The sequence below is a fragment of the Gymnoscopelus microlampas genome, assembly GCF_963454915.1.
Source record: "Gymnoscopelus microlampas genome assembly, chromosome: 22".
NCBI classification, from domain to species: Eukaryota; Metazoa; Chordata; class Actinopteri; order Myctophiformes; family Myctophidae; genus Gymnoscopelus; species Gymnoscopelus microlampas.
This window is the reverse complement of record NC_139959.1, coordinates 42,940,923-43,013,011: the sequence shown is the minus strand read 5'-3', so window position 1 is coordinate 43,013,011 and position 72,089 is coordinate 42,940,923. Positions and strand designations below refer to the sequence as shown.

At 41.5% G+C, this 72,089-nt stretch overlaps 1 protein-coding gene and 1 long non-coding RNA gene across 2 annotated transcripts; both read right to left on the bottom strand.

The window, feature by feature from the left end:
- Nucleotides 1-7,355: 7,355 nt before the first annotated feature.
- LOC311038662 (nuclear factor 7, ovary-like) lies at nt 7,356-8,780 on the bottom strand (the record flags this gene model as incomplete). Its single annotated transcript, XM_084048232.1, has 2 exons — nt 7,356-7,814; nt 7,935-8,780. The coding sequence occupies 2 exons, from the start codon at nt 8,778-8,780 to the stop codon at nt 7,356-7,358; spliced, it is 1,305 nt and encodes a 434-aa protein (XP_083904358.1).
- A 39,299-nt stretch (nt 8,781-48,079) lies between these two features.
- On the bottom strand, nt 48,080-49,869 carry LOC311038908. Its single transcript, XR_014600103.1, has 4 exons — nt 49,056-49,869; nt 48,698-48,757; nt 48,410-48,501; nt 48,080-48,198 (listed from the first exon to the last, which is right to left on the bottom strand). It is a non-coding gene; the product is annotated as an uncharacterized lncRNA (long non-coding RNA).
- Nucleotides 49,870-72,089: the final 22,220 nt, after the last annotated feature.

Below are 72,089 nucleotides of genomic sequence, written 5' to 3'. Positions count from 1 at the left end.
CCTTGGGCCATCACAAGTTCATACTGACCACCCCCAACTCGGGGCCGTTTGGTCTCAGGGGCCCCAAAACCCTTTTTTTGGGCCGAAATGATGTTAATGGCAATATTAATTTACTAAAATTACATAAATTGTCTTACACGTATGAAATTCGGCATGGACTATCCTGACACATAGGGGTAAGTAGCAAAATAGGATTCTAGTGCTTGCTACCATTGTATTTTTAAATATGACCTACAACATCCCCAGAAACACAGAAAAAATACTGCCCGCTTGACAAATAACAACAAAGATGATTATTTTCCAGCACTTCATGGTGCATATCACTGCCTCAATTGTATATAGAAAACTTTCCATGTCCCTAAGCTTCAATTTGAGCCCAAGATGACCTTTGTATCTTGAAAATTACTCTTTCTGTAGCCAATAGTCTGCACTATACCTCGAATCTCAGAAAATTGAATATTCATAGTCATAGTAGAGGCCCTAGGAGGGGTCCACGCGCGATTGCTTATTTCTTTTCTAGTTTGGATTTTTGGCATCCTTAGGACCTCTAATATATGGAATTCGATGATTCCAAGAAAAAAAGCGGTCCAAAGTGTGTTTTTTTCCAATGTTTTATTACCCCTATGAGACCTGCAGGATTGCTGAGTGGAACGGCGGCAAGACTGTCTTTCGGAGACTGTGGCACACTCAAATTTAGACATAGCCCAAAGATAGAGATACCATTTGATTCTAGACAACCTCAGGTTTCCAATGCGACCAACGGTGCCATGCTACCTTGTCGGGAAGGGGGCTAAATACCTAATGATTAAAAAATGATTCGGCCATCACCATTTTCCAAATGGTCCCTTGACCTGTCACCTCAATATATGTGAATGTAAATGGATTACATGGATACCTACAAGGCTCCCCTGTACAGACATGTCAAATTTATGCCAATCTCATGCAGTTTCGGGCAAGAACCATGCCGTTTTTTTTGCATGCAGTACAAATATGTAATTCCAACCTATTGTAAAAAGAGACCACTTTACTGTATCTATAGCTGTATGAGACCACTGTACTGCATCTAAAGACCACTGTACTGTATCTAGACCACTGTACTACCTCTAGATTCCACTGTACTGCATCTATTGCTATATGCGACCACTGTATTTTATCTATAGCTGTATTAGTCCACTGTATTGCATCTAGACCACTGTGCTGCATCTATACCCCACTGTACTGAATCTATAAACCACTGTACTGTATATATAGACCATTGTACTGCATCTATAGACTGACTACTGTATCTATAGACCACTCTAGTGCATCTGTAGACCACTGTAGTGCATCTATAGACCACTGTAGTGCATCTATAGACCACTGTAGTGCATCTATAGACCACTGTAGTGCATCTGTAGACCACACTAGTGTATCTATAGACCACTGTAATGCATCTGTAGACCACTGTAGTGCATCTATAGACCACTGTAGTGCATCAGTAGACCACTGTAATGCATCTGTAGACCACACTAGTGTATCTATAGACCACTGTAGTGCATCTATAGACCACTGTAGTGCATCTATAGACCACTGTAGTGTATCTGTAGACCACTGTAGTGCATCTAATAGACCACTGTAGTGTATCTGTAGACCACTGGAGTGCATCTGTAGACCACTGGAGTGCATCTGTAGACCACTGGAGTGCATCTGTGGACCAATGTACTGCATCTACTGAGTCTTCGCGGTGACCACCCCCCACTGGGGCCCTCCCAGGCTCTGTAGACCACTGAACCAATGGTATATAGATACAGTACAGTGGTCTTTTGATGTAGTACAGTGGTCTATAGATGCAGTACAGTGGTCTAGATTAAGTACAGTGGTCTCATACAGCTATAGATACAGTAAAGTGGTCTCGTTTTACAATAGGTTGAAATTACATATTTGTACTACATGCAAAAAACTGCATTGGTTCTTGCCCGAAACTGCATGAGATTGACATAAATTTTACATGTCTGTACAGGGGAGCCTTGTAGGTATCCATGTAATCCATTTACATTCACATATATTGAGGTGACAGGTCAAGGGACCATTTGGAAAATGGTGATGGCCGAATCATTTTTGAATCATTAGGTATTTAGCCCCCTTCCCGACAAGGTAGCATGGCACCGTTGGTCGCATCGGAAACCTGAGGTTGTCTAGAATCAAATGGTATCTCTATCTTTGGGCTACGTCTAAATTTGAGTGTGCCACAGTCTCCGAAAGACAGTCTTGCCGCCGTTCCACTCAGCAATCCTGCAGGTCTCATAGGGGTAATAAAACATTGAAAAAAACACACTTTGGACCGCTTTTTTTCTTGGAATCATCGAATTCCCTATATTAGAGGTCCTATGGATGCCAAAAATCCAAACTAGAAAAGAAATGAGCAATCGCGTGTGGACCCCTTCTAGGGCCTCTACTATGACTATGAATATTCAATTTTCTGAGATTCGAGGTATAGTGCAGACTATTGACTACAGAAAGAGTAATTTTCAAGATACAAAGGTCATCTTGGGCTCAAATTGAAGCTTAGGGACATGGAAAGTTTTCTATATACAATTGAGGCAGTGATATGCACCATGAAGTGCTGGAAAATAATCATCTTTGTTGTTATTTGTCAAGCGGGCAGTATTTTTTTTCGTGTTTCTGGGGATGTTGTAGGTCACATTTAAAAATACAATGGTAGCAAGCACTAGAATCCTATTTTGCTACTTACCCCTATGTGTCAGGATAGTCAATGCCGAATTTCATACGTGTAAGACAATTTATGTAATTTTAGTAAATTAATATTGCCATTAACATAATTTCGGCCCAAAAAAGGGGTTTTGGGGCCCCTGAGACCAAACGGCCCCGAGTTGGGGGTGGTCAGTATGAACTTGTGATGGCCCAAGGTATATGCTAACAGGAAATCATAGTGAAAAAAATGTAGCAGACGACATCCTGAGGGCTGGGCCTGGCTCCCGGACTATATTCAAAGATTTGCACACATTTTCACGATTTCTCAAAAATAGCAGATCTACAAGCTCGTAGCGCGGCACTCGGTGCCGCGCTATGACCTTGTAGATCTGCTATTTTTGAATAGCCAAAGTGTAAAATAATGCTTTTTAAGTCAAATCTAAAAATGACACAGATGCTTCTCTCTGGCTTAAAGTGTTGTTGTTACTGAGTGACACCCCATTTTCATACTGAATAAATACAGAATTAATCCTGATCTCTGTTTTCTAAATAGAAGGTCAAACTTGATTTAAAATCTGTTTGAAAATATTCTGCGACTTTATAGACCCAGATCTGTAATGAGTTTGAACTTCACTCAAACGGAAAGAATATTAAAATGCACGTCAAACTTAATTTCCCTCAAGGTTTTTTTTTGATTACAAGAGATACTGACAAACTTTCAATTACAACTTTTCAAGGAGAAAAACAGACCGAGTGAGTGAGTTGTGGCAATGTGTACTAATTACAGTGGTGGAAAGTAACTAAGTACATTTACTCAGGTACTGTACTTCAGCACAATTTGGAGGTATTTTTTACTTTACTGGGAGATTTCCAGTTTTCAGTGCTTTTACTTCTACTCCATTACATCTCAGAGAGAAATATTGTACTTTTTACTCCACTACTATTATTTGAAAACTTTAGTTAGTTTCCAGGATTCAAATTCAAAAACAACAAAAGTAGCAGATCTACAAGCTCGAAACGCGTCGCGAAGCGACTCGTTTCGAGCTTGTAGATCTGCTACTTTTGATGCTTTTGTGTGATGCTGTAGTATATGATCAAGTAGGGCTTTAATGGAGATAAGAGGTTTCTGCTCTGACAGCCAGGACATCCTAGTTAACCATCCTCGCGAACCCCCCTCCAGCTGGCACACACAACATTATGTGGTTGACCCCCCTGTTGTGTCTCAGCTGTTTCTCATGCCATAATGAAAGGCGCATAATGCTGCACTCAGCACAAACTCTCTTTTCTTTCCTTATTGATGTTTAACCCATTATGACCTGGAACGCATCGTTTTAGATTTGAGCTAAAAAAGCATTATATTACACTTTGGGCTATTCAAAAATAGTAGATGTACAAGCCCATATGGGCTTGTAGATCTGCTATGTATCGGCTTGTAGATCTGCTATTTTAGAAAAATCGTGAAAATGTGTGCAAATCTTTGAATATAATATTGTTTAAAGCGAAAAATTTTAACTATATTCTTTGCTTCTGGGGATCCCTGGAACAACATATTTTGAGATGGGGGGCGGTGGCCAAATACATATAATTTTGGGGGTCCTTGACATGAAAAAGGTTTGAGAACCACTGATATTATAGCAAGATAGTTTTTTTAAGAACGTTTTTAGGATGTAGAAGACATTTGTAGAAAATCCCCCAGAAGCAAAGATTTGAGTTAAAAATGTTTGCTTTAAAAATATGTATATTCAATAATTTGCACATATTTTCATGATTTTTCCAAAAAATAGCAGATCTACAAGCTCATAGCGCGGCACTCGGTACCGCGCTATGAGCTTGTAGATCTGCTATTTTTTAAATAGCCAACAACATCTAAAAATGACACAGATGCTTTCCCAGTCCTGATGGATTAATATGAAACCTCGAGCCTTCCAGTCTCCATGGACGGGATCTGAGTCCACTAGTTTCTGGTCAGGTGTGGCATGTGAAGATTCTGTCATAATCGGGCATGGTTTTTGGCCATGATTTATTGTTTCAAACCTCAAGGATTGTGACAGTAGGATTGTGTTAATCATTGAACATATAGGAGCATCCTGTGCATGTGGTCAGTGGGGGATGAGTTTTCGAGGCCTGTTCATTATGTGGTCCAAAGCAAGCTCTGCAAGCTATGTGTGTTCATCTCAGGTATCTCTAGAACCAACCCTGGGTTGCTAGAACAGTAGTCTGGGAGGCATTGCCTCGGAGTTTGGACAGCGGGGGCGCGGCCACTGCGTTGTGATTCAAATCAACAGCCAATGAAGAAAAGGAAGCGGGATCCAAATGCAGTGGGTGTTGCATCTAAATAGGATCGACGGGAAGCAATTTCCCCTTGAGAAATTTCGGCCGCCATTGTTGTGTACTGCTGTTTGCCTCTCGTCGGACTTTTTACACGAGTTGCACAGCTCCAGACCGGTAAAAGGCGTGTCCGCTCAGATTCAGAGCGTAAATGACATCCCGCCCACAAATCCCAGGGCTCTGGCCCAGAAGTTCCTCGCCAAGCCGGCGAAAACTTCTGGGAACTCAGATTACTAGAACAGTGGTTTTCAACCCTTTTCATTATCAAGGACCATTATTTATTTGGCATTTGAGCCAAGGACCACCATTTGATGAGATTTAGACTCTTTGACCCAAAGGCTTAGAATATTTTGTTATCGTTGGATACGATTTTGTCCACAATTCCATCCATGCTGTGTTGATGTTGGTACCATAGAAGAGACTACAGGCAAACATTGATCAAAATAACAATTATTTAATTAAGTAATGCAGATGTCTAACAATAATTTTACTCTTGAGAGCGTAAAATGAAACCAAATGGGTCCATTTGGTTTCATTTTACACTCTCAAGAGTTAAAGATCTAATAAGGATCCATTTGGTTACCAACTCTCCATCATTTAGCTGGGGACCACCTGGAACACCCTCAAGGACCGCTGGTGGTCCCCGGACCACTGGTTGAAAACCACTGCTCTAGAACTATGCTATTTTAAGATACCGCAATGCCTCCATCACTGATAAAGGGAGATTAAAAGAAAGAGATATGCATAAGAAAACTAATTAATTTCGAGTCAGCAAGGCAAGTATCCTCACACCCCCTCAAAAGTTTCAGTTACTATAGAAATATGATCTCATCGCCTCATTTGTACTTATTTCTTATTTGATATATTGAGAGAGTACTTGAAAATATTTTCTTTTGTCTTCACACGTCATGGGTGCCTTTTCACTTGCCCGCAAAGGTGAACAAAATGATCCTCCATTCATTTCACTAATCTTCTCCTTTAATGTGAGCCTCTTAATACTTTCCTTCCTCTCACATTGTCATTAGTTGATGATAAAGAAAATAGAAACAAATGACATCCAATCCAGTGAATTATCACTTCATGTATGCACTGTAACACTGTGTATTCATTTCAGATATACATTGTGAGAAAGACTGACATCGCATTTTCGTACTGAACACATATAGAATTAATCTTGGGCTCTGTTTTCTAAATAGAAGGTCAAAGTTGGTTTAAAATCTGTTCAAATATTCTGCAACTTTACAGACCCAGATCTGTAATGAGTTTGAACTTCACTCAAACGGAAAGAATATTAAAATGCACGTCAAACATCATTTCCCTCAAGCTTTTCATTACAAGAAATACTTACAAAACTTTCAATGACAACTTATCAAGGAGAAACGCAGACTGAGTGAGTTGTGGCAATGTGTACTAATTCCAGTAGTGGAAGTAAATTTACTCAAGTATACTGCACTTAAGGAAGTTAAGTTTTTAGTACTTCTACTCCACACATCTCAGAGGCAAATGTCGTACTTTTTAGTCCACTATGATTATATGAGAACTTTAGTTACTATAAACCTTTGCAGATTTTGATTATTTAGGACACATAATCACATACATTAACCACTTCAACCCTATGTACGTACATTTCGGCCATTTGAAAATAGACGATCCACAAGCTCATGCATTGTGAGCTTGTAGATCTGCAATTTTCTAAAGATTTATATACATTTTACACATTTGAAAACTTGTGAAATGGAGCATTCTGCATAATGAGTACTTTCTACTTTTGGTATATTTGACCAGATTTTTACTTGTAACAGAGTATTTCTATATTACTTATTTTTGATTGGTAAAAGCTTGGTGCACTTTTTCCACCACTGACTAATTCAATGAAGAGCAACGAATTGATTTCAGTTTTTCTTTTCATCCCTATGGCACACTGTGACGTTATTGTTGTGCCATTAGTGACAGCCTGCTATCAATCACAGAGTCGGTTTGCTTGATTATGGACTGACTGCTCATCATCACATCTTCAGCAATGAGTCAGCTTGGAGAGCCTGAGACCAATGATTATTTCACTCACATGCACGCACACACGCACGCACGCAAAATTAAACTATGTTTTCAGGAATAATTTTATCTGTTTAACTATCGTAAAGCATGCTCTCTCTGTCTGTCTGTCTGTCTGTCTGTCTGTCTGTAATACCAAAGTCATTCAAAACTGAATGATACATGAATTAAATAATCACTGCGACCAATTTAAAATAATAATGAATGACCTGCCATAACATATTAGCCCTTAATCAATACCAGATCAATATATTCTCTTAGGTTTTTTAATTGGACGCCAGACGTTAAATGTGGTTTTCCAGAGTGACACAGATATTCCCTGGTAACATCTTCAGAGACATACCATCATCATCATCACCATTAAAAATGAACGGAAACAGTGTCTCAGTGAAAGTGTGCGTGAAGGTGTGTAGGTGTGCGTTAGAATCGGGATCAGAGAAGGACAGCTGTCCTCTGTCCCAGTCCAGCAGGACTCTGATCCTCCGGAGTTTCTGATTCACTGAGCGATCAATCCTCTTACCCCTTTTTGAGGTTTCTGCTCTGTATTCACCCTCTTGGAACTCTATACACCAGCATCCAGTCCCTGTCACTCCCTTCCTCCGCATAGACTCCACACACACACCTACTTTCCAGAATGTATTGTCTCCAACCTCAACATCCCAGCCGTGAGACCCTGAGTTCAAGCCCTCAGAACCCAGGACGCGGACATACCAGTCAAACCTCTCTGGGTTGTCGGGAAGCCACTGTTTCTCTCCACGTCTCACGCTGATCAGATCATCAGACAGCGTGAGCCATGGATGAGCAGTGTTGGGGTCCAGGATGACGGGAGTGTAGGAGACAATGTCCTTCATCTTGTCCCAGACTCTGAAGGTCAGGTTCTTCAGGTGTTTGGCCACGTCTATCAGCGCTCCTGAGACCGGCGGTGGGTCCTGCAGGGTGAGCTGGACTCCCTCCATCGTGGTCTTGTAGTTCTGCAGGAATGAGACGTGGTCGTCGGCTCTCAGCTGGTCCCCAGCAGCTCGGATTGCATTGGAGAGGGTTTCCATTTCTCTGCTCAGACCCTCAATCCTCTCCTTCATCTCCTGACTCTTCTGAGCCTCTTCCTCCCGCAGAGTGGCGATCCTGGCCTCCTCTTCCTTGTGTAGGAACCGACGAAAATTCTGAAACTGTTCTTTAATCTGCGTCTCTGTGTTCCTGGCCTGAACCTTGATCTGATTTTTTGTTTTGTCGTAATCTCTTTTAACTTGATCAAAGACGTCCAGTTTCTCCTTCAAAGGTTTCAATGATTCCTGCACCTTCTGTTTGCAACGTCCAGACGCTTCGTCCACGTGTAAGAACTTGTGTCCGGCGTGTTCCTCTGAATCTCGACACGCAACACACACCGGCTGTTCGTCTTCCAGACAGAAGAGCTCGAGCTTCTCACCGTGTGCGGTGCAGAGGACCTCAGAGCTCACCGACGAGGAGCTCTGGCCTTTTTCCTTCAAGAGGTTCTCACACAGGTTCTTCAGCACAAAGTTTATAGGAGGATCTTCCCTGGAGCATCTTCTCTGACAAATCGGGCATTCTTTTGTTGGTCTTTCCGCCCACCATTCCTGCAGACAGTCTCTGCAGAAGCTGTTGCCACAGGACAGCACAACGGGATGTTTAAAGATGTCATGACACACGGGACAGGTCAGCTCCTCTTCCAGAATAGTGAAACGGGAAGCCATTTTGTGTGCTGCTCCCTGCTGCTCCCTGATCTGGAATGTTCTCTGAGGCTGTTAGACCAGAGGAATACTAGAAGACAAAATAACGATAACATGAGTATGAGTATCAATTGTACTATTATCTAGAAATCACACTTGCTATGCAATAGATAGATCTCCCACCAGTGTTGATTTTGTCGACTAAAACTATGACGAAAAATTTTCGTCAACTACCTTTTTTCACTGACGAAATACATAAAAACGAAATAATAACTAAGCTACGATGACTAAATCTAAGACTAAATGTATTAACAATTTCGTCAACAAATAAAAACTAGACTAAAATGTTAGTGAGGGATCTAGTGGAGAAAAGATCCAGTAGAACTAAAAGACGAGTCATTTTATGGTTGGTTACCCTCTGAAAATAGCCGATCTAAAAGCTCACAACGCGTCGCAGTGTGACGTTTTGTGAGCTTGTAGATCGGCTATTTTCAGCATGCAACCAAGTGTAAAATCAGCCATTACGACGCCATCAAGCCACCTCCAAAATACATTTTAGTCGAATAAATCAACTGTAGATTTAGTCGACTATAATCTTATGGTATTTAGTCGACTAAAACTAGACAAAACCTAAGACATTTCAGATGACTAAAATGTGACTAAAACTAAATGGAATTTGATTCAAAAGTCTATGACAAAAATGTAATCAAAATGTGTTGTCAAAATCAACACGTCTCCCACGTACAGGGTATTTGAACAACCGAGTTAGCGGACACAACTCAAACCCTGTGTCTTTGATGGTTTTATTATACTAACACACAACACAAACACACACTAACACGTTTAGGCCAGTGGGTTATAGAACAACAACACAACGACAAATTACTGACATGACACACACACACACACACACACACACACACACACACACACACACACACACACACACACACACACACACACACACACACACACACGACTAGGCCTGTCACAATTATTACATAATTGTCTAATCGCAATGATTTCAGATAAACGCAATTATTTTTGCATAATCGTCACAATCGTTTCCATGTTGAGAAATGTTCACACATTTTCAAATATTATAAAAAAGCAGAAATAGCTGATCTACAAGCTTACAGATCAGCTATTGTAGATCAGCTATTTCTGCTTTTTTCACATGTATAACATTATTAAATTATGTCAATAATTTCTTTGTATATTTAAAGGTAGGGTAAGTGATTTAACTTTGGTTAAAATACGTGTTAAATAGCTCTATATTGTGATAGTACTCATTGCTATAGAGTGTTTGTTCAGTAAAAGGAGTCTCCATGTCTCTCCAGCTCTTTATTAAACAGACAATGCATTTTCAGTGCTCTCCCCTGATTGGCTTAAATGTTGTCACCTACCTGAAAATGTACTATTCTGTTTACTAAAGAGCTGGAGAGACTCCTGTGATGGAACAAACGCTCTGTAGCAATGATTACTATCACAATATAGTACTTTAACCTTTTTAACAAAAACAATCCATTTACCAAAACATATCACTTACCCTACCTTTAAGTTATTTGTCATATCTGCTCTGTGCAAATTCTGATTACGAAGCCTAAAAGGCAAACAGAGTTGTTTTATTCATAATTCACATATTCCAATGTTCATTGGCCAAACACAATTAAATCGTTAATCGCAATTATTTGAGTGACAATTAATCGTCAACTTAAAGGTAGGTTAAGTGATATTTTTGGGTCATTTATTTTTTGTGTTAAAAAGGTTAAAGTACTATATTGTGATAGTAATCATTGCTACAGAGCGTTTGTTCGGTCACAGGGGTCTCTCCAGCTCTTTAGTAAACACAATATAGTACATGTTCAGGTAGGTGACAACATTTAAGCCAATCAGGAGAGAGCACTGAAAATGCATTTTCTGTTTAATAAAGAGCTGGAGAGACATGGAGACTCCTTTTACTGAACACACACTCTATAGCAATGAGTATCAGAATATAGAGCTATTTAACACTATTTTAACCAAAGTAAATCACTTAACCTACCTTTTAAATGTGTAGTCGTGACAGCCCTATACACACAACTATAAAACGTATCAGAAATAAATACATTTATCGCCGCATAGACACGCTCTTATATCTTACCGTCTCTCAGAGTTGAAAAATGACAAACGCAGCAACAACACCCTGGTGACTAGTGACACTGGTGTGGAAACACAGGCTTTTAACACTGTTCTAATACAGTAGTCACTGTCCACAAGCTCCTCATCTGACCTAATCAATCAACACTCTCATGTGACTCTCATGTGACATGTGCAAAGTCTCTCGCTGTGGACCCCCAACACCACAGGTCAGAGCTGTGGCCTCCAGACTTGTATATGCCTGTACCTACTATGACCAACTATCCCTTGTACTGTACATCAGAGGGACATTTTCTTTGCATTTACAATCACTTTCAAAGTGCCAGTGATTTGCAACAGAAATAATATATACTGTGCATGCATACTACAGTACTACAGCCACCGATGTATGGATTTCCTTTACCCTATACTATATCAGTGGTGTAAAGAAACTAAGTACATTTACTCAAGTACTGTACTAGCCTGGTTCCATACCATAGACCCCGCCCACTCTCTGAGTGGACTGCCTCTTGGTCTGGAGTTGTAAATGTGAACCGAAGACTTCTCCGGTACAACATGCGTTGTCCAATGAGAGGCGGAGGTGGGCGTGGGGATCCCTTAGGGTTGGTTTTAGGGAATTTCTAATCCCCTCCCGCTTGTAATCCCCGACACTGGAGCCAATTTCAGACTGAAGCTCCACCCAGCTTCAGTCTGATAATCAGGCTAGTACTGTACTTAAGTACAATTTTGAGGTTTTTACAATTTTCACTTTACTGGAGTATTTCCAATTCAATTGTCTATACTTGTACTTTTACTCCACTACATCTCAGAGAAAAATATTATACTTTTGCTCCACTACAATTATTTGAAAACTTTAGTTACTAATTACTTTGCAGATATAAATGATTACATTATAAAACATACATTAACCACTTTAGCCCTATTTTATACCTATGCTATTTGAAAATAGCCGATCTACAAGACGTCCCGAAGCTCAAAACGCGTCGCATCGGGACGCGTTGTGAGCTTGTAGATCTGCTATTTTCAAAATTTGAGTACCTTTACTTTTGGTACTTTATGTACATTTTAATACCAATACTTTTGTACTTTTACTCAAGTCAATTTTGAATTCCGGACTTTTACTTGTAACAGAGTACTTCTACATTGCAGCATTGATACTTTTACTTAAGTAAAACATTTGAGTACCTTTTCCACCACTGATGGTTTATAGGCAACAGTCACTGGACTCAAGTGCTCCCTCTGTCAATGGCGGCGCTGCTTGAGAAATGACTCCATCCATTGCTATCCTGAGGGAAGAATGTCTGACAATAATGATGCCGCTAAGTGGGCTGAAAGGAGGGACTCACAGACTGTGAAGAATCAGTCCAGCTTTCACCACAGAAGTTGCCGAGTCAGCATCATGGCCGACAAGGGGATTTCAATAAATCAAGAAAAGCTAAACCGGAGCTCTAGTGGCAGTGGTGGAAAAAGTACTCACAATGTTTTACTTAAAGGTTCTATGACATTCATTTTCACTTTTTATATATTTTTTGGGGGGTTTTATGACCTCAATTACACCCCAAAAAACTGAACTTTGAACATTCAGTGGATTTTCTGTGGTCTGGGGTTTTCTGAATAATTAGGCTGAAAAGTAATCTGAGATTGGCCCTTGGATAGTGAAGTCACAGGCCATTAATCCCGCCCACTCTCGCCCCTCCCCTCGCCTATCCTTTCCTTTGGTGATTGACAGGCAAAATCCCTCAACAGCGACACCCGCAGTCAAATATTTCTTTTTTTCATTGCAGTTGAAAAGGCTTTAGAAATGTGAGAGAAAAACACCTGCAATGGCTCACTAGAGTGGAATTTTCAGTTAAAACTGTTTATACACGTTTGAAGGACCATGACAAAGACTTTTAATGTGTTGTAAAATTTAATATCATGAAACCTTTAAGTAAAAATATCAATACTGCAATGTAGAAATACTCTGTTGCACGTAAAAGCCTGGAATTGAAAATGTACTCGAGTGAAAGTACAACAAGTATTGGTATCAATATGTACTTAAAGTACCAAAAGTACTCATTATGCAGAATGTCCTGTTTCAGAAGTTTTCAAATGTATAATGGGTATAAGTATAATAATGTATATATGGGTGGAAACCTCATACGTCCAAAACTGTTACTTTTCAGGATTCAAATTCAAAAATAGCAAAAGTAGCAGATCTACAAGCTCAAAACGTGTCACCTCGCGTCGCGTTTCAAGCTTGTAGATCTGCTACTTTTGATACTTTTGTGTGACACTGTAGTATGATCAAGTAGGGTGTCAATTTACGGGGGGAAACAAAATATATATATATGGAGATATGAGGTTTCTGCCCGACAACAACAATATATTACTTTGAATCATTTCCTTCTTAATTGCTGTGAAAACAGTAAGTCATTAATTGCTAAAATCTCACTGTGTCACACTAAAAAACAAACCATAATCGCACCACTTCCATCCCAAAGAACCCACAGAATAACCGCTGAAACACCAAGTGTGTGTGTGTGTGTGTGTGTGTGTGTGTGTGTGTGTGTGTGTGTGTGTGTGTGTGTGTGTGTGTGTGTGTGTGTGTGTGTGTGTGTGTGTGTGTGTGTGTGTGTGTGTGTGTGTGTGTGTGTGTGTGTGCCACTGTACTTATAAGTTATTCATTTGCCATCAGGGCTGCTGTGAGAACGCAGTGTAATGATTCAGTTATATGCAGTGTAATCACGTTCCCTTAGAGCGCTGATTAGAGGAAGTTAAGTTCAAAGTGTAGGTTAAAGAGTTCAACGGTAAATTAACAGTTCCCAATATAAAAGACAAAATGAAAAAAACAAACAGACATAACAAAAATAACAACAAAACACAACATAAAAGCAAAGTTTTCAAATGGTGTTTTTTCCCCCAATTTAATCGTTAAAGGGATTCTAGGCAACATTAAGCCTAAATTAAAAAAATATTTATATATATATATTTTTGTCCCCTCTATCAGCCACTATATAATGATGCTGGGGTGTTTTCGTGCATTGAAACACAGTCCTCTTTCTGAAATCCGTATTTTTTTCTTTTTTTGATCTCTGAACTTGCCTAGAATCCCTTTAAGTCAATGAATTCATCCCCCCCACATATATTGCTGTGTTGTCACTGCTGTTGTATCGTACTGACTCACCTACCACACTCCCTGCTGACAGGTGCCGCCTAGCCCTAGGATCAATACCATTTTATTTTTTTTTTATCCGGTCGGAGCAGAAATAACTTTATGTCATCAGGTGGCCGGAACCAACGACCGGAACCATGCCGTGCATCTCCAAAATGATTCCCCTAGTTCAGGGGTCTTCAACAGGGGGTCCGGGACCCTTAGGTGGTCCTCAGAGTTACTACAGGGGCAGCCGCCAAATCTTTGTCTGATATGATTTTTCTTTTTACCTTAACCACTTGAACCCTTGCATCCCTTCTCTGATGAGTACTAGCCACGAATAGCAGATCTACAAGCTCACAACGCTTCGCGCTGTGAGGCGTTGTGAGCTTGTAGATCAGCTATTTTTGGCAAAGAGGTATATACTGTAGGTGTAGAGGAAAAAGAGCAGACCAAGTAAACAAAAAGTATAATCTGAAACACAATTTTATACAATATAGAGGGGGTCCCTGCTTCATCTCTATCTCAGCTAGGGGGTCCTTGGCCTGAAAACGTTGAAGACCCCTGCCCTAGTTTAAAACTTGTTTAGTGTGGTATAATCGTTTCGTTTCGTATAGCCTAATAATCGTTTGGTATGTTCATCTTTTATTCTAACTCGTAGCGCGACTAGCGAGACAAAACTAATTGATTCACACTATTTGGGGAACAAAAACAATGCGACGCCAACCAGACTTTTCTTATTTCCACACAACAGCTCTAAGTGATATTAAAGACATAGTTCAATGTTGAAAATTAGTGGTTTTCCCCTTTAAAGTAATAGGCCTACAGATGCATGGATGGGTTTTTTTGTAACCCAAATCCGTGTTTACAAGTTCATTATCCATCCACCATCCTCCCGCGGTAATTATATCATCCTATTTATAGATCCGCACCAACCGCACCAAATAATTGTTATTTTCCTGACGTTAGTTTTCTTATAAACAATTTTACTGACCACTGTCGCGATGTAGTGACTGTATACAATCCACAACCATGGTAACAACAAGCGCACGTCTTCATTCAGTTACTTTTGCTTTCAACCACTTTGTTGCCATGTCGGCTTTCTATAAGCTTTTTAAAAGCGACTTTTGGGCTTGTTTGGCACTTGTTTTAGGCTTGTTTTCATAGACCTGGCTGCTTATTTCTCTCTCAATCTGGCAACACTGGCTGCCTGCAAAGCAAAGTGTAGTAAGCGGCTAATTTGTACCTGGTGTAAAATTACGTAATATTAAAATACTACAAACGGTGATCTATTAGGTGATCTATTAGCTCGTGCTCATTTGATTTGGCTATTTTATCTCATGTGTTTATGAAAGTAGATAGCTGATATATTGCACTTTTACCTTAGCGCTAGGCACACTCTTGGTTGCTTGTTTTTACAGGAAATGCTCTTAAGACCTCTGGTGATTAGTAGTTTCGTTCCCTACCTATGTTGAATGCACTGATTGTAAGTCGCTTTGGATAAAAGCGTCTGCTAAATGACTGTAATGTAATGTAATGTAATGTACAAACGCACACACGGTGACATTTCGTGCTTTTTAATAGCTATAATAGGTCTATAGATAGATATCATTAATTTAATTTCCGCATTATTTCACCCGCGGTTTATCCAATATTAATTAATAATTATATTGGATTGACCCAAATCCACCCAAACTGCGGTTACCCGCGGCACCCGTGGGTATAACACCGTGATCCGCGCATCTCTAGCCTACACTTACTTGGCAGCTTGCAATAAACATTTCTCACTTGATGTGGGTGTGGAGATCTAGACCTGGGGGAGGTTGGCTTTGTTTCAACTGGCAGGATACAGAGATGAACCCACAGAAAAAGGTCTGTAAAATGGAGTGCTGATATTTTACTAGGCATGCAGAAATATATTGCTGAACAGATATTATGATGAAAAGAAGAAAAAAAAAACACAGCCGTGGCTATAATAAGATATGACTCACCTATAAATTTCATAGGTTCGTGATTGATTAACAATACTTTTGGCCTCGTCTCAAAGAAAAGACACACTGGCTGCCAAAACTAGTACATCACAGATGAATCCACATAACAGCCATCTTCATGAACTATATGCTAGTGGATAGGATGTGCCGGACAACAGTGCCGGAGATTAGCTGCTCGCAGTCAGACGGACACACAGACAGACGGACGGACGGACAGACGGACAGCAGACGGACAGGGTGCAAAACATAGTCTCGGCCATGCCTTTTGGGCCTGGCGGAGACAAAAAATGACAGTCACCTAAACTCTACATAAAACACTATACATAGTATACCTATAGTGCTATAAATCAATTGCACTTGCCCACTAAAAACAGTGCAATAGCAACAACAGTATTAAAAGCAGCAGCATTAAAACAAACAGCATTAAAAACAACAAACAGTTCATGTGTCACAAGCTTTGTGTGTTTGAAGATCTTTTTCCTCACCAATGTCTATCAGCAGCTTATGCCTTTGGCTGATTCAACCTAAAATACTGTATCTCATTCATATAAATATGAAAGCTAATCTGTCTGGAACCGCAAACATATTTGAGTCTTATAAAGCAGTGGTTCTCAAACTTTTTCATGTCAAGGACCCCCAACATGATATGTATTTGGCCGCGGACCCCCATCTCAAATATTTTGCTTCCAGGGACCCCCCAGAGGCAAACATTTGAGTTACAAATGTTCACTTAAAAATATATATATATTCAAAGGTTTTCAGAAATGTTCACAATTTTTCAAAAATAGTAGATCTACAAGCTCATAGCTCACCTCCCCAAGGACCCCTGGGGGTCCCCGGACCCCACTTTGAGAACCAATGTTATAAAGCACCTCATGAGTGACACAACCCAGGTTTATCTTTGTGTTTTGTTTTATTTAAACACAAACTAATAACAGCTCAGAGCTGAATGATAAAAAGTTAATCATTAGCCTACATCTCGGAGTGGATGTCGACGAACCACCTGAAGCTCAACCTGGACAAGACCGAGCTGATGTTCATCCCAGGGAAGGGCTGTCCTCACCGAGACATGGCCATCACCATTGAGAACGCTGTGGTGACGTCAACTCGGACTGCGAAGAATCTGGGTGTGACCCTGGACGATCAACTGTCGTTCTCGGCTAACATCGCATCAGTGACACGGTCCTGCAGATTCCTCCTCTACAACATCAGGAGAATTTGCCCCTTCCTCACGGAGAAGGCAGCCCAGGTGCTCATCCAGGCTCTGGTCATCTCCCGCCTGGACTACTGCAACTCCCTCCTGGCTGGTGCTCCGGCATCTGCCATCAGACCTCTGGAGCTTGTTCAGAAAGCTGCGGCTCGTCTGGTGTTCAACCGCCCCAAGTTCTCTCACACAACTATCCTTCTCCGTTCTCTGCACTGGCTCCCCGTAGCGGCTCGCATTCAGTTTAAAACCCTGGTGCTAGCCTATAGGGCAGTGAAAGGAACAGCTCCTTCTTACCTCCGGGTTTTGGTCAATGCCCACACCCCTGCCCGACCACTCCGGTCTGCCACCTCGGGGCGACTGACTCCCTCCCCACTCAACGGTCCTTCTGGTCGATCGACACGGTCACGACTTTTTTCTGTTCTGGCCCCACAGTGGTGGAATGAACTTCCCACTGATGTCAGGACAGCAGAGTCGCTGCCCATCTTTCGCCGCAGGCTGAAAACCCACCTCTTCAGGAAACACTACCCTTCCTCTTTGCCTGGCCTACTTGTTGTTAACTAGTTGTAGGAACTATTGTTGTATTGTTGTATTGGATCTATTAGCTCGTGCTCATTTGATTTAGCTATTTTATCTCATGTGTTTATGAAAGTAGATAGCTGATATATTGCACTTTTACCTTAGCGCTAGGTATATTCTTGGTTGCTTGTTTTTACAGGAAATGCACTTAAGACCTCTGGTGATTAGTAGTTTCGTTCCCTACCTATGTTGAATGCACTTATTGTAAGTCGCTTTGGATAAAAGCGTCTGCTAAATGACTGTAATGTAATGTAATGTAATGTAAAAGCCTACATTATGGTTTGAGTCCAAAGCCCTTGCCAGCTTCCTGTTTTTCTTTTTTTGGCATCCCAGTGTATGTAGGCTACTGTACAGGTCCTGACTTACAGTAAGTTCACTCCAAAATGTGTACTTTATGGTGCAGTGTTACACCACATCTGGTTACCCATGGTGCAGTGTTTACACCACATCTGGTTACCCATGGTGCAGTGTTACACCACATCTGGTTACCCATGGTGCAGTGTTACACCACATCTGGTTACCCATGGTGCAGTGTTACACCACATCTGGTTACCCATGGTGCAGTGTTACACCACATCTGGTTACCCATGGTGCAGTGTTAAACCACAATATAATTACCCAAAATATTCATATTTGAACTGGGGACCCACCACCGTGACACACATTTATTTTCAGCTTTACTTATTTAGGAAGGTCAATTTGAGAGCAAGCTCTCTCTTCCAAAGACGCCCTGATTACAGCAAACATCAAATGAAACAAAACAAAGTACAAGATAACAGTTGAACTTCAACTCTAAAGGTTGTTACACACCGGGGCGATTTTTTCGTGCGAATAATGCGGGTTTTTTTAAAACCTTATAAAGTCAATGGCTCCGTACATGGAGCGAAAAAGCGAAGCGAAAAAGCGTCTTTTAATTATTCGGAACGAGTCCGAATTTTGCGAATATTCGCTATTTTCGCCTGTGTCGCCCGGTGTGTAAGGACCTTAAGTGTTAATAATCTGTTAAGATAATTGGACATTTTCTTAAGTAAGGCTTTGTGGTTATGTTTATTTTATTTGACATGGACATCATAATTCCATTGGACAAACCAGATGCATTATTTAAAGTGTTACAGCCGAGGCTTAATTTACAACACTCAAGATCACATATCAGACCAATACATTGACTTGTGAGACAAAAAGCCAAAAAAGCAACAGCATCCTTACAACAAGCAGTTAGAATATATTCATGTTGCACATGGGAACAATAATATCACCATTGTTGTAAAGCTGTTCGCTCTACCAGAGCTCTGACGTCAGATGACTAATTGAGTATGTCCATTGTTCATGTCATTCATTTCAAAAAGAAAAAGAAATCACACCCTGTGTGAAGGAAGCGGTGCCTTTGATGAGCCCCGTATTGATGTTGTCATCAATATTTGTTTATGGGACAGACACACACCCGGACAGACAAACGGACACCCGGACACACGGACACACAGACAAAGTCAGATATAGAGCGGTTGGCACCGTTAAAAAACATATTTGAAAACTGCTTTCATTGAGATATCTCAGAAACCAGCTCGATATCAGTAGCTTGCTCCTGTTTTTCTGGGTGTGTATACACATCGTTGTCTTGTCCTTCTTCCATTTTGTTTTTTCTGTTTGTCTGCTGTTTTGAGTCTGTATCCCCTCCAATCCTCCTGCTGTAAGGTGAGATGTCCTGCCAGTGTTTAGTGTCACAGAAGGGGTCCCGGTTTCGCTCAAAGAAGCTCTTGAGTTTGCTCTTGACCAGCTCGCCGGCTTTGACCACAGCGGCGGCGTCAAACTGCTCCTTCATTTTCTCTGCATAGTGTTTCTTGTACGTGCGCTGAGAATAGCTCTCCTGAGAGCAGAAGTTTAAGCAGCACAAGACAAAGAGACCAGCAATGGCAGCTCCAATAAGGACCCACCACCCTATCAGCTGTGGATGAACAGAAAGAGCACAAGCCTGGACCCCAATGGAAACAAGCCCGCAAGGACTTTTTTGGCCGGACCTTTTAGACAAAAGCATTATAAATGTAACTGTGTTGTTTTACATTCTTTTGCCTAATAAAAATTTCAATCAATCAATCAAAAAACCTACAGTTCATAAAGCATTGAACTTTATTCAACATAAAACAAATAGAATAAATAATACTTACAGAAATTATGCTGATACAGTTAATGCGCGCACGCGCACGCACACACACGCACACACACACACACACACACACACACACACACACACACACACACACACACACACACACACACACACACACACACACAAGAGCATTGCTATACCTGTGACTCGGCCAAGAACATTGGAAGCTTCTCTTTGCTTTTGACTGTGTCTTCGTCGCAGGTCACTTTGACAAGCTCCTTAAAGCAATCCTCCAACTCCTTAAGGCAGTCCTCTGTCATGTTGTTCACACACTCCCGTGTCTGACAGTACACTTTCAGACCGCTGGCAGCGCACTGAAAAAAGGTGCCGTTTAGCAGTGCCGCACACAGCCATATTATAGGGACTACGGAGGCACGCATGAAGATCGCGCAGACTGTGCATTTCCATTTGCATTGTGGTTTGCAGCGCGGTTCACATTTACACAGTGGTGGAAAAAGTACTCAAATTCTTTACTTAAGTAAAAGTACCAATACTGCAATATAAAAATACTCTGTTACAAGTAAAAATACAAATAAAAAAAATTACTTGAGTAAAAGTACAAAAGTATTGGCATCAAAATATACTTAAAGTACCAAAAGTAAAAGTACTAAATATTTGAAAATAGCCGATCTACAAGCTCACAACGCGTCGCGATGCGACGCGTTGTGAGCTTGTAGATCTGCTATTTTCAAATAGCCTAGGTATTAAATAGGTTTAAAGTGGTTAATGTGTGTTTCATTATATCATAATGTATATCTGCAAAGTAACTAGTAACTAAAGTTTTCAAATAATTGTAGTGGAGTAAAAGTACAATATTTGCCTCTGAGATGTAGTGGAGTAGAAGTAAAAGTATTGGAAATTGGAAATACTCAAGTAAAGTACAACTACCTCAAAATTGTACTCAAGTACAGTACTTAAGTAAATGTACTTAGTTACTTTCCACCACCACAGTTTGGTGCTGAAGAACAGGCAAAGAACCAGCAGCATAACAAACGGGGCCAGCAGGAAAGTCACCCCGTAGAAAAAGTTCTGTTCATCACAGGCTAGGGGCACTGAAAGCTGAGCACTGAGAAGATATGCTCACCACCGATGGTCATGAATGCCATGACACTGTAACCAATGGTGGTTTTCTGTTTCATGAAGAGGTTCAGGGAGGTTCGGAGGAACTCCATAATGCAGATGAGAATGTTTCCAGATGCACTCAGAGAGTAGAAATGAAGTAAAGCAAAGTAAATGAAAATAGGAGAAGGAGAGATTAGAATCTGTACTCCATAAAGCAAAGCAAAGCAAAGTTTGTTGTTTACCCAGGGTGTCGGACTAAGTACGAAACTTGTTTCCAGTCGGACCCTGCATGGAAGCCTTGCTCAAGGGCTATTCAGCGGTGATTCATGATTGATGTGATGAATTGGGGAGTCGAACTAGGGACCTTCCGGTATCAAGGCCGCCCCTCTAACCACTAGGCCACCGCTGCCACTAAACCATACACTGATGGTTGTGAGTTGACATCTGCATGTGTAACTCCCTTTACCTGCCCTTTAGCTCTGGCTTTATCCCTCCCTCTCTCTGCCAGTCTCCGTTTACTGGCAGGTCTCCGTTTACAGATTTCCATCAAGATTAATTATTTGTTTTGTGATTTTCATTCTTTATTTTTTTTTTGCATCTCACATACACACACACACACACACACACACACACACACACACACACACACACACACACACACACACACACACACACACACACACACACACACACACACACACACACACACACACACACACACACACACTCACACACACACACACACACACACACACACACACACACACACACGGAATGGAAGCATGTGAAGTTGTGAACACCCCATCAAGTAGATATGAACATGACATGGGTTTTGGTCGAGGCAGACATAGAGTTTTCATGGAGTTGCAAACCTTAATTTTAGCCAAACAACCGTTGCAGAAACCTGTGCACTTGCTTCCATGCTATAAATAAACCATCTAGCCTGAGGAGGATTATTATACATTTCTTGTCTGTTTGTTTGTTTCGTGTACAAACTGCCAATTTACTTTAAATGTATTGGGAAAAACAGGGACACGGAGACTAAACCCAATCTCATGGTCTCGACTCCAGTTCTGCCCAGAAGTTCATGGACCTGCATTCTTAGTGGCCTGTGTGCAGTGGTGTAACGTAACTAAGTACAATTACTCAAGTACTGTACTTGAGTACACTTTTTAGGTACTTTTACTTTACTGGAGTATTTCCAATTGTCTATAATTTTACTTCTGCTCCACTACATCTCAGAGGAAAATATTGTACTTTTACTCCACTACAATGAAAACTTTAGTTAGTAGTTACTTTGCAGATATAAATTATAGAACATAACCACTTTAGCCCTATTTTATACCTAGGCTATTTGAAAATATCCGATCTACAAGCTCACAACGCGTCACATCTGTGCATTGAGGGGCAATGCCCACCCAGAAAGCATTGAGGGGCAATGCCCACCCAGATTAGACCTTGTGCCCCCCCCCCCCCCCAGTCCAGATTGGCCAGTAGCACCCTACCCTACCATTATTTTATGTTGTTGTACAGGTGTCAAATTATGTTCTTTTTATGTTCTGTGTGATTATTATTAATATATACATTTTCAAATTAATTAATAGTTTAATGAAAATGCAATAATAAAAGGTACACTGACACTGCACCGTGTCGGATTTGTTTTGATGTACACCTGACACACGACATGACGGTGACCTCCCGTCACCAGTCTTTCAATAGGATACGCCCCCAATAGGATACGCCCCTAGTCTGCAGTCTGCAGACAAACCCCTCTCAGTCTTTCCACCTGACGGTGACTGACATGCTGATGCTCCTGTGTGTTGTTGTGCATGCAGCAGTGAGAAAACTAGTCAAATGGACATAAAGAAGTGGCTCAAAACGTCGCAAAAAATGGCACCATGTTGTCCATCTACATTTGAAAAATCAGACCCACCACCGTCCGAATGTCAAGCGATAATTCCTATTGACAAAGACGATGAGGATTGTTTGTGGGGAGTTCAAACGCACCCAAAGGGCTCCCGCTGTGACTTCCAGAGCCAGTCACAGCAGCTGAACGTTTGGACCAGCCCTGAAACATGACTGTCATACAGACGAGCGTCTGACCAGAGCCCGTGTCCTGTGCACATACTTCTCCACCAGTCAGAGGATCTCGGTTCCGAGACACCAAACCAGGTGAAGTGGGATAAATATCCGAGCAGCATTTACAGTCTGAAGAAACGCTCGTTTGTTTGTCAGTTAATGGTGTCATGGTAGCCTGGCAACGTCACATCATGACGGTCATGACGAAACTTCAACCTGGTTCTTACACTTTATCCATTTACGGCCCGTAAATCTACTTAAACGTTCACATTTCAAATATAAAGTTCTTTACCCCATGGCCATGGACGTTACAATTATGTACGGGCCCTCAGAAGTACCTGTATATTTTGTGTTGTTCAATAAAAAGCATTTTAAACCGATCAGCGGCCATTTTCTTGTAGAGTTATAATGTATCAGGGTGCAATACACTTTCCAACCGATAGGGTCGCGTAGTTGAAAGAATGGAGAAAATTCGAAGAAAATGGCCACCGATCGGATTAAAATGCTTTTTATTTAACAATACGGAAGATAAGGGTACTCTTGAGGGCCCGTACACAATTGTAAAATCCGTGGCCATGGGGTCAGAACTTTATATTTGAAATCTAAATGTTAATGTAGATATACGGGTTGTAATGGAGAAAGTGCAAAAAACAGGTTGAAGTTCAGCCATGACGCTCGTGATGGACGAGCGTCGTGTGATCCATGTTATGTTTAGGGAACTTTGACCAACTTTTCCTCCCGCCGTGGAGATGGCAACATTAAGACACTATAAGCATATAAATTAATGCTCAACATAGTTGTATTTGTTGGTGCATAGCCTTTTTTACCCTTTCCTCCCGCCCTGGAGATGGCGAAATTATATAATTATAATGAACATAATTTATTTTATTTGTTGCTGTTGGTGAGATCGTGTTTCCACTGTATGTGTTGCTTTTTTTGTGTATAGTTATTGTTTACCGTGGGCCTACTCTTTTATAGTGTTTTCTCCCGCCGTGGAGATGGTGACATTGATTACATTAAGACATTGCCATTACTTTTATTTGTTGTTGTTGGTGCGTAATTGTAGCCTTTTTCAAAGCACTTTCACTGTGTTGTTGTTCATTATATAGGCGAGCATTTGCTTGCTATATATAGACCAATTGTTTACCAACATTGAGACTGGAGTCGCACAGGTGATTATTTCATGCAATCAATTCAACCTGTTGTTTTGGGGTGCGCTGGTTTCAGCACACCCCAACCCCCTCTTGTGTGTTGGCTAGTAGTTCAAAGTAACAAATAATTGTAGTGGAGAAAAGTAAAATATTTGCCTCTGAGAGTGGAGTAGAAGTAAAAGTACTGAAAATTAGAAGTACTAAAATTAGAAATACTGTAAAGTAACATTTACTCAAGTAGCCTACTGTACTTTTGAGGTATTTTTTTCCCCAGTACTTTTACTTCTACTCCACTACATCTCAGAGGCAAATATTGTACTTTTACTCCACTACAATTATTAGACAACATCAGTTACATATTTGTATTATTATTACAAAATATACATTACCCACTTCAGCCCTACATACATTTTGGCCATTTGAAAATAGCCGATCTACAAGCTCACAATGTGTCGCGATGCAACGCATTGTGAGCTTGTATCGGCTATTTTCAAAAGATTTGTATACATTTGAAAACTTGAAATGGGACATTCTTCATAATGAGCACTTTCTACTTTGGGTACTTTAAGTACATTTTGATACCAATCCTTTTGTACTTTTACTCAAGTCAATTTTGAATTCCTGACTTTTACCCGTAACAGAGTACTCTTTCCACCACTGCTCAACACTTAGCTATAATGAGCTGATGAAATGGTGTGGGGTGCTCCAATAGCTGTATTCTAAGCCGTGCCCCTGGGCTTAAGGCTCACTCTGGGTCGGGGAGAAGCCTAGGCGAGTACCTGTGCTTGGCTGCCCCGCATGCCTGTAGCCATGAAGCCATCTACTGTATCAGCGCAGCTTATAGGTTGTTTCTACTGCTCAGCACCATGACACCATGACACTAACACAGGCTCTCTCCCACATTTTCCAAACCATGCAGTCGATCAGTAGCTACACTGTATACAGCTCTTGGTCATATACATATAATAGCAAAATTAGCCAATCTTCAAGCTCACAGCGCATCGCTTTGTGAAGCGTTGTGTGCTTGGAGCTATGCTGTAATTGCTATTTCTGAAAAGAAGTGGAGAAGAAAAAACTCTAAATATTATGAAAATATAAGAACATGCGGCCACAAATACAGTACGGGCACCAGGGTTAATATAGTTATTATTATTTGCTTTTTAAATTGTGATGTCATCACACATAGAATATGAAACATATCAGACAGTCTACAGTACATTTCCCAAAATTAAATGCATGGATTTATTTCAGGCTGGCCATGAGAAGCATGCAGGGATAAAACATAATCCCCTCTGGCCATGAAAATATGAATGACCAGAGGAAGATATCAAAAGAGAAGCATGAAATTCCCCCCCATCCCCCCAGCTAATCCAACTCTGCACACAGGCACGCACGCGCGCGCACAGAAATTAAAGAGACATTTCAACCAAAATGTCATTAAAGCCTCACTATGTAACTTTTTTTTTATGAGTAAAATGTAATTTTGTCCAATCTGTATGGTAGAGTATCCTACTATAATTCTAGTAACCTGTCTGTAGTGGTGACTGTCTGTAGTGGTGAAGCCGGTTCTCCTCAGTGGCTGGAGCAATTGCTCTGATTTTGCACACAGCCATTGACCATTACCATCTGAACTTAACTGTGAAGCCCGTTTTTCAGCTTTCTCAGCTTCTTATTAGCGTTTATGTGTGAAAGAATGTCGCCTCCCGGGTTGCAAGATCATGTGCGCATATCCCCCCACGGATGCGTCGACCGGGTATGGTCTAGTATTAGTTAATACAACTATACCATACCCGGTCGACGCATCCGTGGGGGGATATGCGCACATGATCTGGCAACCCGGGAGGAAGTTAGTCCCATAGCTGGGCAGCCCCGTAACCATGGCGACATTCTTTGACAGAAAAGCGCTAATAAGAAGCTGAGATTTGATGAAATTGAAAAACGGGCTTCACAGTTAAAGGGATATTTCACTTTCAAAAAAACTTTTGGTGATTGTATCGTCCACTCAGGCTTTTACACCCCAGACAGTTTTTAAGTTGCTTGATTCAATATTTAGAGATTAGATATTCATTTTATCAGACACGCCCCCTTCCTATACAAACCCATTGTAACTTCAAACTCCATTTTTAACATGTTAGAATCATCAAAAACACCCGTCCTTGGTTCACCCGTCTCCTACTGCCCCCCTAATACGTGAGGGGGCCGTGTTTTTTCAATTACTTTTTTCATTTATTTTTTATATTTTTTTTGGAAAATGAAAAAAATAAAATACAACAAAAAAATAAAATAAAATAAATGAAAAAAAATCTCGGAAAAACACGGCCCCCTCACGCATTAGGAGGGCGGTAGGAGACGGGTGAACCAAGGACGGGTGTTTTTGATGATTCTATCATGTTAAAATGGAGTTTGAAGTTACAATGGGTTTGTATAGGAAGGGGGCGTGTCTGATAAAATGAAAATCAAATATCTAAATACTGAATCGAGCAACTTAAAAACTGTCTGGGGGGTTCACAAAGGCCTGAGTAGATGATAACTTCACCAAAAGTGTTTCTGAAAGTGAAATATCCCTTTAAGTTCAGATGGTAATGGTCAATGGCTGTGTGCAAAATCAGAGCAATTGGTCCAGCCACTGAGGAGAACCGGGTAGCTTCACCTACTCACTCACCAGACAGAGGTTACTAGAATTATAGTAGGATAGCAGTCAGCAGGGAGTGTTTGTCGGGAGGAGTAGGACGAAGGCTCTACGTCCTCCTGGTGGGGGCTCCTCACTGGTAGATGAATCAGTAGGATATAACAGCAGTGACAACACAGAAATGTGTGTGGGGTGGAATTAATTGGCACAACGACTAAATTGGAGAGAAAAAGGGGTAGCTTTGATAGCAAATTTAAAAAAGCATTATTTTACACTTTGGCTATTTTTTAATAATTATAAAAATATGTGCAAATCTTTGAATATATATTGTTCTAAAGCGAACACTTTTAACTAAAATCTTTGCTTCTGGGGGGTCCCTGGAACAAAATATTTTGAGATGGGGGTCCTTGGCCAAATACATATACATTTTGTGGTCGTTGACATGAAAAAGTCTGAGAACCACTGATATAACAACATGGCATAACGACTAAATTGGAGAGAAAAAGGGGCAAAAAAAAAAGAACTGGCTACTCTAAATAAAAAATAAATTAAAGCTAGTTTGGGTCCTGGGTAGAGAAATCAAATTTATCTCCATGGGTCTCGAGCTAAAACGTTTGGCAACCACTGTTCTCAACAGCTTAGCTGTGATCTTATACACAGTATGTATCAGCCCATCTATTACTATGCTGGTGATGTAGCCCGTACTGTACAGTATAACTATATGGATGATGAAAAACAAGCTTCTCTCTGTCTCCACATCTCACCGTGGGGCTGTAAATGCCACCTTCATTACCATGAGCCCGGGCCCCATGCAGCCTGATGAAGAACTATAAGCCTTGATTTCACAAGCAGCAGAGATGAGAGCGGAGGATTAGCAGCCTGTCGACACGCTGAAGGGAACTCACTGCGTCCCTGTGATGCTGTCTGTGGCATCAAAGTTCATCCTTATTAACACGTTCACACCGGGAAAGCATCTGTGTCATTGTAGATTTCAGCCATATATATAGCACGTTGGTTGGCTATTCAAATATAACAGATATACAAGCTCATAGCGCGTCACTTTGTGCCGCACTTTAGGCTTGTATAGCTGCTATTTTTTTTTATTCGTGAAAATGTGTGCATATCTTTGAATATATATATAGTTTTAGAGCAATTTATGTTAACTCAAATCTTTGCTTCTGGGGGTCCCTGCTGGTACGAAATATTTTGAGATGGGGGGTCCGTGGTCTCATTTTTAAGGTTTCTTTGTCTGTAAAAAAAATTAGCAGATCTACAAGCTCATAGCGCGGCACCGAATGCCGTGCTATGAGCTTGTAGATCTGCTATTTTTTAAAACATTTCTGCTAATCTTTTTTTGTAACATTTTTAACTCCGAAATGTGCTTCTCGGGGTCCCTGGAACTACATAATTTGAGATGGGGGTCCACGGCCAAATACATATCATTTTGGGGGTCCTTGACATGAAAATGTTAGAGAACCACTGATATACTGTGTGTAGCAACATACATTTTTAAGAAAACTGTTAGGATTTAGAAGACATTTTGTAGAATCGGCCTCAGGTCTTATTGGGTTAAAGAATGTGAGGATTTACAAATACCATATCTAATAAATCATGATCAAAGTGGGTTTGATTCGAAGTTTGTTGCAAAAACTAAATATTTGACTTTGAGTTGACATTTGCCTGAGGCAGAGGCAGAGAATGCATGTCTAATTCATCCCCTTTGCACAATTAATCTATCTTCACAACTTGTACGAGTTCAATTGTATTTCTATTGAACACAATCTCCTGTATAGGCCTAATAATCATCATGGATTGTTTTTTAACATAGTGTTTTTTATTTTTCATTTCGCTAGTCTTTGGTGTTTTATTGAGTTAGTATCAGTATTATTCCCACAGCATTGTTGTATGATTCAATATTAGCCGTGTTCAAGTGGCTTGTTTTCCCCCAGCTCGGGGGGCTACAGTGCCTCATTTAACTCTGTTGGAACACATTGTAAAAATGAGGGCCCTTCAGAAACACAACAACTCCCTGGAAGCAAACACAGCTTATCGTTGCTTTCAACCTGGCATCCCTATTTCAGGCACGTGCCGTATTTGTGAAAATTATCAAAATTAAAATTTGCGAAAACAGTAGCTCTACAAGCTAACAACGTGATGTGTTTGTGAACAGTTGTAAATATGATATTTTTCTACTTTTGTTTGACTGTCATATGACATTTGTTACGACAAAAATAACATAAAAGGATGGAATATGGAAACACGCCATTGTGAGTACATATAACGTCACTGTCGGTCAGTCTCCATATTTTTTATTTCGTAAATTAATGCCCTACTTGATCATACTACAGCGTCACACAAAAGTATCACAAATAGCTGATCTACAAGCTCGAAACACGGCGCGAAGCGACGCGTTTTGAGCTTGTAGATCAGCTATTTTTGATACTTTTGAATTTGAATCCTGAAAAGTAACAGTTTTGTACGACAGAGACAACATAATATTTTTTTCCACAAGACGAGGTTATAGACTTTCGTCCAGCGTAGTAAAAGTGAAATGAAAGGTAATTAAACGGGGACATACAGTATGTCTTATTCCAGGGCAACGCAGGGTTAATTAAACTTCTCCATGCAAGCAATACAAACATCCAATTAACATGAAGATAAGACATGAAAAGCAGACATAATGTAAATAATAATGATACACTGCTGGTACTTTAAGACAGTTTTATTGTCTCCGCCAGGCCGAAGGCATGGCGAGAGAGTATGTTTTACCCTCCGTCCGTCCGTCCGTGTGTGTGTGTGTGTGTGTGTGTGTGTGTGTGTGTGTGTGTGTGTGTGTGTCCGTCCGTCCGTCCTTCTGTCTGTTACCAGCTAATCTCTGCCACCGTTGCCCCAGTCGCTGTGAAACTGCACACACACACTCCCTCGATGCCACAGCAGAACCTCTGCCCCAAATTTTTCACATGGGCCTGTTATAGCGCCACCAGGAGGCCGATTTGTGCAAAACACATTTTTGGATATTACTCCTACAGATTTTATCCAAATATCACGCAAATCGGTACACAGTATCTCTATAGTCATGTGATCAAGACGGATCTGTCCAATATTTCATATTACATCCTGATTGGCTAAGGTTGGCTTCCAAAGTTGGCAGGATTGGTCCGTTTTGAACAAAATGTCTCAAATCATGAACGCAGTGTGTGATTTCCGTGAAAATTTGCACACACATTCCCACTAGGCCAAGGACGCAATGACCCCCTTTTCACATTGGCCTGTTATAGCGCCACCAGCAGGTCTAATTTAGCAAAACACATTTTTGCAACAAAATGCCTCAAATCATGAATGCACACTCATTCCCACTATAGGCAGGGGAAGAAATGCCACCCTTTTCACATTGTCCTATTATAGCGCCACCAGGAGGCCACAATAACGACGTGACCTGGCGGAGACCTGTGCTCCGAGGAGCACTTTTTCTAGTTTGTTGTTGTTTTGTTATTGTAATTGATTGAATGCTTTATTAACAGTTTGCAACAAAAAAAGGCACGGTGGCGCAGATTTATACAAAAGAATGCTGCTAGGATGACCCATAAGTCCTCAGGGCTTGTTTCCATTGAGGTCCAGTGTATTCAATTCATCGAGAAATCTGAAGATTCAACTGTTATTTTATTATTTATTATTATTATTTTGATGAAAAGGGGACACATGTCTGGTAGTGTTATGACCTCAGTTTTCTTTGCGTTTATAATGAGGCCAATCTGGGAACCCATTCGGTTAAAAAAATACTTTTTTCCCCCTTTGTTTTTGCCTCTGGGGGCACCTCCACCTTCTGTGTTTATTCCTACCAACAACACCCCCCAAAATAATCATATTTAAACTGGGGACCCCACCCCACCCTGACAAGCATCTGGCATTGTAGGCATCACAGTTAGTTTGACTCGGTTCCACAGACAGATATTGTGAAAATAGCCGATCTACAAGCTCGCGAGGCGTTGTGAGCTTGTAGATCGGCTATTTTAACAACATTTGCCACTTTCCCCATTTTACAATTTGGTATTAAAAAGGTCTTAAAAATAATTAGATTGTAACTTTATAAATGTGCAGACACACCGTATACACTTATACTGTACTATGTTGGTTTCTTTACTGTTGAGTGAGAAAACAATGTTGCACATTAAACTAATCAGCTGGGGACCCCCCCCAAAATAATTTGTGGACCCTCCTTGGGGTCCTGACCCCCAGTTTGGGAAACTACTAGAGTCAGTAGATGACTCTTGCAGTTGTGGATGGTGAGTGAGTGAGTGCATTGCTGGTCTGTACCAGTGAAAAGTTCAACACAAAGCCATCGAAGGAGAAAATATGAGGAAGAAAGGAGACAGATGTATCTGAGGTGTTTTTATAGACATTGTTTGTCTTGTCTGTGGATTTTCTTGATGGATTTGAAAAGTTCAAAGCGAGTTTATTAAAGCAATTTTCAAAGCAGGGTTACAAAGTGCTCTGTCTTCCCACTCAGCTTCCCTTAGCGTCTGAACAAAAGCAAATAAACTACAAAGGGACGAGAACTGACCACTCTGCCTCTTTGAAAACACAGCATCTGAGATGTCCGTCTCCATCTCCGCACACGCACACGCATGCACGCGCACACACGCGCGAACAAACGCACATCTCAGTACTAATGGTGTCACAAAAAGACAGTGGTACATGTACTCAAGTACTGTATTTAAGTACAATTTTGAGGTATTTTGACTTTACTGGAGTATTTCCAACTGTCATTATTATTTGAAAACTTTCGTTACTAGTTACTTTGTACATTTTGATTATTAGTACAAAACCACTTCAGCCCTATATACATTTGGGCTATTTGAAAATAGCCGATCTACAAGCTGCTCCCAATAAGATGTGACACATTGTGAGCTTGTAGATCTGCTATTTTCAGAACATTTGTATGCATTTTATATATTTGAAAACTTTGTGAAATGGGACATAATAAGTACTTTCTACTTTTGGTGCTTTAAATACATTTTGATACCAATACTTTAGTAGTTTTACTCAAGTTAATTTTGAATTCCAGACTTTTACTTATAACAGAGTATTTCTACATTGCAGTATTGATACTTTTACTTAAGTAAAACATGTGAGTACTTTTTTTCCCACCACTGCACACATCTCAGTACAATGGTGTCACAAAAAGAATAGATCTATTCTCCAAGCTAACAATGCATCACTTTAACAATGCATCTTTGTGTGTGACTCGACGACACCATTGTGAAGTGAGTTGTACAAATGAACACTCTGCAGCTGTGTGGCTCCGGTGTGTTTTCGCCCACCACTTAATTTATAAAGTATAATTTAACCCACGCACGTTTACCATGGAATTAAGTGCTGGGTGTGCTGCTATATATTATAACTCCTTTTGACAATGGTGAATGATAGGAACACATCCTATGGACTGGGGACTGGGGCCCATGACCCACCTTTCTCCCACGCATTTTGCCAGCCTAGGCTGGCTCAGGGTAGAAGACAGGGTTAAACAACTAAAAATGGGGCAGGTCTTCAAAATTGTAAATGCAAATTTGCCCGATATGCCCCCTATACCCGCATATCTGTCTAAATACCTCCAAATAGTTAGTGACACCCACAGTCACAAAACTAGAGGGAGCGTAAACAACGATCTGGTACCACCCACCCATAAAACAAACATGGGCAAATTCTCCTTCTATAGCACTGCCACCCAGGTATGGAATAGTCTAACCCCATCCCTCAAAACATGCAGTTCGCTGGGCTCATTTAAAACAACCCTGAAAATTCACCTTTCAGGAGGCCAAAAAAGGAGGCAGTACTATTTTCCCGTTAGACAGACGATGCGACGCATTGTGAGCTTGTAGATCGTCTATTTTCAAAAGATTTGTATACATTTTGATGCTCTTTTATACATTTGAAAACTTGAAATGATGCAATAATGAGTACTTTTACTTGTTTGTACTTTTACTCAAGTCAATTTTGAATGACAGACTCTTACTTGTAACAGAGTATTTCTACATTGCTTTTACTTAACACATTGAGAAGCTATGCGTCATATGCCATAAACGGTCCGGACCGTTTTTGGCCCAGTTTTAAAAAATATATTTTTCCCACATGGGGCGCTCTAACAAAACTTTGGGATCATCCAAGGAGTCTCTGAGAAGGAGAGGCCGGATGTTGATCCATGTCAAAAAATGCTTCCGGTCGGCCGCTCCAATGTTAACTCCTTGACTAAAAGCTTAAGTCAAAAATGTGTGAGTAATTTTTCCACCACTGCTGATTTCTGTCCATAGAGACACTCAAATCACACACTGAAAGTCTCCATATACAGTGTGTGCTTAGTGTGACGTATTGTTGCACAAAGCATAGACACAAACGTTTAATGGGGAGTCGTCGTTTGAATAGAGGAGACGCTGTTATTAAATGTATCATTTTATTTCACCTTTGGCATCTGAGCAAAACCCATAATATTCCCCATAATGAGGTTACCTTTTTATTTGACACTAAAGCCTGGGCCCCAGGCTGCATGGCATTGATTTATCTGAGTTACGTGCTGTGAAGTAATGCTCCTGTAAATGAGGATGGAGGAACTTATTTACTCCAATAGTGGTCGTGAAATAAATCTCTCTGCAAGCTTTTGCAAGTCCAACTCTCCATCTCAAAACCACAACACATGCAATGCCTTCTGCAATATTCCTATTACCGTAATTCCACCGACACTCGTGCATGGTGAATCTTTACCACCATATGACCCCCCCCCCACCACCCCGACACAGTGTTGTAAAGTAACTAAGTGCATGTACTCAAGTACTCTACTTAAGTACAATTTTGAGGTACTTTGTAGATATAAATTATTACATTATAAAACATACATTAACCACTTTAGCCCTATCTTATACCTAGGCTATTTGAAAATAGCCGATCTACAAGCTCACAACGCGTCGCATCGCGACGCGTTGTGAGCTTGTAGATCTGTTATTTTCGAACATTTTAGTACTTATACTTTTGGTATATTAAGTACATTTTGATACCAATACTTATGTACTTTTACTCAAGTGAGTTTTGAATTCCGGACGTTTACTTGTAACAGGCCTACTTCTACATTGCAGTATTACTAGTGTTACTTTTACTTAAGTAAAACATTTGAGTACTTTTTTCCACCACTGGCCCCGCACTATGCAATATGTTGTACATTGATTCATGTACAATTGGCCATTTTTTGATGCATATCAAAGAATGCTTTCATGTAAATTCTGTGAATATAGTATATAATTCCTGCCGTGATGAATAAACAGTAAGATACGCTCAAACAAGGGCCAAGCACCATAGCCGAGTGTCACCCGTGATTAAAGCATGGAGTACATTAAGTTACTGTTCCTTACAGCAGCATAACAAGAACCATCCCTGCTCTGTTGGCGGTAAAGTAGCTCGCGATGAGGCATCCAAAATTCAGAGAACTGCCACCTTAATCCTTTAAGACCGGGAACGCATCTGTGTCATTTTTAGATTTATTTGGCTATTCAAAAATAGCAGATCTACAAGCTCATAGCTACGAGCTTTTAGATCTGCTATTTTTTGAAGAATTTAGAACAGTTGTGCAAATCTTTGAAGGTATAGTTTTTAAACCGAACATTTGTAATTCAAATCTTTGCTTCTGGGGAAATGTCTTCTAAAATCCTAACTGTTTTTGAAAAAAAAACATGTGTTGCTATAATATCAGTGGTTCTCAAACATTTTCATGTGAAGGACCCCCCAAAATGATATGTATTTGGCAGCAGACCCCCATGTGAATATAATTAGTTCCAGGGACCCCCCAGAAGCAAAGATTGGAGTTAAAGATGTTTGCCTGAAAATATATATATATTCAAAGATTTGCACGCATTTTCACGATTTTTCAAAAATAGCAGATCTACAAGCTCATAGCGCGGCACTCGGTGCCGCGCTATGAGCTTGTATATCTGATATTTTTGAATAGCCCAAAGAAATCTAAAAAATGGCACAGATGCGTTCCCGGTCTTAAAGGGTTAATGTTCTTTGATAGTGTTGAAACACCAGGCGTTCTGACAGGTTCCATTTTCCAGATGAAAATGTCATTTATTCATCAGCATGAAAACAACAACCCTGCTGCCTAGAAAGCCTGTTGTTCCTCAACACCTGCTCCTCTGTGCCAGCATGCTCTCTCTCTCTGGGACACTATACCGCCCCCCCCCCCCCCCCCCCCCCCCACCAAAACCGCCTTTTTTTTGTCGTTTGTTTTTCTCGCCCATTTTGCTTTCTTTCATTCCTTTCCCATATCCGTTCTAACCCATTCAATGCGGGAACGCATGCTACAAATGTCTTTAGTTCAGTTATAAAATGTTTTGTGTTATAATATCGGTGGTACAAAAAAAATGTCATGACAAGGACCACCCAAAGTGATATGTATTTGGTCGCGGACCCCCCCATCTCAAAATATTGTCTTCCAGGGACCCCCCCCATCTCAAAATATTGTCTTCCAGGGACCCCCCCATCTCAAAATATTGTCTTCCAGGGACCCCCCCATCTCAAAATATTGTCTTCCAGGGACCCCCCCATCTCAAAATATGGTCTTCCAGGGACCCCCCATCTCAAAATATGGTCTTCCAGGGACCCCCCATCTCAAAATATTGTCTTTCCAGGGAGCCCCCGAGAAACAAACATTTGAGTAAAAATTGTTCGCTTTAAAAAATATATATTCAAATATTTGCCAAAAAAAAAATCAATATTTTTCAAAAAATAGCAGATCTACAATCTCGAGCTTGTAGATCTGCTGTTTTTTGAATAGCCAAAGACAGTATAAAATAAAGGCTATACAGCTAAAAATCTAACCCGGCTTGAATGGGCTAAATCCCTCCATCTGGATCAGAGATGCCTTGCTCTTAAGGCTCATGCCAGTTGTTGTTGTTGTTATGGGGACAGCCAAAGCATCCAACATCTTCACACACACACACACACACACACACACACACACACTCACACTCACACTCACACACACACACACACACACACAATCGTCCCAAGATTTTCATAACGAAATGCTTTTTTTCAGAGAGACAAATCTACTTTATTATCGATTATCTTTCTTCGTACCAGGCAGCAACACACTCTTGCGGGATCTAGCACCAAGGATGTTCGCGAGATCTGTCGACCATTTGTAGGATTTGTGTACCGTTTTGCCTCTAGTGGCTACAATTGGGATGTCGGATCTTCATAAATTAACCATGTTTGACGAAGTGACGCGCTGTGAGCTTGTATATCAGCTATTTTTGAACGTATAAAAGTATGGTTCCCCCCCCCCCCCCCCCCCCCCCCCCCCCCAAGGACCTCTGGGGTCCCCGGACACCATTTTGAGAACCACTTACTTCCTGTGTCTGCATGAATTAGGCGGACACCTTTTTAGGAGAACAGAAGCAGGTTGGAGTCTATTGATTTCAACGTGAACACAGCTTCTGAACCATTCTTTAGCCCCATGGTCACTGAACTAAATATTGCCTAAACAAAGCCACACAATCTTCCCGAGATTTTCATAATAAAATGGCTTTTTTTCAGAGAGACACATCCACTTTATTATCGACCTTTCTTCGTACCAGGCAGCAACACACTCTTGCGGGAACTAGCACCAAGGATGTTCGCGAGATCTGTCCGGCCATTTTTAGGATTTGTGTACCATTTCGTGTACCAAAGTGACGCGCTGTGAGCTTGTATATCTGCTATTTTTGAATAGCCAATGTATAAAAGTGGTTAAACTGATTGTAATGCTGTGTTCACGCATCATTTTGAGAACCATCACTCTAGACCAATGGCTCTCAAACTTTTACATTTCAAGGTCTCCCCTTAACTCTGACAGTGTACAAATGGAACCAAATGGACCCTAACGGGTCCATTTGGGTCCATTTGTATACTGTCAGAGTTACAGACTTGTAAGGGTAAATTTAGAACCCCCTAAAGGAACCCAGAGAGTCCCTGAAATCCACTTTGAGAACCACTGCTCCAGACCTTCTTTATGTGCTGTATGCAGCTTTGACTTCTGAAAGTTGCTGTTACTGAAAGTCTCCTTCAACAGCCCAAGCAGTTTATTTTTCACAGAACGAGTTAGACATTTAACAAAAAAATGATTTATTTGCTTTCGGCCTCTCCTTCCAAGTGTCTAATACATCACTGACACACACAACAAGAACTGTTTGATTTTGATCTATTGATTTCTGGTATCAAAACAAAAACAAAGCAAAAGATTTTGATCAGTTGTAAAAGACAGAATTTCAATCTCATAGCGCAACGATATTTTTGAATGTGTCTGAAATACACTTCTAAAGAAAGTCAAAACCATTGGCCATCATTGAATGGCAATAATGATGCGTAGCCGCGAGCTAGCTCAGGCGGATACACTCGAGAGGTTTATACAGTATGCGCAGCACTATGTGGGAGATGTACTGTATGTGACATACATGGGCAACTGGCGGCCCCGGGGTCCACATGCAGCCCCCACCTTCACTTAATGCGGCCCGCAGGTTAATATGGGAATACTGATATATTATTGATTTCAGCTGTTACAATTCCAAACATGCAAACATGACCCACTTTAATTACTTCAGTCTGTATTAGTAGCCTAATGACTTGTATTAAAATTCTATTGTCTTTTTTATGTGCTATGTATTTGTAGTTAAGTTCATACAAATGCATTTGAAATTAAATAAAAATGTTACTTTTCAGGATTCCAATTCAAAAATAGCAAAAAGAAAAACAGGATTCCAATTCAAAAATAGCAAAAATAGCAGATCTACAAGCTCAAAACGCGTCGCGCTGCGACGCGTTTTGAGCTTGTAGATCTGCTATTTTTGCTACTTTTGTGTGACAAAGAATGGCGAGGTACGGCATTAATTTACGAAAAAAAGGTCAAAATACAGAGATAAGAGGTGTCTACCCGACAGTATATGCAATGTGTCCCTCTGGAGTGAGTGTGGAAATATAGTGGCCCTCTCCATCATCAAAGTTGCATCACCCCTGGTATGTGACATGTCAAGCAGGTGCAAATTGGTGGTATTGTGCCCCCGCTAAAAGTCACAGAGAGGACTTAATCATGCAAGACTTTTTGTTCTGACTTCAGTGCTGTTTAGCGACCTCATTGATCAGCAATCATTGATTATTAGCAGCTTTGCCGGTAGTTCAGCCACAGTAAAAGAAGGCATCTTCACACTTTGACATCCATCCGTTTCTTTTATGCCCTTGAGAAGCAAAGTTTGTATGTATATAAAAGTCTGTTCAGTTAAATGTATAGATTGTGACTTTGGGAAAAATGTGTACTTTTATTGGATGGTTTCTTTGGATGTGTATTGCTAAGCCATGCTTTCTGGTACCTGATGTGTGTTTGTGGTTTTGTTACATCTGAGTACAGAGCCTTACCTGTACTCAGCCTTACCTGTACTCTTAACAGAGCCTTATTGTGGCAGCAGTGGCCTAGTGGTTAGAGGGGCGGCCTTGATACCGGAAGGTCCCTAGTTCGATTCCCCAATTCATCACATCAATCATGAATCACCGCTGAATAGCCCTTGAGCAAGGCTTCCATGCAGGGTCCGGCTAGAAACAAGTTTTGTACTTAGTCCGACACCCTGGGTAAACAACAAACTTTGCTTTTGCTTTGCTTTACCTACATTGGTTGTACTTACCTGATTGTCTATGTGTCAAGTTCAGCTCCTGTCTTGGATGCTTTTTTAGAAGAATGTTTAGCTGGAACAACTCAAATGTTTTACTTAAGTAAAAGTATCAATACTGCAATGTAGAAGAAGTACTCTGTTACAAGTAAAAGTCAGAAATTCAAAATGTACTTGAGCAAAAGTACAAAGGTATTCAAAATGTACTCAAAGTACCAAAAGTGAAAGTACTAAAATGTTTGAAAATAGCAGATCTACAAGCTCACAACGCGGAGCTTGTAGATCGGCAATTTTCAAATAGCCCGGTACAAAATAGGGCTAAAGTGGTTAATGTATATTTTATAATAATAATTTATATCTGCAAAGTAACTAGTGACTAAAGTTTTATTTTATTGTAGTGGAGTAAAAGTAAAATACTTGCCTCTGAGATGTAGTGGAGTAGAAGTGAAAGTATTGAACATTGGAAAAACTCAAAATTGTACTTGCACAGTACTTGAGTAAATGTATTTAGTTACTTTACACCACTAACGTGCACGTGTGGTGAGGGCAGAAGAGACGGTCTATACTTAAGATCACCTGATTCGTTGCACTTCCTCTCGCTGGCAGTGCTGCCGCTGAATGTTGTTGTGTTTGTTCCCACCCCCCCACCACCACCACCACCCGAGCACCACTTTCTGGGTTCTGTTTTTCCCTGAGGGCTTTATTATAGATGTATATATATCTCCCTGCTCTTAAATGGTTGTCTGCTAATGTGCTTTGCAGGGAGCAATATATAGCAGAGCCTGAACGAGCCAAGATCAAATATATTATTCACACTTGTTTTCACATTTTAGAAGTAAAATTTATCTGACTGAACTATCTCTCAGTATAGTAATATATACAGTATATTTCAGCCTTATTAATACGTTTATAATACTGTATGTCTGCCAGGCCGCCAGGCAGGAGATGATGTTTTCCCACTATTTCCGTCCGTCCGTCCGTCCGTCTCATCTTTTCTGACGAGACAATAGATGCATGGTGATTATGGCTCATGTAATGTAACTCCAGCATTCCTGCTGACGAGAAGTACACAGGCAATGCCCAAAACACCAAGTATGTCCAAGTATAAAACTCAATTTGTGCCAAAGGGGTTTTATTCAAAGCAGGCTACTACACCATCAACACAAAAAGCAATTCACTCTTGATGGAAACATATTCTTCAAAAGAAACAGATTGAGATGGAGATTAAAATAACAGTGATAATAATAATATGCCCCCCCCCCCCCCCCCCTCAAAAAAAAAAAGAATACGCATTTTACAACGGAAGAGAGATGCAAAACTATCTACTTCAGTTTGTATCCCCATCGTCCGATATTGGTATGCTATTGGTAATATTGTGCATCACTATTTCTGACGGCCGCTTGTTGTTGATGTCACTGTTTGGATTATGATGCAGAAGTCATGATAAAGACTCGCCAAGCGTGCTATTTGATGTTCATGTGCCAGTGAACATGTAGTGATGTCGCTTTTATCAAAGCTACCAGCTTTTCATCAAGCTAAAACAGGGGTGATGCAACTTTGATGATATATATAAATATATATATCCACACTCACTCCGGAGGGCCACATTGCATATTGTCGAGCAGACACCTCTTATCTCTTTCGTAAATGAATGCCGTACTTCGCCCTTCTATGTCACAAAAGTAACACAAATACTCTGCTATTTTTGAATTGCAATCCTGACTTATTCTTTGCTATTTTTTAATTGGAATTCTGAAAAGTATCATTTTTGTTGAATTTCAAATGCATTTAGTTATACTTAGGCCTATGTTAACTTTATGAACTTAAAAACAAATACATTGGACATAAAAAAGACAATAGAATAGTAATACCAGTCATTAAGCTACTAACATAGACTGAAGTAATTAAAGCGGGTCATGTTTGCATATTTGGAATTGTAACATGCTGAAATCAATAATATATCAGTATTCTGATATCAATGCGGGCTGCAATAAGTGAAGGTGGGGGCCGCATGTGGCCCCCGGGGCCGCCAGTTGACCATGTATGAGCTAAAAGCTATACCAAACTACTTGAAAGCTGCATATTGCTCTGAAAGTAGTGAAGCACTTAAACCTTGCACTGTCATGCACATGATGGGAAATGTACTGCAGATAAGCTAGTTGCTTAGCTACTAACAGGCTAGCTTCTCAAGAGCTTAGTTCATGTAACTAAGAGATTCACTTTCAGACTATTATGGCCCCGAGAGGCCTCCATCAGACCTTGACAGGTACTGTACAAATCTCCAGTGGTGTAAAGTAACTAAGTATATTCACAAGTACTTTTGAGGCATTCTTTTTTTTACTTTACTGGAGTATTTCCAATTGTCAATACTTTGACTTCTACTCCACTACATCTCAGACGCAAATATTGTATTTTACTCCACTACAATTATTTGATAACTGCTTGTTACTATAGTTACTTTGTAGATTTTGATTATTATTTAAAAAAAAAAACATACATTAACCACTTCAGCCCTATATACATTTCAGCCTTTTGAAAATAGCCGATCTACAAGCTCACACTGCGTCACATCAGCTTGTAGATCGTCTATTTTCAAAATATGTGTATACATTGGAAAACTTGTAAAATGGGACATTCTGTATAATGAGTACTTTCTGCTTTTGATTTTGATACCAATATGTTTGTACTTTTACTCAAGTACAATTTTAAATTCCAGACTTTTACTTTCTACATTAGAGTATTGACACTTTTACGTAATGGTACTTTTTCCACTACAGTAAACACAGTACGTGCGTCATGTGGGACTTTAACATGCTTTTGCAGATCAGAGGCAATACTCATGGGTGTTTCAGATGCTTTGGAAGAACTGTGAGTTATATTTCCCTTTCATCTTTTCTGATGAGACAATCGATGGATGTTTGATTATGGCTCATGTAATGTAACTGCAGCATTTCTACTGACGAGAAGTATACAGGCAATGCCCAAAAACAGCAAGTATGTCAGAGTATAAAACTCAATTTGTGCCAAATGGGTTTTACTCAAAGCAGGCTAATACACCATCAACACAAAAAGCAAATAACTCTTAAGCCATTAAGACCATTTTGTTTATTTCTTTAGACATTCAAAAATAGCAGATATACAGTACAAGCTCGCTTAGCTCTGCTATTTTTGAAAAATCGTGAACGTTTTTGCAAGTCTTTGAATATATATATATTTAAAGCAAACATTTGTAACTCAAATTTTTGCTTCTACAAATGTCTTCTAAATCCTAACAGTTTAAAAAATATGTATATATATATAATGTTGCTATAATATCAGTGGCTCTCAAACTTTTTTCATGTCAAGGACCCCCAAAATTATATATATTTGCCCGTGGATCCCCCCAATGTCAAAATATTTAGTTCCAGGGACCACCAGAAGCAAAGTTTTGCAGCTCATATCGCGGCACTCGGTGCCGTGCTATGAGCTTGTAAACCGACTGCTACTTCCATGCTGCTTGTGTAACATATTATTCCTTCTCCTTGAAAATGAATATTTTAGCAATACATCTGCACTGTTCCTTCATCATGCAATTTTAATGTCATTGCAAAGACGGCTTGAAAGAAATATTTGCTATATGGCATTGATATGGATATGGAAAAGTAGAGTTTTCAGCCTCTTAAGGCTTGTTAAAAACCCCAGGAAATCTGTGAATGTCCTTCGTTAGTCTAAGTACGTACGCTCATGGGAAGCACACGTACATGTGTGTTGAATATTATATCATTATCGTCTCCGTCGGGTGGAAAGCTCATATGTCCAAAACTGTTACTTTTCAAGATTCAAATTCAAAGATAGCAAAAGTATCAGATCTACAAGTGTGAAACTTACAGATCTGTGTGATGCTGTAATCAGTGGTGAACGAAGAACTCACATTTCTTACTTAAGTAAAAGCAATCAATACCACTATGTTGAAATACTCTGTTACAAGAAAAAGTCCTGTATGCAAAATTTACTTGAGTAAAAGTACAAAAGTATTGGCATCAAAATGTACTTAGAAAGTACCAAAAGTAAAAGTACTCATTGTGCAGAATGTCCCGTTTCACACATTTTCTACGTATCTTTGCAACGCTTTGTGAGCTTGTAGATCGGCTATTTTCTTTTTTTAAATCATTTTTATCCCTCGATTTTGTAACCCTTTATTTCACCCGGTGCCAATTGTCTAAGTGATCCTGGGCACTACACTCCCCCCACCAGCCTAGGGAGGCCAGGGGCCGAGCTCATGCCTCCTTCAGTGCATGAGAGCCAACTGACCTTCTTGTCACCTGACAGGGGGGAGTTTCCCTGGTAGGACGTAGCGCGTGGAAGGAACATGTTATTCCAACCAGTTCCTTTCCCCTCCATCAGGCGCCCCGGCTGACCAGGGGGAGGCAGTATAGGGACCAGGATTACTACATGTTTTTGTGAGGGTATTAACTACCCTACGAGACACGCGGAGAACATGCAAACTCCACACCGTAGGCCCTTTCGCCTACCCCACCTAGGGTAGATCGGCTATTTTCAAAATAGCCAAAGTTGAAATAGGGCTGAAGTGCATGGTTAATGCATGTTTTGTAATAATAATACAAATCTAGAAAGTAATTAGTAACTATAGTTTTCTAATAATTGTAGTGGAGTAAAAAGTACAATATTTGACATTGAGATGTAGTGGAGTAGAAGTAAAAGTATATATACATTTAACCCATTAAGACCTGGAACTGTGTCATTTTTTGATTTGAGCTAAAAAGCATTATTTTACACTTTGGGCTATTCAAAAATAGCAGATATACAAGCTCATAGCGCGGCACCGAGTGCCGCGCTATGAGCTTGTAGATCTGCTATTTTTGAAAAATCTTGAAAATGTGTGCAAATCTTCTGAATATATTTTTAAAGCGAATACATTTTTAACACAAATCTTTGCTTCTGGGGGGTCCCTGGAACAAAATATGTTGATGGGGGTCCGCGGCCAAATACATATAATTGTGGGGGTCCTTGACATGAAAAAGATTGAACACCACTGATATAGAAACATACGTTTTTCAGAAAACTGTTGAGATTTAGGAGACATGTAGAATCGACTTCAGGTCTCAATCGGTTAATTTACGAAAAAACACAAATATGGAAATGAGAGGTTTATGCCCGACAGCAACGTGTTGTACTCACATAGGAGTACATACATACTGTATGTAGGCTGCATGTCGTTGCTGGTGGGCATGAAGCCATGTATTTCCATAATATTTCATCTTTTTATGTTATTTTTGCATAATGTTATCCGTGGTCATATGACAAACCCGAGTAGAAAAACACAGCAGATCTACAACTGCTCACAACACATCGCAACGCAACGCGTTGTTAGCTTGTAGATCTGCTATTTTCGCTGACTTTAATTTAAAAAAACATTCGCATATAAACACAAATATTGCACTGAGAAAGTATTAAACCTTTAGATCACCCTTTTCACAGCAATTTGCATTGGAAATCTATACATCTAAACATTTAAATCTCCCTGCATCTCGATACCACCTTACATGTTTTGATATTTAAATTGCATATATTCATGAGTACAGAGTATACAAGCTGATGCGTCATACGGCAAATGTTGTGAATATGATTTACTGTGATTAACCCATTGATACCTGGAACGCAGCTGTGTCACTTTAGATTTCATAGGCTATTCAAAAATAGCAGATATACAAGCTCATAGCGCGGCACCGAGTGCCGCGCTATGAGCTTGTAGATCTGCTATTTTTGAAAAATATTGAAAAAAATGTTTTTTTTTTTTTTAAACTGTTAGGATTTAGTTTTTTTTAAAGAATCGCCTCAGGTCTTAAAGGGTTAATAAGATGGTTTTGCTTCAGCGCAGTCTGCATAGTAATACTGTATTCCCAACAGCCCCGGGCTCAATTAAACAACGATCCGCCTGCTATACTTATTCCATTAAGTAGAGTTAGACCATGGCCCAATTAATTCACTTCTTCAATCCCCTCTCTCTCTGTCTCTCTCTCTATATCTCTCTCTCTCTGTCTCTCTCTCTATATCTCTCTCTTTCTGTCTCTCACTCCTCGACTCCCTCTCTCTTTCTGTCCCTTATGACAGTGCTTCTCAAACTTTTTCATGCCAGGGACCCCCAAATTGATATATATTTGGCCGGGGACCCCCATCTGAAAATATGTTGTGCCTGGGACCCCCCAGAAGCAAAGATTTGTGTTAAAATGTTCGCTTTAAAATAAATATATTCAAACATTTGCACAAATCTTCAAGATCTTTCAAAAATAGCAGATCTACAAGCTCATAGTGCGGCACTCGGTGCCGCGCTGTGAGCTTGTAGATCTGCTATTTTTGAATAGCCAAAGTATAAAAGGTTAAAACTATTGTGATGCTATTTTCACACATTTTGTTGGGGACCCCCTGGAACCCCCTCAAGGACCCCTGGGGGTCCCCGGACCCCACTTTGAGAACCAATGCCTTATGACTCTCATGATTTAGAACATTGGTTTAGAACAGTGATTCTCAAAAATGTACAAGATGTACAAGCTCTAGATTTTATTTTTTACACAAATCTTCTCTTCTCTTCTCAAATATATCTCCTTTTGGGGGTCCTAGCCACGAAAATGTTTGAGAACTAGCCTACTGATTTAGAAGGCATTTGTAGTAGCCTATGGGCCTCAGGTCTTAATAGGTTCATTCATATTTTCAATCCCCTCTCTCTGTTTCTCTTTCTCTCTCCCTCTTTCTCTCTCTTATTAGTATGCGGTAAAATCCTGAGTGTTCGTTTCACTGGACCCTTGATGTGGGTACCTGACTGACTCTGAGAGCAGGCAGGCAGGCAGGCAGGCAGGCAGACAGATAGGCAGGCAGGCAGGCAGGCAGGCAGGCAGGCAGGCAGGCAGGCAGGCAGACAGACAGACAGACAGACAGACAGACAGGCAGGCAGGCAGGCAGACAGACAGACAGACAGACAGACAGACAGACAGACAGACAGACAGACAGACAGACAGACAGACAGACAGACAGACAGACAGACAGACAGACAGACAGACAGACAGACAGGCAGGCAGGCAGGCAGGCAGGCAGGCAGGCAGGCAGGCAGGCAGACAGACAGACAGACAGACAGACAGACAGACAGACAGACAGACAGACAGACAGACAGACAGACAGACAGACAGACAGACAGACAGACAGACAGACAGACAGACAGACAGACAGACAGACAGACAGACAGACAGACAGACAGACAGACAGACAGACCATTTCTCATGGGTACTAGTGGAACATCAGGGCTAGGTCTGCCAGGTCTCCCTCTCCCTCTCCCACTCTCTCTCTCTCTCTCTCTCTCTCTCTCTCTCTCTCTCTCTCTCTCTCTCTCTCTCTCTCTCTCTGTCTCTCTCTCTCTCTGTCTCTCAGAGCACCTCTCTCGTCCACTCTCCTGTGTGTTATCAGTACAGAACACATGTCCACACAGTGCCATTACACACAGACTGCTAATGGAGCTGCAGTCTGAGGAGGGACCTGGACCTCCCATTCAGTGCAGAGAGGCTCTGACTGCACGGCTGGCCCTGCAAGTCAAACACTGTTCTTTGGCTGCTCCTACACCACAGGGCAGGCATACAGACACGCACGCACGCACGCACGCACGCACGCACGCACGCACGCACACACACACACACACACACACACACACACACACATAGACACACACACACACACACACACACACACACACACACATAGACACACACATGCATGCAAACAGAATTTTAAAAAGCATTAACCCATTAAGACAGGAAACGCATCTGTATCATTTTTGGGCGGTGCAACCGCCCCTATATGTGAGGTTTGGACATCGACCCAATTGCACCCCCCCAACCCTGCGCTGTGATTGGCCACCATTGTACCCCCCTAACCCTGCACCGTGATTGGCCACCATGACTCTATTCAGGACTGTGATTGGCTAGAAACACATGACACATGTGCATAGCCCTATAAATAGGACTATGCACTTAATTATTTTTTTTATGTTTTATGTTTTTTTTAATCACTTCCATCACTGTGATGACCACTGTGACCACACCGCCCACTTCAAAATGGGTGTGATTTTTATATTTCTTTGGCTATTCAAAAATAGCTATTCAAAAGTAGCACGGCACAGAGTGCCGCGCTACGAGCTTGTAGATCTGCTATTTTTTTTTTTTTTTTTTTTTTTGAATAGCCAAAGAAATTTAAAATGACACAGATGTGTTCCCGGTCACTGGGTGAAAAGCAATGATTTTGGGAGGGTATCCCTCAGGCATACCCCTGATACTTAAGGGAGTATGTGTGTGTATGCTGCCCTCATTCATTAATGTACCACCTCCCACATACCTCCCACATATTCAGGTGTATGTACCATTTCTGAGACCTTCATTTGCATTTACCCCCTGTGGTGTCTGGCCAGCAAGGACCTCACACACCCACCCCTCCCACCCCTCTCACCCTTCCACCCCAACCACTTCTGAGCATGTGCAGAAAACTACATTTGATTGGAAGCTGTGGCTTATAACCCCACCCACCCACCCCACATTCTGCATGCTAATTCTTGTATAAACCCCCTAGTTTATACCCCCCCCCCCCCTCAGTGGGAAGGGTGGTTTATAGCCCCCCCCCCCCTCCCAGGGGCTGTGGCTTGTCCCCCCCCCCCCCACCGGGAGGGATGGTTTATAGTCCCCCCCCCACTACCTGCACTAATTTATATATATATATATATATATATATATATATATATATATATATATATATATATATATATATATATATATATCCACACACACAAACAATATAGAAAAACACATAGGCAGAACTCATGTAATTATGTTTATTGATCAAGAAAAATACATTTATACAAAACAATGGAACAGGAGCACACAGATAAGGTAAACTGTTTCAAAGAAAAGTATTTTGTTCCAGGGACCCCAGAAGCAAAGATTTGAGTTAAAAATGTTCACTCTAAAAATATATATATTCAAATATTCTGAATCAGAATCAGGTTTATTGTCACATCACAGGTTTAATTAAAAAACGTGGGTGAAATGTGTGTCTATATACTCACACTAGTAGGCTACCTGAGATAAGATATGTGCATGAACATAGCAGCAATGTATACTGTGCATGATATACTTATGGACGTTAGTTAAGGTGCTTGGGAAAAAAAAGTCAAAAGTCAGTGCGTTATACACAGGATTACGGTGCAAAATGTCAGTGTGTGTCGACCGCATAATCCACATAGACTGACATATAGTCAGCAAGTAGTGCCATGAGGAGGAGCAAAGAAAAATAGCGGGAAAAGGAAAACAAAGTCACTTGTAGGCTACTCATGTAATCCACGGGTGGGTCCAAGGAAGAGCTAAATCCAAGTCATGTGTCCCTGGTATAATCCACAGGAAGAAATATATTTTGTTCCAGGGACCCAGAAGCAAAGATTTGAGTTAAAAAGTTTGCACTAAAAACATAGTCCTCAAGCTCTGTGTCCTCAAGCATTGGGTCCTGGAGAATGCAGCGTTTGGTATGAGGTTTTGGAGATGATCTCCTGAACTTTGGACTGCTGGAGGGCTGAAGATCCAAAATGGCAGTCCTTGAAGCCTTGAAGAAAAACAGAAGAAAAAAAGAATTACAATTATTTATTTTCAATTATAACACAGGGGTCTTTGAATACAAAAAGACAAAACAATGCCCTGTAAGTAGGCTACAATAAGAAATACAGGTTTGCTGTTTTCTGCAGGTCTAGCCCACTCTATTAAGATGCAAATAGCTTATGTGAATACTGTGAGTGTATTATGCATGTGCGCTTTACCTTTTATAAAAACAGGATCAACATTACAGAAACTAATGCTTAGTTCTCCTAAAAGATGAGCTGCAACATCAATACTATGTGGAGAATTTACCCTGTTGGAAGAGAAGAACCGTGTTAGTTTTTAGTCATGTGCAATTTTTTTTATCAGTTAAAACATTTCACCAGGACAGGAACTCAATCCACAGGCCTACCTCCCCCCACTATCCCCCACCACAAATCAAATTGGTGGGGCTTGGTCTCCCCTCTTACTAAAGCATGATTGTGATATAGTTGAATTTGGTTACTTACACTTCTTTTGGATTGAATGTGGTTATTCTTCTCCGAGTTGTGTAGACGCCTCACAGCCTCCTGTAAACAGCATGATTATAAAAGGTCAATTTGAGGAAATCAATGCTTTTGGCAAAACACCAAAGGAATACCAAAACACTCGCCCCAAACACAGTCACCCGGGCACAAATCCAGCACATATCCGATAAAATCTCTACCTGGTATTCCCCCTAAAATGGTGGCGATCGTGTTTTGGGGTGAGCCTTCCAGGTTGCCCACCAGAACATTAGTTACACTTATTTTTCTACAAGCAACTCATACAAAGAATTTTCTAGATAGTAGACACAGGGCATATATAGTCAGACATAATTTCACTTACCGCAAGGTTGATGTTATTTGCTCTTTGGTGCAGGCAGAGGCAGCAACGTAGACAAAGCATCATCCCGAGCAGCGTTGCTCTCGACCAGCTAAGAGGACCACCTAATAATTCTGTTCTTCTCGGAGTCGAAGGCTGGCGTCTGCGAGGACTCGAAGCAGCACCCGATGCATAAAATAAATCTCTACTTGTGTTTGTTGCCATTTTACTCACAAATTAAACAAATTCATCATGCAGTTAATAGTTTCCAAGCAGAGTTCTCTAACAACAAACTGCTATCCTGTAAAGCCAACTTGGTGCCTTGGCTAATACACGCCCCCGTGCTGTGGCTAGGGTTGCCAGATTCTGTGAGAGAAACAAGCAAGCAGGTCTAGAAAAACAAGCCCAATAGAAGCGATTATGGGTCACATGACTCACATGAGCACTTTAAACCTACCTACTGTATACATCGGCTATTTGAAGATGGCAGATATACAAGCTATACAAGATATACTCGTGATGCAACTCGTTGTGAGCTTGTAGACTGCTATTTTCAAATAAAATTCTTGGTGCAAATTTATTATAAAAAAAACCTGGCAACACTGGCTCAAAGACATCTCACAGACACGGTGTGAAGAGGCGGTGCTCAGGAGTGAAACATGAAACAATAGGAACATTGAAACCATCGACACCTATCATGCAAATGTTGTGTCTGCATGTAATCTAATCTCTATCCCCCAAAATACAAACGAAAACACACATAAAGTAGCCTTGTTTGTGATATGGGTAAAAAGTACAACACATTTTGGTATCAAAATGTGCTTAAAGTACCAAAAGTAAAAGTGCTAATACGTTTGAAAATAGCGTGTGAGCTTGTTGATGTATAAAATAAGGCTAAAGTGGTTAATGCATGTTTTATAATGTCATCATTTATATCTGCAAAGTAACTAGTAACTAAAGTTTTCAAATAATAGTAAATAAAATAGTAAGTAAAAGTATAGACAATTGGAAATACTTCAGTAATGTAAAATTACCTCAAAATTGTACTTAAGTACAGTACTTGAGTAAATGTACTTAGTTACTTCACACCACTGTTTGTTGTACAGCACCTTGTGTAACAGAGAGGACCTCTGTTACTACAGTAACCTTGGTTATTAGTGTTTATTCAATCATTTTTAAACAGGGACATTGGTGAAACAAGTACTCAACTGTTTTGCTTAAGTAAAAGTATCAATAAGTGGTGTTCTAGCAACTCAAGCTTTGAGGTACCCCGTTTGGACCCAACTGCCGAGTTGCATCCTCACCCAGACCGGCATTTCTTTGGGAGGCCTGTCGAGATTTGGAATTTGCAAGGTACACGGACGGATTGTGCGCCATCATTCCTACCGATTGAAAGAATAGCATACAGATGTGTTTACAGTGCCACAACTGTACAGTTAAGCCAGATCAAAGAGAAAGTATCAGTAGTTAAACCACTGTGCACAGTAGTTGAGATTTAGACCCAAGACCTGATCTGTGTGTGTGTGTGTGTGTGTGTGTGTGTGTGTGTGTGTGTGTGTGTGTGTGTGTGTGTGTGTGTGTGTGTGTGTGTGTATATATCTCTCTCTCACAGACAGACAGACAGACAGACAGACAGACATCTCACTCATTGTTTTTTAATCAGTAATTGTGCAATAGTCTGTGTTTCTCTCTCTCTCTCTCTCTCTCTCTCCCTCTCCCTCTCCCTCTCCCTCTCCCTCTCTCTCTCTCTCTCTCTCTCTCTCTCTCTCTCTCTCTCTCTCTCTCCCTGAGCCCCCCCCTCTATGAACCCCACACCTCCCATTGTTTGAACAAACCTCTAATTTACATGTGTAAGGAAGATTCCCAAGCAGAGAAAAGAGAGACGTATATCCAGGTATCTTAAAGGCATTTTAAGGTAAACAGTCCTCTCCCGCATTCATTGAAAAACTCCCACCTATCATTTATGTTGGGTGGGTGTATACCTTGCCCATGTATCCAGGTATATCACCTTTTTCACCCAGTGGGTCTTAATGGTTTAACCACTATGACTCATACATGGAGGAGTCATTCGATGCACACTTGTTTGGTTTGTTTTTCAACAAAAACAACATGTTTGCCAGATGGTCCTCTGCACTAGGCAATGTAAACAGTACCTTTAAAGTTTATACAAAACAAAATGTGTTTAAGGTACAATATCCAAGGAGAAAAGCAGAAGTCTGTCTTATTGTCTAAGGCGTGGCGAGAGGGGTCATCCCTATGTTCCCCCGGTTCTATGTTCCCCCACTAAGGTTAGGGTTAGGGTGAGGTTTAGGTTAGGTCCTATGTTCCCCGCTCTCCCTAGGAAAGCGGGGAACATAGGACCCGGGGAACATAGGTACGGTCCAAAATGGGCCTGTTATAGCGCCACCAGGCGGACAATTTGTGCAAAACATTTTTTTTGACAGTACTCCTACACAGTGCCGGCCCTGTGCAATTTGGTGCCCCACCTAGGTTCGCCGCATGCTTCGTGTCCTGGCTTAACCCATTAAAACCGGGAAAGAATTTTAGCAACATACATGTATGTTTTCCAGAAAACTCTTGGTTTTAGAAGAGCGGATCTCAAAAATAGCAGATATACAAGCTCACAGCGCGTCACTTGTAAATCTGCTATTTTTGAACAATCTTTAAAAAAAAATGTTTTTTTGATTTTTCTTTTACACAAATCTTCTCTTCTGGGGGTATCCCTGGCACAAAACATTTTCAGATGGGGGTCCACGGCCAAATTCATATCATTTTTGGGGTCCTTGGCACAAAAGAGTTTGAGAAGGCATTCGTAGAATCGGCCTCAGGTCTCTCTTTAACTGCCATGAGCTTTACATAAAAGTGTCAAGCCTCTGCCAGCGATTCCCAGCGTTTTTACTGACCTTGAAATTATGGAATATTTTCCGTGATCGCCGTCCGCACTGTGATCGCCTCATTACACAGGGGTCTCGTAGAATCGGGGGGAAAAAAAGTGTCCGGTAGCGTTAATCCATTCCATAGTTACGTCCAGAATGCTTCATTTCTAAGACACAAAGTCTTTAGCGTCACGTTGTCCATTTCTTTTGTCAGTTCCCACCTGATGTTGTGTGGGAGTTCCGACCACTCCAGACCATGATGAATAACCGCTAGCTTGCATAACGTCTTCAGACTCGGACTTAAGTCTAGGATGAACAGGTCATAAGTGCGTGTGTACTCGTTTGAGTGTGGATTGATGAGTGTGGGGTCGTATCCTCCAACAATGACGACACGATCTCCCACCATGCAACAGCAGATGGAACACGTCTGAGGCGGCCTTTTCCCCTTGGTCTCGACCTCGTTCCAAGAGAAGGATTTTGGACTGAATTTCCACACATTTCCAAATGTCAGGCTGTCACCTTCAAATATGTACAACTCGTCATTATAGGCAAAGGCTGAATGCTTTCTGCATCTGTCTGAAAGAAGCTGTGAAGAAGGCGTGCTCATCCAGCAGTTGGTCTGTGTCAAATACTCTGATGTTTTGGGTTTTGATGACGTAGCCCCCCCAGCCTTCATAGCCCCCAAATACAAACATATTTTTCCCGATAATGGTGGAAGAATGACACATTGAAACAAGTGGGGGAGTGCCTCCGCTGTTAATTAAAGACCAGACCATTGTGGTTGTGTCCAACTTGTAGATGTCGTTAGTGCATTCAGATGGCCTCCCCCCCCCATGAATATACATGACCTTCACGAGGACACAGGCTGAGTGGGCAGACCTTGCGTCTGGTACATTCCCAGAAACCTTGGGTCTGAACCATCTGTGAGTGTCGACATCAAATGCATAAAGCACATTGTAGTACTTATTTTGCCTGAAGTCATACCCTCCCCAGATGTAGATTATGTCTTCTATCAGCACAGCTGTGTAGCTCGTGCGCCTGGTGGGAATCTCAAAGTGACGATCTCTTCTTCCACTGGTCACTGGGGACACCTTCATCCAGCGCAAAGGTACTGTGTTGAAGATGTACATTTCCATATGATCAGTGCTATTAGTGCTATCCTCAAAAATGTACAGCTTGAGTCCGACTACCACAGCACGATGGCAACGCCTTTCCCTCCCTTTCAGATGTGCCGTCCAACGAAACATTAGTACAATTCACTGAAGCGGAAGCTAGAAAGCAGGTGAGCGTCTTGATCCGAATTGCAAAATGCCATTTAGTTTATTGTACAGTAATTTTAAAGGACAACGACGCGGTTGCGATGATGTTGCGATGTCGTTGTGTGATGATGTCATTAGGTGGAAATAGGACGGTGCCGAAGTCAGTCTTCTTCTGTCATTGACCATGTTGTAGGAACATCTCGCCAAGCGCTGTGATCAAGCCAATAAGCTTAGTTTAGCCATTATAAACCCACGACACACACGTGTTATCAACCACATTAACATTATGACTTGTTTTCAAAAGCTTAGTTGGGAAGCTTACCTCAAGCTTAAAAGTACAAAAGTATTGGCCCGGACCTGTGGCCTATAGCGGTCTGGGCACCTACAGTGCCATCGCCGACGTTGGTGTGGTGGAGAGCTATACCTTAACTCGTGGACCTGTCACTGACGAGTACACTTGTCAGTTGGCCCAAGGCTCAGCCTGCCAATGACGAGTTGACGAGTGTGTGGTGTTTTCAGTGGTTTTCCACTCGCTAACCTGGGAATCACCATTTGACTCCCACAGAAGCAAGGGGGCTGCAGGTCACGTGATCGCAAAAAAAGACAGCCCGTTCTCTTCCTTGACGTTCGATTTGGAAAAGCGGATTTTTCCTCTGTTTCTGTTGCTTTTTGGCAAAAAACAACCTATTCAACTGCCCACAACTATGGAATGGATGATCACGGCGGATTTCTACTTTTGGTAATTTAAGTACATTTTGATGACCATACTTTTGTACATTTATTCAAGTCAATTTTGAATTCCAGACTTTTACGTGTAACAGAGTATTTCTAAATTGCTGTATTGACACTTTTACTGAAGTAAAACATTTGAATACTTTTTCTAACCACAGCATGTGAGGACGGAAATGTGCACGCGCGCCCTCACACACACACACTAAAAAAAGATATTTGAGGGAAAAGCCCATTAAAAAGAGATAAGATAAGAAGACAATACTAGCATCACAGTCTTCACACAGCTCAAAGAATTATAACGGAATTATCCTCTGTGCCAGTAGAGTCAAGAACCCATTCCATCTAACTATATAAATGGCGACCGACTTCCGCACCCTCGGTGAGGACACCCACAGCTCTGTTATCGAATAAACAACGCACCGCCAGACCACATGTCGCCAACTGACTCGCCACGGCGGCCGCGCTGAATTTACGCCTCGCGTAGGGGACATCTCATTGCTCACTACACCTTTTCCACCGCGCAACATAATTAATTCTACTCACCAAACGTCGGACAAAACGGAAGGGGAGGCAGCTTCGTACCGTTTACCGTGCGCACGACCTAATCACCACAACAGCAGGCAGCCGGTGCGGGGGTTTTTTCCTTTTTTTCCCCAAAAAATTTTTGGTCACCATTTTCTCCAGGAACCATTTCTGGTGTAACGCCACCGGCAGCATGCGCTGGGTTGCCAGGTTTGCACAGCCAGCGCCAGAAAGAAGCAACCACCTACATCAAACAAACAACACCCATCCCAAGGGCCCCGCCCTCTTCTACGGGGGTCCCCACGCGCCCCTACACTTACAGGGGGTCCACACGCGGCCACGCTGGGCCCCGTGCGCGCCGGTGCGGGGGTTTTTTCCTTTTTTTCCAAAACATTTTTTTGGTCACCATTTTCTCCAGGAACCATTTCTGGTGTAACGCCACCGGCAGCATGCGCTGGGTTGCCAGGTTTGCACAGCCAGCGCCAGAAAGAAGCAACCACCTACATCAAACAAACAACACCCATCCCAAGGGCCCCGCCCTCTTCTACGGGGGTCCCCACGCGCCCCTACACTTACAGGGGGTCCACACGCGGCCACGCTGGGCCCCGTGCGCGGCTGGGGTTGAGGGGGGCGTAGCCCCCCGAAACTCTAGTGTATTATAATGCACTATATATACTGACTGGCTACGTTCTTTTGGGAAAGTAACTTAATCGTGCTTCAGGCCGTTATGTATTTTTTTTTTGCCTGGCATAGATGCTATATTTTCAGAGCACCTTGGCAGAGTAAAGCACAATTCTATGACTTCCAGTTTTATAGAGTGCTGTAACATTTTTATCTCTCACATTATAACATCTAATAGCAAGGCCAAGTTGTCTACAGGGAACAGGATGTTGTATTGATGTCAGGAGGTCCAGTTTTACAGGATTAAAGGGAGAGTTCACCAATTTTCAGTCACCCCATGGTCTTACTTGTAACAGAGTACTTCTACATTGCAGTATTGATACTTTTACTTAAGTTAAACATTTGAGTACTTTTTCCACCACTGTAGTGATGTTGGAAACTGCCCTCCATGCAGGAACTACAGTCTCTCAGTGTTGGTGAGTGGAATGAATGACTCTTATCTCTCTCTTTTTTGGCTGTTGGAAATGACATGTTTTTCTGGGATGATGTGGGTCGACGTATTCATCATTTATATTGTTTTGATGACTTCAAATCCAAGATGGGCCACGATTTTCAGCTCTGAAAAGGTCCGTTTTTTCAACATGACCTTATAGGTTCCAATGAAAGTTCTGATAATGCCGAGTTGAAATACGCACAGTACTACTGTAACTACTGATTAAATACATAGAGGTCATCTCAGAGGTCATCTCACAGGTCAAAAGGGTCGAGCGAGGCTTGTCTTTGATGAGAAACAACCCTTCACTCTCTCCACGGTCAGAGAGTTATTGGAGATGAGATGACCCAACACATTTCTGAATTAATTAAATTCAATGATCTTATTGATACATGGGTTTATCGTAAAACATCGGTATACATGAGTACAACAATTTCCATTTTCTGGAAGTACAGGTATATTTAAAGGTATTGTAGGCAACATCAAGCCTAAATTTAAAGAATATTTATATATATATATAAATATTATTTTTTAAATTTAGGCTTAATGTTGCCTACAATACCTTTAAAGGATAATTCCGGACTACGTTTTTCTTACCTTTTTATATGATATCATTATATCCTAGGATGTGGTACAGTAGAAACAAACCAGAGCGTAGGGTCCATGCGCTAGATCGTGTATTTTTATCGAGATTTTATATATATATATATTTTTTTCATATCTGACGTTCATATCGACAACTGTCCACAGTGTTTTTGTCCCAAATGGGCCGTCGTAGTGTTTACAAGCTGACGCTGGGGGAAAGATCTTGATCTTGGCGTTCAGGCTCTGCTATACATTACTCCCTGCTCAGCACATTAGAAGAACCATTAATTAAGAGCAGGGAGATATATATATATATACATCTACAGTATAACAACCCATCTTAATTCATTGATTCTTCACTCTTACTCATCATCATCCACTACTCCTCTCATCTTAACACATTCACTGCCAGAATCAATTAATTAATTAAGTCAGCCAGTGCCAGCGTTTTTACAACTCTTTCGAGACCAACAGAATATGTTTTTTCTATGACGATGTAAACGATACGATACGATACGATACGATAAAAGTACTACAATGTTTGAAAATAGCAGATCTACAAGCTCACAACGCGTCGCATCGTGACACGTTGTGTAGACGATACACACATTTACATAACCGTAAACACCAGATGTCTCAGGGGAAAGACAAGAGTCTCTTCATTCATCCGAAAAAAAATAATTGCGAAAACGCAATCTTCCATTCTTTAGTTATGGGCAGTTGAATATAGCTTGTTTTCACCAAAAACGCAATCTGGGAAAATAAATCAGAGAAAAATAAATCCTGTAACATTAACATTAGATTTTTTTTTAGATCACGTGATTTCCGAGTGTACTCTTCTTCGGGAGCCCTAGTATCACCGATGCAGAGGACAACATGTCAGCACAGACTGCCACCTAACTGGTCCCAGCAGCTTTCTGTTCTCAGGATCAGTTATCACCTTCTGCAGCACCTTCTGCTCTCCGTGCCCCCCCTGAGCACCCTGAGCACCCTGAGGTGTTGTTATCACTGCCAGTGAACACATGCAGGTGGGATGATGATGTCTGCACCCTCTTCTAAGAGCAGAGGCCACAGCAGTTGATTATATTATACAGAATGTTTAGCAGGTCACTACTCCACACAGATCATTGAGTGATATGCTCCACTTTCTTGGTATTAGTAAGGACTCAAACAGCTGCGTTCTGAATCAACTGCAGTTGTCCGTCTGTATTTTTTTTTTTTTTTTAGGGAGACCTGTAAAGACCCTGCAAGTCTACTGAAGATGAATGCATGGATCAAGTTTTTCCAAATCTTGTTATGACATAAGACCTTTAATCCTTGATAGGCTATATTCTTAAGGTGATGATAGTCAGACTTTGTACAGTAGCTGTCTTAATGTGGCTGTTTAAATTCAAAACCGAGATTTTCGGCTTGGGTTATTATACAGATTGAAGCTGGGCGCTGACTTTTAATCATTATTCCTTATGGCTACAAGGACAATTACCTCAGCTTTGTCTTTGTTTAATTGAAGAAACTTCTGGCACATCCTGCCGTTGATTAGTTCAATGCATTGTTACTCTGCATTTGTATTGGACCATGGTCCCCTAGCTGGTGATACGGTTATGTAAATGTGTGTATCGTCTACACAACGTGTCGCGATGCGACGCGTTGTGAGCTTGTAGATCTGCTATTTTCAAACATTGTAGTACTTTTAATTTTGATACCATAAGTATATTTTGATGCCAATACGTTTGTACTTTTACTCAAGTACATATTGAATACTGGACTTTAACCTGTACCAGAGAATTTCTGCACTGTGGTATTGATACTTTTACTTAAGTAAAACATTCGAGTACTTTTTCCACCACTGGTATTTACTTGAGAATAATACTTGGTCCACCAGACCATATCATAATCTTTGCCTCCCAGCCTGTTCGCCTGGCAGAGATAATTATCTGAAAGAGGAATAATAATGCTGGCCAATTTCAACAAACAAACGCCAGTAACTGGGTGAAAGGTAAAAACACACACACACACACACACACACACACACACACACACACACACACACACACACACACACACACACACACACACACACACACACACACACACACACACACACACAGATCTAGCCATTAGTCCCCCCATAAAAAGTCATTTGAATGAGTTTGGCAGATGCAGTAATGGAGACAGATTCCTTGTATAACAGAGCATTTTGAACCGTATCAGCTGAACCAGATTTTAGAGTCTGGCTGATCATTGCTTCTAAAAAAAAGTGGTTTTGACCCAACTGTGGACGTGATGAGAGGAGGCAGCTTTGTGGGATCTATAGCTCACTGGGTCGGGACTTCAGAGAGAAGGTAACATGTGAGTCAGAGCTAAATCCCTGGTCTGGATAACTTTTATAGCAAGCGTTCAGGTCTGTGCTGTATTCCATGAACAGACATGGCATCCAGGGTTAGTTTGATGAATTTGAGTGGGTATGTTGCAATTATAATTCAGTGTATCGATTGGTCATTTGCTACTGTATTATAAGAGGATAAGAGAAAACAGTATTGTAACAACATTGTAATGTGAACCTAGTATTGTGATTCGAATCGTATCGTGAGTTGAGTGAATCGGCACATGCCTAGAAGACGGGTTGAAAATGGGTGAAGTCGTCCTTTAAGAAAGCATAAACAGATGAGAGCTGCTCGATAATTCTTCATATATTCCCTTGAGATTTAACCTGCTTCTGAATTCCTCCCATGAACATGACATGTTGTCACTCATGTGTAAGATCAGTGTGTGTGAGCTGACCTTCTCAACATGACAACAACACAAGGAAGGACACAACGTCAGCCCTACACTGACCCATTCTATGTGGGAAGACATCTCTGTCATTTTAGATTTTAGCCATACTCTAGGGGTCTTCAATGTTTTCAGGCCAAGGACCCCCTAGCTGAGAGAGAGAGATGAAGCAGGGACCCCCTAATCTATATTGTATGAAATTGTGTTTCAGATTAAAGTTTTTTTTTTTACTTAGTCTGTTATTTTTTCCCTCTACACCTATTGCCTCTTTCCAAAAATAGCCGATCTACAAGCTCTCAACGCCTCGCAGTGCGAGGCGTTGTGAGCTTGTAGATCTGCTATTTTTGGCTAATGTTACCCTCAGAAAAGGAATTCTAGGGCTCAAGTGGTTAATGTAAAAAAACTAAATCATATCACACAAAGATTTGGCGGAACCCCTGTAGTAGCTCTGAGGACCCCCTAGGGGTCCCGGACCCCCTGTTGAAGACCTCCATAACAACGTGAGTGTTTCAGAAAACGCTTCGGGTTTAGAACAGTGGTCCTCAAAAATAGCAGATATACAAGCTCACAGCGCGTCACGTTCTGCCACGCTGCAAGCTTGTACATCTGCAATTTGTTTACATTTAGAAAAATCTTGAAAGTGTTTGAAACAGTTGTTTTTAACACAAATCTGGGGGTCCCTGGCACAAAACACTGTCAGATGGGGGTCCGCGCGGCCAAATACATATAATTTTGGGTGTCATTGGCACGAAACATTTGAGAACCGCACTGATTAAAGTGTGTTTCAGAGGGGGAGCGATTGACGCCCCTAATAATACATTTTCAATGAGAGGAGGGCGATTAGTTGAGACGTGCTGAGAATTTGAAGGGCGGAGAGGCAAGCAGGGCGCGGTCCCGTGACATTCTCGTGCTCGTTTCATGCACACGCCCGCGGGCGACAAGAGCTGGATGTGGTCAGCTTTTGTTCCACGCTACACGTGTGTTTGTGGATATGCTACTTTTTCTATTTTTGAATTTCAATCCTGAAAAGTAACAGTTTTGGACATAGACAAGATGATGTTTTTTTAATTATTAATTTTAAGCCCCCCCCCCACCTTTTTAGTTTAGTGTAAATAAATAGACGAGGGCAGAGACGCAACTCAGGCCTCCAAACAGAATCGAACTGGCGGCTATTACATTACAATGAAGTTACCATAAAGGTATAAATTACAATAAAAGTTAAGTCACAAAGAGAAGTGTTTCAGCCATTTGGATTTTTACAGTATATCATAATAATATATTGCATGCTAAGAGTTAAGATTACATTATATAAGCCTTGACACTCTCTCGCTCTCTCTCTCTCTCTGTATATGAGGGACACACCGCGATCCCACTGATCCAAGCGAGAATTCGAGATCATCAAACGCTCCCCGTCTGAAACAGCCTTTAGAAGTCATCTGTAGAATCGGCCTCAGGTCTTAAAGGGTTAACAGAGTTCAGGCTGCACCGTCTCAAAACTAACCGGGGGTAATATTCTTTTATGATGATAACCCTGGTGTAATTAACTACTCCCATAAAGGTGCTTTCAGTGATATTGGCAGAGCTCAATGGAATTTGGCACTGCGTCGTATATATTGTACATCGCTGAGTGAATTGTCTATCAAAAATTCCACTTATAGCCAATAAGTCATAACCCTGCAGAGGATGAGTGTTTGGAGCTGTAATGAAGATGGAGCTGGGCTCGCCAATCAATCAACTCCTCCTCCAATAGGCAACCAGTGGAAATATAAGCCCAAAGGATTTATAGTCACGTTACAGTACGTGTGGTTCATCAATATTTTGATGAGAAAGTGTTTGTGTCATTTTATTTGATCAATTCCAGTAGAGAGATTGCTGTCGGGCACAAACCTCTTATCTCCATATTCTAACAAATGTTATCCCATGATTTAGTAACCCATTTTTTTCACCCAGTGCCAATTGCCTATGTAATCCTGGGTGCTACTCTCCCTCTGCCAGCTTAGGGAGAGCCCAGAACTGAGCTCATGCCTCCTTCAATGCATGAGGTGTGAGCAGGCCGCTTCTTATCACCTGACAGGGGGGAGTGTCCCGGTAGGACGTAGCGTGTGGAAGGAACACGTTATTCCAACCAGTTCCTGACCAGGGGGAGGCAGTACAGAGACCAGGATTACTGGATGTTTTTTTGTGAGGGTACCTACCCTAAATTAACGCCCTACTTGATCATACTGCAGTGTCACGCAAAAACATCAAAAGTTGCAGATCCAGGCCCAGACCGCTGGCCTAGCGGTCCGGGCACATATAGGCCCCAATGTAGCCTGACAGCGTGTCGCGGGTTCGAGTCCCGATCCCGACGGCCTTTGCTGTGTGTCACTCCCCATCTTTCTCTCCCCGTTTCCTGCATGTCTACAGGTCTACTGTATCATAAATAAATGCATAATAAGCCCAAAAATACAATTCTTTTAAATTAAAAAGTAGCAGATCAATAAGCTTTGAACTTGAGGATCTGCTACTTTTGCTATTGTTGAATTTGAATCCTATAGCCCTAACAGTTTTGGCAGGGACGTGCACAGATAGACTCTAGGTGGTGCTAGAGCACCTGCCCTTTGCCCTCTTGACCAGATTTCAGTTTACAGCAGGGGTCTTCAACAGGGGGTCCGGGACCCCTAGGGGGTCCTCAGAGTTACTACAGGGGGTCTACCAAATCTTTATGTGATATGATTTTTCTTTTTACCATAACCACTCGAAACCTAGCATCCCTTTTCTGAGGAGAGCTTTAGCCAAAAATAGCAGATCTACAAGCTCACAGCGCCTCGCAGCGCGAGGCGTTGTGGGCTTGTAGATCGGCTATTTTTGGCAAAGAGGTATAGGTGTAGAGGGAAAAAAGAGCAGACCAAGTCAACAAAAAAAAGTATAATTTTATTGATCACCTGCCCCTCAAAATGTCTGTGCACACCACTGAGTTTTGGACATATTAGGTTTCCACCCGACAGAGACGAAATTATGTTTTTTAAAGATACATTTTTAGCCCCCCCTCTCCTCCTCTCCCTCTTCTTTTATTTACACAGGACAGTGCACATAAAGGAGGGCAGTGACACAACTCAGGCCTCCAAACAGAATCAAACCGGCGGCTATTACATTACAATAAACTTACAATGAAGGTACATTACAATAAAAGTGAAGTCACACAGAGAGAAGTGCAACGCTGTTGGCTCGGCTGTAATACCTTTTGAAGTGAATCTTCACTTTCACACAGTTCATTCAGCAGATGTGTTTCAGCCATTTGGATTTTTAGAGTATATCGTAATAATAAATTGCATGCTAAGAGTTAAGATTACATTATATAAGCCTTGACAAATCTCTCTCTCTCTCTCTCTCTCTCTCTCTCTCTCTCTCTCTCTCTCTCTCTCTCTCTCATTAACCCATTAAGACCGGGAATGCATCTGTGTAACCACTAACCATTATTTTATACTTTATTCAAAAATAGCAGATATACAAGCTCATAGCACGGCACCGAGTGCCGCGCTATGAGCTTGTAGATCTGCATTGTTTTTTTAATTTTGAACATTTTTGCAGATCTTTGCATATATATATTTTTTTAAAGCGAACATTTTGAACTCAAATCATTGCTTCTGGGGGTCCCTGGAACAAAATATTTTGAGATGGGTGTCCTTGGCCAAATATATATCATTTTGGGGGTCCTTGACATGAAAAAGATTGATAACAACTGATATTATAGCAACGTTCGTTTAAAAAAAAAACTGTTAGGATTTAGAAGACATTTGTAGAATCCTCCAGAAGCAAAGATTTGAGTTACAAATGTTCGCTTAAAAAAAATATATATATTCAAAGATTTGCACACATTTTCACGATCAAAATAGCAGATCTACAAGCTCATAGCGCGGCACTCGTAGTTTGTATATCTGCTATTTTTGATTAAAGTATACAATAATGGTTAGTGGTTACACAGATGCGTTCCCGGTCTTAATGAATTATAATGCACACACACCTGCGCCACAAGAATACAACACACAGGGGAGAAAGACGTTATTAGTATTACACCGTAATAATTAATGGTGTGTGTGTATGCACGTTGAATATAGCCAGTGGGTAATATCAGTACGCATTGCGGGGCCACTAAACCCCACCGTCTGCTTCTCTATACTCCCCGAGGCTATGGTATCAGGGCCAACTAAAGTTTATGAGGTGCGGTTGCATCCTGACCCAGAGTGAACTCCTCTCCTCCTGGCTGCTCGCCAATCAAAGGCGCCTTCACGCACTTCTCCTTCTCCCTCTCCTCCTCCTCCTCCTCCTCCTCCTCATCCCCCCGTTGCACATTTTCAACTCCCAACCTATCTCTGCTTATACGGCTGGAGATTACCAGTGAAAAAGTACTCAGATGTTTTTACTTAAGTAAAAGTATCGATACCGCAATGTAGAAGTATAAGCCTACTCTGTTACAAGTAAAAGTCCGGAATTCAAAATGTTACTTGAGTAACTCACTTATTTACTCATTACTCACTTATGAGTACTCATTATTTAGAAATGTCCCATTTCAAGTTTTCTAATGTATAACAATCTTTTGAAAATAGCAGATCTACAAGCTCACAATGCGTCGCATCGCGACGCATTGTGAGCTTGTAGATCGGCTATTTTCAAATGGCCAAAATGTATATAGGGCTGGAGTGGAGTAAAAGTACAATATTAAAAAGTATTCAAAAGTACAATATTTGTCTCTGAGATGTTGTGGAGTAGAAGTAAAAGTATTGTAAAATTGGAAATACTCAAGTAAAGTGGAAATACCTCAAAATTGTACTTAAGTACAGTGCTTGAGTACATGCACTTAGTTACTTTCCACCACTGCGATTTTCATCTCCCAACCTATCTCTGCTTACGGCTGGAGATTACCACCACAGGGCAGGGGGGTGACAGAAACACTATACCTGCACACAGCAGGGAAATCAGGAGGTGGGAATCATGGTGCGTGGGTGTGCTGTGCATGCTGGAGATAATGCACGCTTTTTCCTGTATCTGTGCAGGTATGGCAACGCATGCGTGAATCAGTATGCCTGTATCTGTGCAGGTATGGCAACGTAGTGCTAATCAGTATTCCTGTATCTGTGCAGGTATGGCAACGCAGTGTGAACTAGAAGAAAAAGTGCTCCTCGGAGCACAGGTCTCCGCCAGGTCAGGTACGTTATTGTGGCCTCCTGGTGGCGCTATAATAGGCCAATGTGAAAAGGGTGTCCGTTTCTTCTTAGGCCTTTCACGGCAATCGGACACTGCATTCATGATTTGAGGCATTTTGTTCCAAAAATGTGTTTTGCTAAATTAGACCTCCTGGTGGCGCTATAACAGGCCAATGTGAAAAGGGTGACATTTCTTCCTTGGCCTAGTGGGAATGTGCGTGTGAAATTTCACGGAAATGGCAAGCTGCGTTCATGGTTTGAGGCATTTTGTTCAAAACGGACCAATCCTGCAAACTTTGGAACCCAACCTTAGCCAATGAGGATGGAATATAGGAAATCGGACAGATCCGTGTTGATCACATGACTATAGAGATACTGTGTACTGATTTGCATGACGTTTGGATAAAATCTGTAGGAGTAATGGGGTAAAAATGGGTTTTGCACAAATCGGCCTCCTGGTGGCGCTATGACAGGCCCACGTGTAAAATGTGTGGCAGAGGTTCTGAATTGGCATCCAGGGAGTGTGTGTGCACAGTTTGGCAGCGAGCGGGGGTAAAACTTACTCTCGCCATGCCTTTCGGCCTGGCGGAGACCATCAGTATTCCTGTATCTGTGCAGGTATAGTAAGGCAGTGTGAATCAGTATTCCTGTATCTGTGCAGGTATGGCAACGCAGTGTGAATCAGTATTTCCCATCCTCACCATACCTCTGATTGCATTAACAATCCCTGCAGCTCTGCTGTGTTCCAGAGCGATGGCACCTCCTCACCTCCCCTACGCGCATGCATCCTTTCCTTATCCCCTTACTCCCTCATTCATTCTCTGCCTCGGGGCTGTATCCCCTTCCCCATGCTCCCTCTCAGTCAGGGCCGGACTGGGACCGAAATTCAGCCCTGGCGTTTTGGCCCAGACCAGCCCACCACAACTGGGGCGCAGATAGCAGATACTCTACCGGCCCACTCCGTCGAGGCACATACAAACGCACGTCCTTAATACCACCACTTTTACTGAAAAGCATCCCAGCCCAAACATTACAGTAACTAGTAATTGGGCCGCGCAACCCGGAAATGACCGTAATAATCCTAAAACGGGAGCACAAATATATTTAAAAAATCACACCCAGTGTGAAGTGGGCGGTGAGGTCATCACAGTGGTCAATACAGTGATGGGAGCTCACTTAAAAAAAAGTTTTTTTTTTCAAGTGCATAAGGATAAGGATAATTCCTTTTAACAGGTCGTTCATGAAAGTCCTTGCGGTCTTGTTTCCAATGAGAACCTGTGAGCAATTAGGGGTTAAGAGTCTTGCTCAGGGACAAATTTCATTTCATCGACACATATGCTGACCTGGCCTGGAATCGAACCTGGGGCAACCAGGGCCTCTGGCTCCCTAGGCGGGCTCACTAACCATTCAGCTATGGCCGCCCCATAGTCCTATTTATAGATTATTAATTTCATCATGTGTCTCGCTAGCCAATCACAGTGCTGAATAGAGTCAGCCAATAGAGTCAGCCAGTCACAGTACAGCTAGGGGTGTACTAATGCTAGGGGTGTACTAATTATGAGCCAATCACAGTACAGCGAAGGGTGTACTAAGGAGGTGTCCCAACCCCACTTATAGGGGCGGCTACACCGCCCAAAAAATAAATACATTTGTGGCCCAGTGGCACACCGGCCCAGCGGCCCACCGGGCATAAGCCCGGTATGCCAAATGGCCAGTCCGCCCCTGCTCTCAGTGGTGGAAAAAATATGTAGAAATACTCTGTTTAGGGCACACCGCACTTTTATTTTACCTATTGGGCGGAATCTGCCAATGCTTTGTGAATGAGAATGGCGTGGTTTGATGGTCTTGCGCATCTTTCCGTGTGTCACGCACACCTTGCGTTTATGCGCTCTCTATACGCCTGCTGGTACATGTCATGCCATACCATTCTGCCGGCAAAAAACGCGCACAACCTTAGCGGCCAACAATATTTTGGTGAAAATGTACTAAAAGTACAAAAGTCGAACATACTCATTATGCAGACTGGCCCATTTCACAAGTTTTCAAATGTCTAAAATGTTTAAAAAATATATTTGAAGCTCACAAGCTCACAATGCGTCACGATGCGACGCATTGTGAGCTTGTAGATCTGCTATTTTCAAATGGCCGAAACGTATTTAGGGCTGAAGTGGTTAATGTAGGTTTTGTAATAATAATCAAAATCTACAAAGTAACTAAAGCTTTCAAATAATTGTAGTAGAGAGAGAGAGAGAGAGAGAGAGAGAGAGAGAGAGAGAGAGAGAGAGAGAGAGAGAGAGAGAGAGAGAGAGAGAGAGAGAGAGAGAGAGAGAGAGAGAGAGAGAGAGAGAGAGAGAGAGAGAGAGAGAGAGAGAGAGAGAGAGAGAGAGAGAGAGAGAGAGAGAGAGAGAGGGGGAGGGGGGGGAGATTGGAGGCCATTGTCCCTCCCTCGACGAGAACATGACTGAGAATAATACCGTTCAGCGATCCGTCGCGCCCGTCCACGCTTTCCTGCACAACCGCATTGATTAGATTACTGCCTGACTAATGGCCTCTTCCCCTCCCTGAGAGGAGAGAAAGTGAATCTCTATCTGATAGTCACTGGACCATTCAGGAGGCATGCGTGGCTCTTTCCACCACTTTGTGTCTTTCTGTGTGATTTTACATGTCTTCCAACTTGCTGAGGGGACAATTAACCTCTTAAACCAAGGGTTCCCACACTTTTTAAGCCCCAAAAATAATCATGTTTGAACTGGGGACCCCCCCCCCCACCATGACAAGCACATGGAATTGTAAGTGTCACAGTCCGCTCCTTGGGCCGTGGACCTTGACTGCCCTTATACGGTCTTGGACTTATTAGGACTGTTCTGTTTGGTTTTGCTTATTTGTAACCTCTCAAGAACAGATCCAGAGCTGCGCTTGAATATGTCGGTAGCCGTGTTGACGACCCGTGCACATTGGCTACAAGTGGGCGTGCCATCAGATCAGGAAGCAGGCCGTGCTTTACCCAATAAAATGTAGTGGGGCGGGATTTACATGTGTGCGGCTTGTTCCCCACTGGAAACAAACCGAAACTCGTTTAACAATAGCGTCCTCGAAGCCGAAAAAAATCCACGTAAAGTTAGTAACATTTTAACTTGCTCTTTCGTCATAAAAACACGTGGGCCTATAATCAAAACGATCCATGTTCTTTGGGAGAAGTGGTGTTAGTGTTCCGTGTAGAAATATTGTTAGTGGGAATGAAAACATAGTCGCACCACCGGAAGTGGAGGGCTGAGGGCATGTCCAAACCCCGGTTTCCCTGAGCATGGGTCCTCCGTACAGCTCCGCCCAGAGTCAAATGAAGTGAAAAACAGCAGAGGGCGCTGTTTTTCCTTTTTATTTTACGATTCCAAGATTTGGCTTATTTGTTACTCTGTTGGTACCTTTATTTTTTAGTATGTTCTATGCCTAATTCCAATCTGCCTTGTTTGCTGTTACCTGTCCTCTCTCACCTCCCTGTAATTATTGTAACCCTAGTCACCTGTGTTGTGTTTGCTCGTTGCCTGTTAGCCTATCCTGTGCTGAGTTCACCTGTGTGTTGTTAATCCCCTGTCTATTTTATATATGCCCCTGTTTATTCAGTTCCTTGTCAGGTCGTCTCTTAGTGTTAGTGTTAGTGTGTCATGTGCTGTAGTTAGGCGGAAAGCCATCTGTAATTTGAGTCCTTGTTTTCCCATGCCCATTTTATGGGAAGTCTAACACACCTTCTGATCCTTGGTTCTTGCCGTTCGCCTACTGCTTTTGGGTCCCTCTGAAAGCACCCTGACAGTAAGAGTTGAGCCATTACATTTAGTTTGACCCGGTTCCACAGATCACTATTGTGAAAACAGCCGATCTACATGCTCACAACGCCTCGCACCGCGAGGCGTTGTGAGCTTGTAGATCCGCTGTTTTAACAATGTTTGCCTCTTTCTTACGTAATATTTGAGGTCTAAGGTCTTAAAAGTCATTAAATTGTGACTTTATAAATGTGCAGATACCCTGTTATACACTACACGTGTGTTTACTGTTGAGAGAGAAAACAATGTTGCACGTTAAGCTAATCATCTGGGGACCCCCGGAAAATAACATGGGTCCCCAGTTTGGGAACTACTGTCTTAATCAATATACTTAATACTTGATACATACTCACCCTGGTATTAGTTGACCAGGGTGTCCCAAGGGTCTGTACTTGGTCCACTCCTTTTTTTTTTTTTTTTTTTTACCTCTACACCAAATATCTTTGCCGAAGGGGAAGAGTTGGGAGCTTGTACTGTTATTTTGGCCAAATGTCCAGAATATACATTAGGGTTCATTTGGTTAATTTCAAACTCCATTTCATGATCTGCATTCCATCATAACACTGTACATAAAACAAGGTTAAACAGAACTCTAAACAGACACAATTCACAATGCAAGGTGTAAGCTGGGAACCTATTTGATTAAAAACAAATGTATATATTTTCCCCCCTTTATTTGGCTTCTGGGGGCATCGCCTCCTTTGCTTAGTAGAGACAGTGACTTGGTAACAACAACACATGTTTTTGGCAGTGGTGCTGACAGATTCTGCTGTTAGCAGAATCTGTCTTGAGAGATTAGGAAAAGTGTAATGCATAGATCCAAGTCTGAGGTTAGTCAACTTCGAATGTGTGTAGTAAGGAAAAGCCAGATCATGGGAGTCAGAATGACTGTGTGTTGAAATGAATGCTCCATACTGATTCAGAAATAGAGAATTATAATAGTTCTCATAGTGGCTCTGAAATGCTTACGTGAAATCAGTTTCCAGCCTTATACAGTACCTTCACCTTGGCCCATGATTCATGTGCTTCTGTTTGCATATTTCAATGGGGAACTTTTCAAAAATAGTATTTCACCTTGCAATTCCTTGATGTGTTACAACTCACAGTAAATGGATAGAACTAGAAAAGTACAGTAGCACAGGTCTCCGCCAGACCGGGTTGCCTTACCCATGGGGAGTAGTAGCAAAAAGTGTGTTTTGAAGAACACACTCTATGGCAGTAGCCTAAATGTAATCGGGCACAAACAGGGCAGAAATATGTTGATGGTACGAGTTATAGGCCAACACGTGACGTGGGCTGTTATAGAGCTACCGTGAGGCATGATTTGAAATGAAGCTGAGGTCTCAAGGCTGAATTATGCACTAATTGCTTAAGCACTAAGTGCTCCATAGAAAAATGTGTGAATCTATTCTATGACTCACCTGAATGGCAACATAGAAAAAGGTAAAAGCTTGATATTCAAGAGTGAGTGACTCATTTTATGCCAGTGTCAACCATTTCCTGTTCTTACTGTGTATCTGCAAAGTGATGTATACTGTAGTGTCTCTGCAATTACAAGTGAAATGTGAATGCTAATTCAGAGGCTTTCAAAGTGGGGGTCATGGCCCGCAGTGTAACACCGACGTCCATCTTTTGGATATCGCAGTATTGTCAGTAAAAATAAATAAAAAAATGAGCTCACTGAGCTTATATATGTACTATTTTTTGTTTTGTTTTAGGGATGTTCGATATTGACTTTTTTGCCGATATCCGATATTCCGATATTGTCCAACTCTTAATTTCCGTTTCCGATATCAACCGATACCGATATATGCGGGCTTTTTCACATAATCTAATAAAATAATAGCTATAATATCAGTATAATATCTAATAAATATCTAATACATCTAATATAACACAGTGATGTTGTTAGGCTTTCAATGAAGTGAGTCCCGGGACTGACTGGTGGTCATTTGAATGAGGACTTCCCACTAATCTTAGATCACATGTTGGCCTATTTGACTCATTTTAAACCGATGCAAATATTTTCCGATATTACATTTTTTTGCTATTATCAGCCGATAATATTGGAAGGCCGATAATCTCGGACATGCCTATTTTTTCTAATAATTTTTTTCTCCAAGCCATTTCACAATTGGCCAGAGGCTATATGGCTCTTTAGCGGTCCTTAAGTCATGGAAACGTACAGGAACCTCTGTGGTATCATTATTACATCCTCAAAGCCTACAGTACACATATAGTGAGGACACTAAAGCCCCAAGGGCAGGGCTTTCTTCTCCCCAGGAGAAGAATATTATATCCTGTTTGTCTATTTTCCTCCTCTAAGCCCGGCTGGTTGTACCAGTGCTCCACAGCACCATGGTCTCTCATAGCTTAGGTGGATAAATAGGCTGCGTGTGTTGTTAACTCACTCGAACCGGGACAGCATCTGTGTCATTTTTTTAATGTCTTTGGCTATTAAAAAATAGCAGATATACAAGCTCGTAGCGCGGCGCCGAGTGCCGCGCTACAGAGCTTGTAGATCTGCTATTTTTTGAAATATCGTGAACATTTTTTAAATCTTTTTTTTATCCCACGATTTTGTAATCCTTTTTCACCCGGTGCCAATTATCTAAGTGATCCTGGGCGCTACACTCCCCCCGCCAGCCTAGGGAGCCCAGAGAATCGAGCTCATGCCTCCTTCAATGCATGAGAGCCAACTGACCTTCTTGTCACCTGACAGGGGGGAGTTTCCCCGGTTGGACGTAGCGTGTGGAAGGAACACGTTATTCCAACCAGTTCCCTTCCCCTCCATCAGGCGCCCCGGCTGTCATGGGGGAGGCGGTATAGCGACCAGGATTACTGCATGTTTTTGTGAGGGTATTAACTACCCTAGGAGACGGACACGGTGAGAACATGCAAACTCCACACAGAGTAGGCCCTTTCACCAACCCCACCTTGGGTATGGGCGCTGATGACACGGAGGAGAAGACACGTCCCCCAGCGCCCACATCGTCCCCGGCGGGAATCGAACCCTGGACCTCCTCGCTGTGAGGCGACAGCGCTACCGACTGAATATATATATATATATATATTTTTAAAGCAAACCTTTATAAATCAAATCTTTGCTTCTGGTGGATTCTACAAATGCGACACTCTGTGCCGCGCTATGAGCTTGTAGATCTGCGATGTTATTTGAAAAATTGTGAAAATTTGAATAGCCAAGGTTTAAAATATGGATAAAGTGGTTACACAGTCGTGTTCCCGGCTTCAATGTGTTAAAACACACACACAGCTATTCACAAACACAAACCCTTCGATACAACAGATGGGTCTGGACTGATCCCTCTCCTCCTTGTCTGCAAACTACATGCGGCTTTAATCAGAAAACAAAATGCGTGTGTAGTGTTGACATGAATCAGAAAAATGAAAGATGCTTCCAAAAAATCTTGGAAGACAACAATCATGAAATCAATGAATGCTGTAATTCATCTCCGTCGGGTGGAAATGTCCAAAGCTGTTGATTTTCAGGATTCAAATTTCAAAACATTAAAAGTAGCAGATTTACAAGCTCAAAACGTGTCACTTTGTGCCGCGTATCAAGCTTGTGTTTTTTGTTTTTGTATTCTTACAGAACAAAATACATCCAGACAGACATCACAAATCTTCTCCTCAAATATCACACGTTTAAATACTCTCATATTCTGCAATCAATACACAAAAAGATAACAATTATTTAAAACAAGACAAAAAGAAACGACAATGTGTCAGCATCAGCATCAAACAACATAGACATAGGTATTTATTCCATTCATTAGGGCCTAATGAATGGAATAAATACCCTATGTCTATCAGGGGTCTTCAACATTTTCAGGCCAAGGACCCCCTAGCTGAGAGAGAGATGAAGCAGGGACCCCCTCTATATTGTATAAAATTGTGTCAACTTTTTTTTTTTCACTTGTCTGCTCTTTTTCCCCTCTACACCTATACTTCTTTGCCAAAAATAGCCGATCTACAAGCTCACAACGCCTCGCGCTGCGAGGCGTTGTCAGCTTTTGGATCAGCTATTTTTGGCTTAAGTTCTCCAGAAAAGGGATGCTAGGGTTCAAGTGGTTAAGGTTAAAAACAAAATCATATCACACAGAGATTTGGCGGACCCCCTGTAGTAACTCTGAGGAGCCCCTAGGGGTCCCGGACCCCCTGTTGAAGACCCCTGCA